Source organism: Canis lupus, chromosome 4 (genome assembly GCF_011100685.1).
Source record: "Canis lupus familiaris isolate Mischka breed German Shepherd chromosome 4, alternate assembly UU_Cfam_GSD_1.0, whole genome shotgun sequence".
NCBI lineage: Eukaryota > Metazoa > Chordata > Mammalia > Carnivora > Canidae > Canis > Canis lupus.
In genome coordinates this window covers 33,224,480-33,286,006 of record NC_049225.1, presented here as the reverse complement: position 1 = coordinate 33,286,006, position 61,527 = coordinate 33,224,480, and the positions used below count along the sequence as shown (strand labels likewise).

General features: G+C 41.9%; 1 protein-coding gene and 1 long non-coding RNA gene across 4 annotated transcripts in view; both read right to left on the bottom strand.

The window, feature by feature from the left end:
• Positions 1–884: 884 nt before the first annotated feature.
• Positions 885–16,839, bottom strand: GHITM (growth hormone inducible transmembrane protein). Of its 3 annotated transcripts, none has more exons than XM_038534499.1 (9): positions 16,691–16,839; positions 15,296–15,460; positions 14,221–14,320; positions 12,574–12,685; positions 12,036–12,177; positions 9,019–9,127; positions 4,510–4,698; positions 3,870–4,041; positions 885–2,324 (listed from the first exon to the last, which is right to left on the bottom strand). In XM_038534499.1, exons 2-9 carry the CDS (start codon positions 15,422–15,424, stop codon positions 2,240–2,242), a joined length of 1,038 nt encoding a protein of 345 aa, XP_038390427.1. In that variant the 5' UTR covers positions 15,425–15,460; positions 16,691–16,839; the 3' UTR covers positions 885–2,239. The 3 variants fall into 3 exon arrangements, with proteins under 3 accessions (XP_038390427.1, XP_038390426.1, XP_038390428.1); XM_038534498.1 differs by having other exon boundaries at positions 16,625–16,782; XM_038534500.1 differs by lacking the exon at positions 16,691–16,839 and adding an exon at positions 16,409–16,428.
• A 44,672-nt stretch (positions 16,840–61,511) lies between these two features.
• Positions 61,512–61,527, bottom strand: part of LOC119871631 — a 22,283-nt gene continuing 22,267 nt past the window's right edge. Inside the window, exon 3 of the long non-coding RNA XR_005357600.1 lies at positions 61,512–61,527. This exon is cut by the window's right edge and continues 210 nt beyond it. This is a non-coding gene — a long non-coding RNA (uncharacterized LOC119871631).

The window sequence follows — 61,527 nt, the reverse complement described above, 5'->3', positions numbered from 1 at the left end:
AACCAAAAGGGACTTCATTTTTCATGTGATTATTTTTTAAGTACATTTTCTGTTATTCTGTAAAACTTCAGGTGATGTTTCAGAAAACCACAAGTAGGTATTTCTCTTTTTTGCCTGAAGTCTTATCAATGTGCCGGTCCTCACTCTTCCCTGTGAGTGATGTGAAAAAAAAAAAAAAAAAAAACCTCGGTGAGCCTAGGGACCAGTGATTTTCTCGTTATCACTTTACATCTGGTTAAAATATTTTATTTTGTAAGCATTCACATTTTATATAACTTACTTTTTATACCAAAGTCTTCACTGTCTTTAGCAAAGTTAGAAAAACTGATGTAATAAAATACCCAGTCATTTAAAAAAAAAAAAAAATCTACCTGGTTTTTCTAAATAAGCTGTTGCCTGATACCCATTGTTGAAACCCTGTTTGGTGTGATACCATCCAAACACAGGGATACAAAATGTGACTGAAGACAAGAGGACCTTTACAATCACATTAACACTGCAGAAGAGACTAAAGTAGACAAGGGGATAAATGCAAGTTTGGCCCTTGGACTTTTCTTAGGACACCCCCCTCACCTCCAGCAACAGCCGCTTAAACTTAGTGCTAAATGTCCACACATTTCACCCCAATCCTATGAGGTAGGTTCTCTTACCATCTTCATTTTATAGATAAGAAAATGGGCACAGAGAGGTTAAGTAATTTGCCTGCCCAAGGACACACAGGCAATCAGTGGCAGAGGCAGGGCTCAAATAAAGGGCAGTCTGGCGACAAGCACCACGGCCATAATCACACGGTATTCTACACCCTAGGTGAGGAAGAAAATAAAGGAAACAAATCCTCTATTCATATAGTATACATGTGTTCAGCTGGAAAAATTACAGACCAATCACAGCAGGCTGGAACCTTTATTTCAGAAATGAGCATCCTATGTAACATGAGGTGGTTGGAATAGTGATTTCTGGATTACTGTAATAAATATTTGTCAAAAATACCAATCATTTCAATAATCATACACTTACTTCATTCATTAAGAACTTCCAAAAATAACTCCTCTGTATCAAAAAACTTAATGTCACAAGAGTCAAGTAATAGTCTGTGCAGGAGAGAAGGGTAAGTCTGCGGGGGGAACTCTCAATGAAGCACTTTGCCTATTACAGTTTTAACTGACATAATCATGAAGAAAGACTAGCTATGCCCCCCTTTTAAGTGCTTATTAGTCTGAGAGCAACACAAGAAACCAAGTCTTAGGGAGAAAAACTGTTTTCATAATCTTAAGTGTGAACCACTAACAGGCTTTACTGATAAAAGCTTCAAACCCTGTAGAGATGAGAAAGGTAAGCATGTATTAAACATTTCAATAAATATGCAAAACAAAATTCAATAATTAGGAACACTGTGTTTTTGTATTTGAGAATCCAACAGTTTTCATGCTTTGAATGTTTTATCCTGAGAAGAGTTTTAAGGATATTTTGTTCTATGTGGTTCAAAAGTAAAACTTAAACACATTTAACACTTATCAGGAATTCTCCATACGATTAACATTCTGGACTGTCCTAGCAATGTCTCACAATGAGAAGTCCAAAAAAAAAAAAAAAAAAAATCACACCTGCATTGTACAGATAGCACTGAAAAGGAAAGGAACATCGGGAGAATGAATCACTTATATCTGTTTAATGCTCAATGCTTTTGATAAGTTCAAAAGACGAACATAAAAACATCAATGATTTGTTTGTTTCCAAATAGCCAGAACTCTCACACTGGCTCACCACCAATTACACAAGTGCTAAGTACTCAACGAAAGACTGCAGGTGACCCTTTGCTTCTCTCTGGTCCCTTTACCAAACCTCTACATCACTTGTGACATTACTTGTTAATATTTCTGCATTTCAAAAGATATGCAGCAAAACAAAGTTTGCTAATTTTCACTTAATCAAATAAATTTTAAAATAGAATAAATTTCTCACAACAAAAACCATAGTTTTCACATTCATTGAAATATTTTAGAATTACTCAAACATGAGAACTAGAAATGTGTGTGCTTATTTGGAAGAGAACTAAATTTATTCTTCAGAAGAAAAAGCAGACCTGAAGCATCACATCTCCAGAACATCTGAAACATGTTGACGAGTCTTATCTTCTAAACTTCAATGAAAGCTGCTTGGACAACTATTTAATGAACACCTGTCCCTATTAAACAAGCAAGATATCTGATGTATTAATGAAGTCAGAAGCTGAGGCACTTCATTTCTTTCTGTTGCTTCCAGTCGCTAGAATACTGGCAACTCGCATAAATATATTTAATGTATCCATGTAGATTCTCAGCATCCTGGAAAAGAAAATTATGGCCTGTTATAGATAATGTGATTCTAATGAAAAAACTATTTCTTAATGTAGAAAAGAAAAAGCAACACTGATTATCTGTCAAAGGTATATGAAATGGAAATTAAAGAAACAAAAGATGCCAACTAAGGAAGGAAGCCCTAGACTAGAGAGTCAAGATTTCCTTCTGGCAGATTAATTTTTGAAATGTTAAAGGGCAATTTAAAAAATCATTATCCTATCCTTGCAAAAAAAACCCCTGGGTGGGGATCCCTGGGTGGCGCAGCGGTTTGGCGCCTGCCTTTGGCCCAGGGCGTGATCCTGGAGATCCAGGATCGAATCCCATGTCAGGCTCCCGGTGCATGGAGCCTGCTTCTCCCTCTGCCTGTGTCTCCGCCTCTCTCTCTCTCTCTCTCTGTGACTATCATAAATTAAAAAAAAAAAAAAAATTAAAAAAAAAAAAAAAAACCCTGGGTGATAGACAATGAAATAATAGAGAGAAACCAAAGAAACACCTTCATAAAAATGTGTCAGACATAAGTCTGGCATTTTAAAATATGATGTATCTCCTCAAAGCAACCCCCCCCCCAACTGCCAACCAAAGAAAACTGTTACAAATCTGTGTTAGAGCAGCTTTTTTAAAAAAAATTACACTGCATTTCAGTTTCAAGGGAAAAAAAAATTACTTAAAAAAAAATGTGATAGACACCACGAAACTCAACAAAGTTGCTTAAATAAAACAACCTACTTTGGTGTAGAGTCCAAGAAAAGGGAAAAGCATGGTTATAGAACAGCTGCACCATAAAGCTAATCAACAAAAACAGGTAAATACTGACTTAACTGAACACCTAAATATTACACTTAGTTGTTACAACCCAGTCAAATGTTCCGTGGATACGTAGCTTACTGAAGAGATGAAACAGCAAGCAACTGAAATAAAATAGAACTCCACCCACTCATTCTTGTGAGTGGACATCCTAACCCTTGTACCTATAAAAGTGACCTTATTTGGAAATAAGGCAAATGTAATCAAGATGGGAGTTAAGATGAGGTTAACACTGGAGCAGGGTGGGTCTTCATCCAACCTAACTGGAGACAGACATACAGGAAGACTGCCGTGAAGACGGACGTAGAGATTGGAGTAATGTGTCTACGAGCCAAGGAATGTCAAGGACTGCTGGCCAAAGGAGAAGCCAGGAGAGAGGCATGGAACACACTCTGTCTTAGAACCCTCAGAAAGTATCGACCCTGAGGACACCTTTTTTTTAATTTATTTATTTATTTATTTATTTATTTATTTATTTATTTATTTATTTATTTATTTATTTAATTTATTTATTTATTTATTTATTTATTTTTATTTTTTTTCTGAGGACACCTTGATGTCAGACTTCTGGCCTACAGAACTACAGAGAATATACATTCTCATTGTTTTAACCAGTTTGTAGTCTGTTACAGTAGCCCTCGGAAACTAACACAGCCATAAAATAAAATAGACCATAATAACACAAATGTTCTATGTAACAAAGGGAAGACATTAAAGACTACTTACGAATTGATGGGATCGTATTTTTGAACTCCATACGCTGGTATTACTTCTGCACGCTTGATTACTTTCTGCGTATCATAGAGAAGAAACATGCTGAAGAGAACTAATCCACCATAAACTGCCACTGAGTACAAAGTGGCACCAGCCACAGTGGTAGGTGGGAGAAACATCGACCCTGGAAGGGGAAGAAAAAAAAAAAAATCAAACAAATGGACTCTCTTATAATTGGATTTATGATTAACTTTACTTAAAAAAAAAAAAACAAAAAACCAAAACAAAAAAAAAAACCCAAAAACCTTTTGGTGTATTGCACAAATAACAAATAGGACTATATGCACTGTGTAATTTTGTTCCAGACCCATTATACTCATTCCTATAGTGGGTCACTTGCCCACATTACAGAAAGGCTCTTGCATCAAGAGCAATCTTGATGTTTCCCAAATCGGCTTTACCACTTTAGATGTATTTTGGTAAAACCAAAAATAATAGTTTACCATGATGCCAAGTAAGAAAATACACTCTAATTACTGTTTCCTTTTTAAACTTTTGTAAATGACTCTTAATAAATTCCCTCCATCAGGATACTGAGTACATCAATGATTGTAGGATACTAAGAACCAAGTATCCGAGCACAGCGGCTTACCTAGTGAGGATACAAAGACGAGGCCCAGACCCACTCCCAGGGGTGCTCCCATGTTCAGAAATTTCTCACTGGGTGCGCACATGGCCACAGTGGAGAGGCCTCCCACAATGCCTGCGGTGTACCACGCAGCTCTGATGAGAAGAGGCCCCCCTAATATTGTCAGTGGAGCCACCACTGCACCCATCACACCTGGAGAAAGAGCAAGTAATTAAGTATGTACTAAATAACAACCAAAAATGAAAATGCCACTTCTAGCAATATGCCATCGGAACATCATATACCTCGTTGTTAGACAAGAGGAAAGTCTCTCCCTTATTTCATACTCTACTCCCCAACCCTCCCAATTCCACAACCCAAACCTGTGGCTATCCAAATTCAAAATCACAAGAATAACAAACATATTCTTAAATTGTCTCGACTCAAAGAATAAACACTAATTTAGACATTAACAAATTCTACGTAGTTCTTTATCTGGATGTGAGCATCTGGTATTCTTTGCAATAATGATCACATATATAAGGATTGAGATATAAAAAGGGTTGAAATGGGTAACTGATAGGTTAAACCTGCCGATGCCCAAAGGGAATAAGGTAAGAGAGAGAATGTGTACATGGTGCTAATTCTAAAATGTAGGAACTTCAAGGACACTTTTGTCTATTTCTTTGTGTAATAGGGAATGCCATCTCAGCTTGCAAACGGTAATTTTAGTTGTCAGATATTTATAAACAAGTTCAGAAAAATTATACTGAAAGGCATCAATAATTTAATCAGCAAAGCACACAGAATTCCTTAATTAAACAAAAAATCTTCGACAAGGCAGTATTTCAGAGGTGAGTAGAACAAGTTATCTTCTTTAAGGGTCTATGTTGAACTCCTGCAACAGGCATAGCTGTTGCCATACTGTAATTTCAACAGTGTGTCCCTTTTGTGAGAGTAACATTTCTGGATCAAGTAGTAAGATATATCTCATGATAGTGAGCAATAAAAAATGTCCTTTGCTGTAAGAAAGATACTACATAAAAATTCCTCTAGAACATTTCTACCAAGATTCCCATCAGTTTTGCAACTAACAGCAACATTTTAGGAAAAAAAAAAAAAAAACCAAAAAAACCCAAAAAACCAAAAACCATTCTTTGGGGGCAGAATCCAAGAAAAACCTTTATTCTCCACCAGGCTTCCCACTTTACTTGCCCCAGGTAATTCCCTGTCCTGAAATTTGGATTAAGCCAAAGGCAGAGGATGAAAGTGTCCTTCCTCCTCCATTCCCTGTACTAATGTGCCGGCTCATTGCTTCAGTTTCTCTTGACCCTATTAGCCACCAATGGCCAGGGACAGGAGGGAGAGTTGGTCCCATGGAGCAAGGATGAGGCCTTGCCTCCTTCATGGCCCTTTCATAGCATCCAGGGCCTAGCCTGGTGGTCCTGTTTTCCATGGCCTGCCCCTCAAGTGATCCTCTTCTACCCTGTCGAAGACAGTTTCTCAGGTGGCCTTGACGGCCATGGTACAGTCCTCTGGTTTTTCCACTCTTCATGGCTAGGTTCACTGGAGGTCTTCTCTGGAGCTTTCATCACTGGGAGTCTGGTCCTTGGCTGGCTTAGTCACCCCGCTCTGCTAGGTGTCATTCCAGATGCCACTGTACTGAGAGGTTCACCTTCTGTGGCCGAGCTCTCTGGCAGTCAGGCTGTGTGTGTTCTGAGAGACTTGTCCTCCCTCCTCACAGAGTGTGGGCACCTGAGTCCTGGCCTTCTCATAACAGTTGCACCTAAGTTTGAGGCCTTTGAGGGTCTGGTCTGGTCCTCCAGGACTTTGTCATCAGCTATGGGCAGGTCCCCCCAAAAGTCTGTTCCCCACCATCTGGCTCTTTGGTGAGCCTGTTTTCTAAGGCCTAGTTTTCTGATGGTGTGTGCAGCTGTGGTCTAGCCTTCCCAAAGCTTTAAGACACAATTAGAATAGTTTTCCAATGATCATTTTAATAATTCCTGCACAGTATCACTTAGTCCTGATTAAGATCACAGCTAGGTCTACATAGTGCTTATACATTTGGATGAAAAAAGAAAATGGAATGCACTGGGATATTAATACTGGTCAAAAGCCATCTCTGATGTCCCTTTAATAATGTGAGGGATGACCTCTGGGTCATCCAAACCCCCTTCAGGTATCATCTCAATCATGCCAGTGAAAGCAAGAGTAAACAGAGGGCTGGACTTGAAGAAATAAAGGTGTCGGTTTTGACCTGGCACCTGCTGGTGTGACCTCACATAGCCTCCACTTCCCTATCCATGAAATGGAGATGCTAATGCCAGCCTACAAAGCTGCTTAAGAGATGTATGAAATATAGAGCAAAAACTGGCATTCATGCTGTGCAGGGAAGGGTTACTGTAGCAGGCCTAAGATCATCTTTACAAAGACTTGCTTGCAGGGCTGGTCCTTGGCTATTTAAGAACTTGGCACATGAAGCATTCTGTAAGTGGGAGGGTTAAACAACTTGTGCAAACAATGTTATGCTGAAAACGTGCTTTCCTTCTGGAAATTCGTATTTTGGTAGTTGCTAGGAGGATGCTTACAAGATCAGCCAGAAAATTCCTGGGCACCAAGTCTCTAATAGGCTTCCCATCTCACTTCACTTTTCACTTCCCCAAGTCCCCTCAAAGAAAGGAGGGAGCGCTGAAAGCCTCTGGATGAATTTCTCCAGACTCTGCCTCTATTTTTCCCCCTTGCAGATGCTATCATGTGTCCTTTTATCATAATAAATTCTTAGCTCTGAGTAACAAACATCTGCTGAGTCCTAGGATTCCTTCCTAAGAAACACTAAATGAATGAATGGGGGGTATGTGTCTTGCAAGCCCCCTTCAACACACAAAATACTTTGACTCAAGTAAGCAACCCAGAAAGAAAGCCCTATTCTAACTTCAAACTATATAGCTATTTTAATTTAATTCAGTAAGTCATTAAGTATCTACTACTTATCAGAGATAAAAAAGCACAATCCTGTTTTCTCACCAAACTCAGTGTCTAAAATGGGAAAGAGGAACAGAACTCCATCCACTGGGCAAGATACTGATGCTAAACAGATGGTGAGCTGAATAATTCTTATTTACACAAGTTCACATATCTCTAATAATTAAAAAAAATTTTTTTAAATAATTTTTTAAATTAAAAGTAGGTTATTGGTACTAGAAGATAAAGGACCACCTCCCTCCATCACAGGGTTTTATTCTGTAAAGCTCCATGGAAAATAGCTATGGTTAACCTCAAGTGTAAGGAAAGAGACTTGAAAGCCGAGGTTGTGAAGTCATGCCTTCTCTTACTGACCGAACAAAGCACATGAAGAAAATAAATGACACAGTTCACACCAGAAATTTGGATGCCAAATACCTAATTTCCATTTGTTAATGTTAATAACACTTCAGAGTCTGTACCCCTGAAATTTTCAGGGAAATGCTTATTTGTCTTGTTTAAGTGAATAGGCTATTAAAAAGCAGACACAGATAAAGACAAAGAACAAACAAATGGTTGCCAGGGGGAGGTGGCAGGGTGTGCAAAGTGGGTGAAGAGGGGTGGGACATACAGGCTTCCAGTCAGAATGAAGTCACAGGCGTAAAAGGCACAGCACGGGGGACCTGGCCAGTGATACTGCAGTAGCGCTGCATGGTGAGACGGCAGCCACTACAGCTGCGGGGAGTGGAGCACAACGTACAGAGAAGCTCAATCACACTGTTGTACACTGGCAAGCACTGCAACACTGCGTGTCAACTATACTCAAATTAAAAAAATCAGAAAAAATAAAATTTGTTTTGTGGTAGAGATCACGTATCTAAGAAGTACTTTTGTTTCTGGGTCTAGCTGGCTCTTAATTCAACCCACAGACAAGCTATCCTGGGATACCTGAGATGGAAAACACTTTGTCTAAAATATTTGTGTCTCCACAACTAAGGGAGGGATCACAACATACACCTATAAAAGGATATTAGTACTGTCCCAAAGGACAGCCTTTGCCCTGTCCACGGTGTATTTGTGCTAAACCTACCTAAATAATGACCCAGCTAACGGTATCAGACACAGATACACATTTCCAAAAACCTTTTTTACTGTGTTCTCTCTTCCAAAACCTCACTGCAAGATCCTCTACACTCCTATTCTTTCATGTGTTGTCTTACCTCTTCTTCTCCACCCTCATTTTTACATTTTTCTAAAGATACACAAGAACAAGTATGAAGTAATGTGTATCACGTTTGAAACCCTCCCAGGAGTAGACAAAATACGTAACGGAAATCTCTGCATATACTGGAGTGTCACAGGAGGCCAAATGTAATATTGGGGGTGTCCATGATCTTAGTATCAGAACCATTAACTTTTCAGAGTAGAGGTCTGGCAATAAGCAACCACTAATAGTATAAAAAACTGTTTTTTTCTAAACACGAAGCTTTATTACATTATGCACAATTGTGAAGTCACCAAAAAAAGATAGTAATGAAGGTTGTTAAATGAGAATTTAGAATGAGAACATACCAGAATGTAGTAACCAAGCAAGATGCTTTGGGCCTGGGCTCTGGTCATATGATATTGATTGTACCAGTATTCCAGCTCCAATCATGGCTGCAAAGGTTGCACCAATTGTCTGGAAGACACATATTACTGAGAAGAATCAATCCTATACAACAACAAAGTAGAAACCCAAACGTTCCCAGTTCAGCTGGTCTCTCCCAAAAACCTTGTTTAAAAAGATTAAGGATGAGCGCCCCCTACCGGCACACAGTTTTGCAGACCCCCTTCAAATGAGTTCCTTTGAGCTTTGACTGTTAACGACCATCTTTTAATTTTATTCTTGCTACAGAGATTGATTTATAAAGATTTTATTTATTTATTCATGAGACACACACACACACACACAGAGACACAGGCAGGAGAAACAGGCTCCCTGCAGGGAGCCTGATGTGGGGTTCAATCCCGGGTCTCCAGAATCATACTCTGGGCCGAAGGCAGGGGCTTAACCACTGAGCCACCCAGGCGTCCCTACACAGAGATTTAAAAAAAACCTCTTTAAGAATCCCACAATAGGGGCGCTTGTGTAGCTCAGTTGATTAAGTGTCCAATACTTGGTCTTGGCTCAGGTCACGATCTCAGGGTTGTGAAATTGAGCCTTGCATGGAGTCGCTTGGGATTCTCTCCCCCCCTCTGCCTCTGTTCCCTCACCCATGCTCATTCACACACTTTCCATTGCTCTTGCTCTCTCTCTCTCTCAAATAAATAAATCTTGGGAGTGCCTGGGTGGCTCAGTCAGTTAAGCGCCTGGCTTTGGCTCAGATCATGATATTAGGTCCGGGGATTAAGTCCCATGTCGGCTCCCCGGCTCACTGGGGAGGTTTTTGCTTGTCCCTCTGCACCTCCCTGCTCATTCTCTCAAGTAAATACAATTTTTAAATAAATAAATCTTAAAAAAAAAAAGCCTTCACTCGTATTAATATAAATAAGTACACTAGAGTCTATCATCTTCAAGTGGAGAAATAATTACTAAAAACCATTTCATACAATTCTTCATACAAATGCAAGGCATTTTCAGGGTATTTATTACAATTGTTACTTTTTTCTTTTAAGATCCTTCATGTTCATGACCCAGCTGTATTTTTTGCCTTTCCATACTCTACACAGTCCAGCTACACTGAAATGGTGGGGATGCAAACATGCCTCCATTTCATGTCTCTTTAATTCTGTTCATTTTGCCTAAGAATACTTTTTTTTTTTTTTTTAATTTTAGATTTTATTTATTTATTCATGAGAGACAGAGAGAAGCAGAGACATAGCAGACATAGCAGGCTCCATGCGAGGAGCCCGATGCGGGACTCGATCCCAGGAGCCTGGGATCACGCCTTGAGCCGAAGGCAGTCGCTCAACCGCTGAGCCACCCAGGTGCCCCAGAATACCTCTTTTCTATTGGGTTGACTTATTTAAAGATTACATCCTCACCCGAAAGTTATTCTGGGAGGGACACCAACTGCCACAGCAGGGTCAGAAGCCTCTCCTGTGTTCCAAAATCACTTGGTACCAACTCTGATATTATTTATGTGATGTCTGTCCTCCCCAAAAAGTTTCATCTTCATCTCTGGAGCACTTGCCTGACTTTCCAAACAATTTTATTTAAGTAGCCCTAACAGCAGGTAAGAGTGAACTTACACCCAGAGGAAGTCGAGAATATGATCTAAGCACAAAACTTGTTTGAAATCTTATTTCAGGAGCTAAACTCTTTTGTATATTTTAATTTTTCTCATAGCCATGGTGCTTTGTTAAAAAGTATTGTTTTATATTATCTAATTAGAGCTTCTGCTCCTGGTGAGAATGAACCATGCGTATTCTGTGTCCTCATGAACTTCTAGGCTAGGAGACTTATAACATCCATATAAGAGGCGATCTCCTAAGAATACTGAAGTGTCCAAATGGCCATGCTACCCTAAATGGTTCTCTTTTGGAAAGTACAGTGGAAATATGGCTTTGGATAGAAGTTAGATCTGGTTACTGATGGGAAATCTGTATGATAAACTTTCCCATCCTCCTTCCCTCCCAGTCTCACACTCATAGTTCACGTTCCTACAATCCCTCATTTCAGAGCTGGCAAAGCCACAGCTGCTATACTTGCTGCTCGTCTCTTCCACTAGAGCACTTAGAACTCAAATACAAATCATATTTTTGCAGTTTCAGTATCTGCAATGGCCTCGGACAGGTCAGCCACTCTCCTCTGTGTGGCAGTCAAACATTCCCTTTCTAACTGTGTCTTCTTCACTCTAGACTTCATACTCTAAACTCCACTCTTGACACTACTGTGAAGCCAGTTTTAATGACTACCTCTTCTCCTCTGCTCAAGCTGTTCTGCAAACCTAGACTACCTTTGTCCTCTCCTATAATAAAAAATGCTGGCCTTCAACAGTTCTGATGAAACAAATGCCTCTTTCGTGGAACTTGCCTATTTATTAGTTCAAGACAAAAAGTCTTTCAACTCATTTTACACTTTCTACTTCTTATTGCACAACCTTTACCACTTACTCAAGTTCATTTCTTCAACCAGATAGTAGAAAAATAGCTACCATTTTTGAAATATTTTTTTCTATCTAGCAAAATAACAAATGCTTAAAAAAAAACTCATGGAATGTAAAGCTTTACAAAGGATCAAGAAAGTTGTGTTAGCAACAAGTATTTTCCACTGAGTCCTAAGATGGCTTTGCATTTGCCATTGTACCCCATCCCTTTTAACTAAATTGCTACAAAATACGAGCTGTTTGATCTCTGTTGCTAGGTAAGTAGGATATTCCTCTAAGTTTGGTTTTCAACCCCTTTGCCACTATTTAAATACTCAATGAAGAATAATTCCTGATTTACTTCAGAATGTAATTCCTACTGTCTCAGTTGCACTGTTAATTCATAGATTTGAACTTGTTCAATTTAGTAAGGGATTCCTTTCATTTAATACTCCTCTCCCAATATTTTTGTTTAATCTTCTGATAGTGGAAAAGGAAAACAAAGACAAGCTGACTTACCACCCAAGAGCCTCTCATCATAAAGTTCAGGAGAACAGGAGTTCTGCTCACTGCCAGGGCGGACAAAGCTGTTAAACCAATACTTCCTGCTAAGTACATGTAGGTAGAATGAATTCTATCCTTCACATACTGAGGCCAAATTCTGTAAGAAACATGACAAGGTTTATTTATAGAAGTATGGATATAAATTTTGGTTAAATCATTCATAGCCGGGAAACTTTGGGAAATAGCAGTTTATTGCTCCCATCTTATTCCCCTCATTTATTATGGAAATGATGTACATACACATTGGAGTTATCATAAAATGACATAAACCTAAGCACTTGGCACATATACAAAGCAAAATGTTTTCTCCTTGCTTAAACACATATAACCTTAGAAGATTTAAGTTTGAACAGATGCTAAGAAGTTTTATTTTATTCAGGTATATTTCTGGTTAGATGATTAGATGTAAGTTATTCCAAAAGTGACAAAAGAGAAGGATGAAAACAAAATTGGAATCTTGAAGATTGGAAACGTCTGGGAATGATTTACTTACACAGCCTTTTCAATAGCTCCAATCTCGTTGGACATTCCCAAGCCATAGTAGCACAGTGCTCCAAGACCAACAGCTGCTCCTCCAGCAATAAACCATCTTCCCATCTGGTCAACTGCAGAACAAAGGGAGTGCACTTTAATACCGTCAAGTCTTGACTAAATTAAAATGCTAAAATAAATAAATAAATAAACAAACAAATAAATAAATAAATAAAATGCTGATGGCAAGTCCTTTCTAATACTTTTTAAGGGGAAAATCAAACGATATACCACATTCCTTTGTAACAACCATAATTAGAATATATGGGAATATAAATGGCTTCAAAATTAGGGGACCTGTAAAAAAGGACACGGCTAAAACATAGGTATAATAGTACAAAAAGGATCAGACTTGATTAGCCTCTAATTTCTCTCCAAAGAAATTTAAGGAGGCGATGTATCTGTTGATGGGGGGACACTTCTGTAATACATATTATTTTATTCATAAGAATCTGGGTATGGGGGCACCTGGCTGGCTCAGCTGGTTAAGCATCTGCCTTTGGCTCAGGTCATGATCTCAGGGTCCTGGGACTGAACCCTGCATTGGGCTCCCTGCTCTGTGGGGAGCCCACTTCTCCCTCTGCCTGCCACTTCCCCTGCTTGTGCTCGCTCTCTCTCTCAAGCTGCCAAATAAATAAATAAAACCATAAAAAAAGAAAAAGGAACCTGAGTTATGTTCTCATTATATTTTTAGAAAATAAAGATGAAAAAAAATGTTAATAGTCATACCGGTGTCTAAATTGCGATTAACAAAGATGATGTTTGTCACAAAAGAAAAAGGAACCAAAAATGTAATGTGCTTATACAGCAGAATCAAGGAGAGTGTGCTCTAATGTAAGAGAAAGAGAAAGAGAAAGAGAAAGAAAAAAAAAAAAAAAAAGAGAGAAAGAGAAAGAATTTAACAACTCTTAGTTGTATAGATCTTCTTTGAGTTTTAATTTGTGCAGTACGAATATTACTATGCCTTAGCTATATGATTCACATTATTTTTTAGGGTAAACTTACTAATCAGAAATGCCTGGAGGGATACAGATTACAGCTCTTTCTATTATAATACATTGGCGTTTTGTAAGGCCGTTGACCAGGAATAGCATTCGAGGACTAGATTTGGGTAGACTAGCAATCTAGTAAAATTTGCAAAACTGAAATTCAAACTGACTTCATTAAAGTATTGTTTCAAGGGAGGCCATATATAAACAACCAGTTAAGAGGACTCTTCTTGAATAGCTAGGCTTTCATTAATATCTGTTTTAGTGATTTTCTCTTGACCTAAAACACACATAATTATTATATGCTTAAATGAAGATTCTATGCAACTTCAAATGGACTTCCTTAAGGATTTTGTCTTTTATATCATGGCATATTAACTATTAGTCCTTTTTTTTTTTTTTTAAAGGTAAAAGTAAGATTTTCTCTGGAAGAAATATGATTGGGAACCAATGAACCCAGTATAAATCTTTTCTAGGTCATAAGATCCCAAAGAATGATCGTTTTTCTTCCCAGAAAATGCTCACATATGTAAGTTTGCACAAATTTTTAGAAGGCCGTTCATGGACTTCTTAAAACATATTCACATACTCCAGTTCAAAAACTAAAGACTGATGCCTACTTTTAAATATTTTTTCCATTGATGGTTCCATTGCTCTCTCCTTAAGTTCTTGGCCAATTTTCCCACGCCGGATCCCAACTCTTGTCTTGGTGGCATAGTCCTGAAATACACAAAAACAAAGACACGTAATACACACAGCACAACAGAATGTTATTAATAAAATAAAATCTCATTACACTAAAATCACATTACACATAAAATAAAATAAATAATAAATAAATAAACAAATAAAATCATATTACACATTCACTGTAGATTTGATAGTCGACCTAAGAAACTAAATGTAGACCCTACCTGGGGTCGATCTTTGAAGTGGATTCACTGAAGTTTGCAGTTTACAACTTAACATTTCAGAATAATTACTTCATAAACTACAGATTTCTATCTCTAGAATTATAGTTTAAACACTAACTTTTAAAAAATATGTATTCAATATTAGCTACTTTTCTTCCCCCATCTGGAAAGGGGCTCAAGAAAGTTACCTTTCCTTAACAGAAAAGTCAAAGGAGGGATGACTACTACCTCTATTTTAGCTCTTTTTCAACAGAACAGTTCATTTAAGAGGAAAACGGCTTGTCTACCTCACATATCAAAACTTATACTTCTAATCTGAATGTTGGAGGAGTAATCGATTATAAAAGAAAATGCGTGTTTCTCTAACCTGATGGATTTAACCACTCTCTAACCAAGAGCTGCAATGGCATTTTTGGTAACTTATTAATAAGCTACTGACTAAATGTTAACATTCCTGGCTTCTTAAGCTTTTGACTATAGGCTCACAGTCTCTGTCGCACCATCTAGCTCTCAGTCTCAGACAAATCACTGTAAACTCTGAATGAAAACTCCAAAAGCTGTAAGTAAAGAGAAAGTTACAGGAGCTCTTTCTTTCATATGCAACGAGGAAGAACAGACTGACACAGAACTAATGAGAAAGAGCTGATCTGGGACATCAGGGCTGTTTCAGTAAATCACTAATGGTAAACAGGGAGCTTTGTACGCTCAAAAACAGAAAAAAAAAATAAAAAAATAAAAAAATAAAAAGGTTCCCGTGAACAAGATACCAGATGATCCTTACCCGGCTGGGTGTGAAGAGCCACTGATTTTTCGTGATGGACTTCTTCACAACAGGGGAGGTCTTGGTGAAAGCTGGTTGGAAAACCCTGGAAGGTAGTGTCCGGAGACACACAAGTCTTGCGGCCAGCATGGTGGTGCAGCAGGTCTACCAAGCAGATCTGAAATGCTAGTTTGAGAGGCAGACAAGACATAACCCATTAACCGGTGGAGGAAGTAAACACAGAAAGATACAGAGACACGGAAGCGCAAAACGGAAATAGTGAGTTTTTTAAACGTTAATGATGAGTCGCCTGCTTATTCCTTATTAGCTTCCAGAAACCCACCTACAGAACCCGATGTGGGATGATCACCAGAACAGAGTCAAATCCCAGCGTCAAAAACAGTAGGGCGTAGGCCGCCCACGGAATCCTCTAATACAAAGTAGAGGTTGATGTCTTAAGACCATTACCGGGTGTGTGATGGCTTTGTGTGGTTTGAAGATTCATACCAGCATCCAAAGGGAAAATTTATGTATTTATTATCATTCTTAAAGATTTTACTTATTCATGAGACACACAGAGAGACAGAGAGAGGCAGAGACCCGGGCAGAGGGAGAAGCAGGCTCCATGCAGAGAGCCCGACGCGGGACTCGATCCCCCCAGGATGATGACCTGGGCTGGAGGCGGACGCTCCACCACTGAGCCCCCCGGATGCCCTCGTGCGGAAATTTAAAACAAGTTTAAATTTAAATTAAATCACATTTAAACAAGTTACGCTCCGCATTGCTTTTGAGCGTCATCCAAGGAGGAGATGAACGACTCTCCAAGGCCATGCTGAACAATACACATTACGAATTTCCGCTGAACGTGCCAGATAGTACTTTCCATTGAAGAAACGCCGAGAAGGGCAGCCGGGGGGTGGGGTGGGGTGGGGTGGGGGCGGCTCCGCGGTGGAGCTTCTGCCTGCAGCCCAGGCTGTGACCTCGGGGTCCCAGGTTCGAGTCCCGCGTCGGGCTCCCTGCGGGGAGGCTGCTGCTCCCTCCGCCGGGGTCTCTGCCTCTGTCTCGTGAATAAATAAAATCTTAAAAAAAAATACGACTAAAGTACGCAAGGTAGTGAAACCCCCCGGAAGGCACCTTAAACCGCAGATGCTGCGGCCTTAACGGAGGGGCCCGTGACCCCGCACCCCCGAGGCTGGATCACGCATGCGCACTGTCCCCGCTTCCGCAGGCACCGGCCGCCGCTCGGGGCCGGGGGTGGGGGTAACTCGCAGCAAGCCGCGGGGCCCCGGGGTCAACGCCCCCGCCCGCAGCTCTCCCCGGGGCGCCCAGCGGCTCCGCGAGCAGCCGCACCTCGGGTCCCGGTCACCTCGACCGCGCAGTCACCCTGCCGGGCCGCCGACACGCAGACGCTCCCACCTCCGCGGCGCTCGGCCGGCTCCCCGCTCTCTGCGCGCGCAGCCTCCCCGACGCACTGCGTGACGCAACATCCGGAGACGCTCCCAAACACTAGGCTCGCCCAATCACCAGCGCAGCTCAGGCGGAAGGGCGGGCACAGCAGAGAGGAGGGGTTCCGGGCTGGAGGGGCGGGGCCGGTAGCGGATTGTCGGGGGCGTCATAGAGAGCGTCCATTATGGGGGTGGGCGGTGAAGGCGTTGCAGCCATGTTGGTTATGGGTAGCGGAGCTAGTCTTCGTTTTTGTCTCCACAGTTTCATTAGCGGCGGTTAGGAAGAAAAAAATAACGTAAAAATTGAAAAAGAATGTTAACGCTGTGACAACCAAAAATTATTCTGTCGCCCCGTTCTTTGCCTCATGTCGCTTGTTTCTTCCTTCTCAGGAATGTATTGCGAGACGAATAGTGTGCCAAAGTGGTCTTTTTAGAGGGGAGCCAAAGGGGTCTTAGGCCTGACACCTAAGGTTGGCTGATGAAATATAGGACAATGCAAGGTCAGCGGCCAGATTTTAGCAGGTGCAACCTCCCTCTCCCCCAGGTTGCTCTGTGACCTCCCCAAGGCCCATTTTCAGGCTTCAGTGTAGACATGTGTAACAGGCATGATACGACAGCCTCTGCCTCTTGCCCTGGGATGGTTAAGGTCTGTCTTCAATACTCAGAATTTGTCAACTGAGAAGCCATTTCTTGGCTACACGATGGAGGTTTTGTTTCTTTCTTTCACCCTCTTTCATCCATTACACAAATATTTGCTGAGTCTCCCTTTGTACCAAGCACTGACCTAGGGATGTATGCAGATGGATAAAACACAACCAGTTCTGTTTGGGCAAAACAAAGTCCTTGCCCTGATGGTGTTTACTTTCTGGCAGAAACAACAAATACACAAAATGTTTGGTGGTGATAAGTACCATGGAGAGAACTAAAGCTGCATAAAGCCTTGGAGGGATGCTATTTTAGATAAGATGATTAACAACATGTAAAATTCATGAGCCTTATCTGCTCAGCTATTGTTAATTGTGATTTATGATAATCCTCTCACCGTGTAAATCTTGACAAACATAAAGGTTTACATTTTATGTGGGTAATAAAACAGTTTGGCAGCACACAATTTTTATTTCTTTACTCTGAAAGTTGCAGGAAAACACTGCAGAGAAATCTGTCACTTAAGATAGTGAACAGGTCAAGCAAGATCAATTCAATCTTTGGATCTTCACCCAATTTGATTAGCTGGCAAATGGATTCTTTGTTTAGCTCCCTTAGTTTCTTTTTTTTTTTTTTTCTCTCTCTTCTCCCTACAGCTTCTGTTATCACCAAAGAGAAGGGATTCACAACACAGTACCTGAATAAACAATATGCCCTTTTGAGTGATTTATAAGATTCTTATTAATTAAAGCTTATTGTTTTCCTAAAGGAAAATAAATTTCTGATTGCATATTTTCTTTTCTCAAGGATGGGGTTTGTATTGTTTCCACAGATGTCAAATACTTTGAAAAAGGAGTTACCTGGTCACATCATTGGGAAGATATGCTCAAGTGTGGGGTGGGAAGAGATTTCATTGACTGGAAACTAATTAGGAATTTATTGCAATTGTTCAAGCAAAAGCTGTGGAAGGCTGGAATTAAGATAGTAGAAGGACAGAGAGGGGTTTATGACAGAGATATATGACTAAGGAGGAATTTATAGGACTTAATGACTGATTGAATATAGCTGATAAGGATGAGGGAGGCACCCAGGATAATCCATGTTCTGAATTGAGTGAAATTGGGTGGATAATTACACCATTAATTTAGAGATAGGATACAGAAAGAGATACAGATGTGGGGGAAGCAGGTAAGTAGAAGTATTGAGATAGTGAAACTGAAGGACTCCATGAATATCTGTTCTTGCTTCTTTTCCTGCTATTTTTGCTAGGACCTGCATCCCCACCCCACTTTATACAAGCCTCATAATATCCTCCTTGCAAGGGACAAATTGTTAATAATTTCTTTAGAGTAGATAACATCTAAGGAAGGACAGGTGCTTACCAGAAATAACACCTGGGCCCTCATCTTTGTTCTAACCAGTTTCTGGATGCCTGAGGGGACACATATGCCAGACCACCCTCTTCAATAAAACCCCCAGACCCTGAATAAAGACAAGACTCATGGTCCTTTCCTTTCCTTTCCTTTCCTTTCCCAGACATTCCCTCTGTATCTTCCATAAACTCTACTTTCATTTCCTGCTGGCTTACATTTGATGTCCATCCTATGAGATGCCAAGGCCTCTCTTGGCTGGTCCTGCAGGAGGACCCCCGCTAGTCCCTGGACCCGGCCTGCCAGCATCAGTATAAAGTGTTAAATTGTAGGTTACCTGTTTCTAAGGCCTTGGAGCATAGGATAGAAAACAGAAAAAGACATGAATCATGAATTCTAATGCTGTATATCCACCACCATTTTTATTGAAGTCTGCTGACTGGTTCCTTATGCTCCACCTGCTGGCTAAGTGGAAAGTCCTGGATTATAGATGAGAAAAATCAGAATCAAGGACTGAAGAAAAAATATTTTATTTTCATTTTTAGTTAAAATAAATGCCCCTACTCTGCCCCCAGTAAACTTCTCCATCAGGAAACATAGGGTGAGTGAGAGAGTTGAAAGGGGCATTTGTGAGGGTTTTACCACTGCCCTACCCAAGGTGCTCACTATGTCTCCCAACAAGGGGAAGGTGCTTCTCCCTGAAAGGTTGGTAATGTTTGTGAACATGGGGGGCCAACTGGCAGCTGCTTCTCATATGGTGTTTGTTTGTTAAATGGCAGAAAACAAAGCAGGTGGGAAGGAGTCAAGATCTTCCCTTCTTGTTTTTCCTTGGATTTAAAATTTGCTGTGTCAGATTCCTAGAATCCCTGAGACCTGGATAAACCCAAGAGTGTAGCTGTGAGTGTGGGCTAGCTTGTTGGTACTCTTTAAGACATTGCTCAGTAATGAGGGGGTCACTTTCCAGAAGTTGGCATGGGCAAGATGCTCAAATGGGCGCCAACAGACCATGGTGTGTGCTACACAACAGAGCTGGCATCTGACTGTCTCCAAGTAAGAGATCAAACTGTGCCAACCTCAACTGAAGAAATATGAAGCCATAGTTAAGAAGGAACTGCTCCCTCTGGGTTCAGTTCAGTAATGAAAGCATTACCTGGGAGCTGGTACACTGACCAGAACGTAGAGTGGAGGAAGAGAAAGCAGGCCACACCTGTTTCCTCTTGTTTAACGTAATGTTTCTAAGCCATATGGAGACCAGGAAAGGAGAAAGGGTTTTGAACTAGAAGGTGACTGATGGTGAGATGTCCTAAATCTGACTGATGAGTTGTCAGACTGTCCTGAGCTTGCCAGAATGGAATAGACTAAGCTATGTGCTTTAGGCTGATTGGAGGCTAAAAATCAAATTAATGGCGTAGTTCATTTTTGTACTCATTTTACTGGCAATTTTTCAATGTATACCCCTTACAGAGATGCAACCAAATGCTGTACGTGAATCCAAAGAGCAAGTTCATGAATGGGGTAGTATCTGTTAAGGGATGAACATTGGAGAGATCTTGAGAATAATCTCACACTTCCTGGTCAGGTTGCAAAGAGGATGCCAAAACTCATAAATGATAATAGCTTAAGAAAACATAGCAAAGTAATGGTAGATCTGGTCTAGAACAAGCATTCTCAATGTGGGTTAAAAGTTGGTTCTTGAGGGGGGAAATATATATATATATATGTATATATATATATATATACATATATATAACAAACTTTATATATATATATGTGTATATATATATATACACATATATATAACAAACTTATATAGTTTATAAGGAAATACATATACATAGTATATATTACACATGGTACATAGGTCAGTATATCTCTGGCATTAAAACTTCATGGGGGAAGGAAACTAGGAGGAAAATGCCTAAAAATGCTCTTTAGAGAAGCAATAATGAAATAATGGTTGAGAAATACTGGTCTAGAACCTAGGATGTCTGAGACTATGGTGTTCTACTCTGATGGCAGGCCTGTGCAGCGGAAAAGTTTATGGTATTTCCTTCTATGATTTTATCAGAGAGATGTTATTTTATGTAATTTTATGATTTCTTGATCAAAATTCTATCATTTATCCTTTTTAAATTTTATTTATTCATGAGAGACACACACACAGAGAGGCAGAGACACAGGCAGAGAGAGAAGCAGGCTCCCTGTGGGGAGCCCAATGTGGGACTTGATCCCAGGACCCCAGGATCATGACCTGAGCTGAAGGCAGATGCTTAACCACTGAGCCATCCAGGTGTCCCTATCATTTGTCCTTTGTTTCTAACTGCTTTAGGACATCTCCATCTAACATGTCTCAAATTGGGGGCACCTGGGTGATTCATTCAGTTACGTGGCTGCCCTCGGCTAGTGTCATGATCCCAGAATCCTGGGGATGAGCCCTGAGTTGGGCTCCCTGCTCAGGGAAGGGGCCTGCTACTCCCTCTCCCTCTGCCACTCCTCTCCCTTGTGCACTCTCTCTCATTCTCTTTCTCTCTTTGAAATAAGTAAATAAAATCTTAAAAAAAAAAGTCTCAAAGCAACGGATAGCCAGAATTATGAAATGGATTAGAAATGTTTCATTCCTGGGGAATCCCACAAATCCAAGGCTAGAAAGTATAGCTTTATGTCACAATGACTCAAGTGAAACACTGAAGAGTCACAAAACATAAACTGGAGCATCCCCAAACCCCTTCTGCAGGTTCAATTATTTTGCTAGAGTGGCCTATAGAACTCAGGAAAACTGTGTCCTTACTATATTACTGACTTATAAAAGGATACAACTAGGAACAGCAAGACAGAAGAGATGCATAGGGCAAGGTATGTGGGTAGGGGCGTGGAACATCCATGTCTTCTCTGGGTGTTACTGCCTTTTTAGCCCTTCCACCTGTTCACCAACTGGGAAGCTCCCTAAACTCTGTCCTTTTGGCTTTTATGGAGGTTTCCTTATCTCCATAAAAGCACAGTTGGTTAAATCATTGGTCATTAATGATAGACTCAACCTCCAGTCCCTCTATCTCCCTGGAGGATAGGGGTGGGAGGGTTAGGCTGAAAATTTCAATCCTTTAATCACATGGTTGGTTCTCCTGGCAACTAGTCCTCATCATGTGGTTATCTAGATGCTTTCCAAAAACCACCTTATTAACATGAAAACAAGTGTGGTTGGAAGGGGCTTGTTATGAATAACAAAAAACATCCCTTTCACCTTTAGTATCTTTTTTTTTTTAAGACTTTATTTATTTATGAGAGACACACGTACACACACAAAGAGAGAGAGAGAGAGAGAGAGAGAGAGAGAGAGAGAAAAGCAGAGACACAGGCAGAGGGAGAAGCAGGCTCCATGCAGGGAACCCGACATGGGACTCGATCCTGGGACTCCAGGATCACACCCTGGGCCAAAGGCAAGCGCTAAACTGCTGAGCCACCCAGGCTGCCCTCACCTTTAGTATTCTTATCACTTAGGGTTTTAGGAACTGTGTGCCAGGAATCATGGCTACTAAAATATATATTTATTGTAAATCACAACTCAGAACAGTCCAAACATAAACACAGGGTATCAAGAAATCCATATAGCTGTACATCTTCTTAATTTTACTTTAAGTGGTAAATACTAAATTTGAGTCAATTGTGAAAGTTCGGTATGTATATATTGTAAACCCTAGAGCAACCACACCAAAACAAAAATGAAAACAAAACCAAAACAACAACAGCAAATCATAAGGATATATAGCTAGAGAGTCAAGAAATAAATTAAAATGGAATGCTAAAATATAGTCAAATATTCCAAAAGAAGGCAGGGAAGGGAGAAGAAAGGAACAACAACAACAAAAAAAACAGAGAGGGCAAACATATCAATATTAACATATCAGTACAACAAATACAACCATATCAATTTTAACCAGGATATAAATGATTTAAATACACTAATTAAAGATACAGATTTTTTTTAAAGAAAGAAAATCGAACTACTTGCCATCTGGAAGGAACCTACTTTAAATAAAATAATGTAGATTAAACATAAAATGATGGGGAAAGAAATACCTTGCAAACACTAAGCAAAGAAAGCTGAAGTGACTATTTTAATTTCAAAGTAGACTTCAGAGTAAAGAAAGTTACCAGGGATAAATAGACGTTACACAGTGAAGAAAGGCTAAATTCATCAAAAAGGCATAACAGTCCTGAATGTGTGTGCCCCTACTACAAAACAGAGATTCAAAAGACATAAAATGATGTGACTGAATGGTGAAACAGGCAATCCCTGATTATACTTGGAAACATTAAGTCTTCTGTTTCAGTAAATGATAGAACACACAGAAAATCAGGGAAGTTACGGGAGACCTGGACAACACTAAAAACAATGTAATATAACTGATATTTATAGAAGATTCCATCCAAGAATAGCAGAATGCACCTTCTCCTTAAGTGCACATGCAAATTCACCAAGATATAGACCATGTTCTGGACCATAAAACAAATTGTAATGAAATTAAATGAGTTAAAAATCATATGAAATATATCCTAGACCATAATGGAACTCAGTGAGGAACCAATAACAGAAAGATATACGGAAAATATTCAAATATTTGAAAATTAAACAATACATCTCCAAGTAACCCATGAATCAAAGAAGAATTCTCAAAAGAATGAATATAGAAAATATTTTTTAACTGAATGAAAATAAAAATACAACATAGAAAATTTGTGTGGATGCAGCTAAAGCAATGCTTCAGAGAGATTGATGGCATGGAGTACTTAGAAGAGAAGAAAGATCTCAAATCCATAATCAAAGCTCTACTTTAAGAGATTGGTAAAAGGCAAGCAATTAAATTGCACACCAAAAACAGAAAGAAGGAAAGTATAAAGAGAAGAAATTGGGGCACCTGGGTGACGCGCTCAGTTGAGTATATGACCCTTGGTTTCTGCTCAGGTTGTGATCTCACGGTCATGAGATTGAGGCCCATCTTGGGCTCCTCACTCAGCAAGGAGTCTGCTTGAGATTCTCTCTCCCCCTCTCTCTCTGCCCCTCCTGCTTTTGCTCTCTTTCTAGAGTAAATAAATAAGTCTTTAAAAAAGAGAAGAGCAGAAATTGGTGAAATTGATGCCAGAAAACAATAGAGAAAATCAATAAATTCAAAAGCTGATTTTCAGAAAAGATCAGTAAAATTAATAAAGCATTATTCCAGGTTGTCCAAGAAAATAGAGTAGACACAAATTATCAATATCAGAAGTAAAAAAGGGGATGTTGAAAATGTTAGAGGGATAATAAGGGAAAATTCCAAACAACATGAACCTAAAAATTTTCACGAGCAGCGTTCTCATGGGATATGTTGTCTCCAAATTTCAGAGGCCCACCAAGTGTTGTGCTTCTTTGTGATGGGCGGTAGGAGATGCAGTAACTTGTCTCTTATTCTAGAGTGGATATCCAACATGTCTTAGTCGACCTCTGAGACTCCTAGAAACTACCAAATATGGTAGCCTCTGTACTTTTGGAGGTTTTATTTCTAATTTTCTGGCATCCATATATCTTACTAAGGCATCTTGGGTACCTGTTCCTCTCTGTTCACCAGGTTTGATGAACTAGTGCTGCCCAATAGAAATTACTATGAACCACATATATTATTTTAATTTTTCCATGTAGCCACATTAAAAAAAATAAAAAGGAACAGGTAAAATTAATTTTTATAACCTTATTTAACCAAACATCTCCAAAATATTATCATCTCAGCATATAGCATACACAATTATTAATGAGGTATTTTACATTTGTTGGTACCAAGTCTTTGAAAAGTAGTGTGTATTTTACACCTACAGCACATCTTCATTCAGAATAGCCACATTTCAAGTTGCTCAGTCACATATGGCCACTGGTTACCATCCTGGACAGTACAGCTCTGGAGTATATTAGGACTGAGCAGTCAGGATGAAATGGTACTGTATTAAGGCAGAGATAGACCGGTCACCTTTACCTAAAGGTAAATTTGTCTGACAATCTTTATTGATGGGGATAAAAAGGAACTATTTCCTACATTAACTGCTACATACCAGCTGCCAGGGTGTTTTGTGGTTGCTCCAGTAAAGATACTATATTTGGTGGAGCCAGTGTAATGCTAAAAGAAATAAGTCAGGCAGAGAAAGACAAATACCATGTGATTTCACTCATATGTGGGATTTAAGAAACAAATGAGCAAGAGAGAGAGAGAGAGAGAGAAACCAAGAAACAGACTCCTAACTATAGAGAAAAACTAATGTTACCAGAGAGGAGGTCGGTGGGGGGGATGGATGAAACAGGAGATGGGGATCAAGAGGTGTACTTGTTTTTTTTTTTATATATAAATTTATTTTTTATTGGTGCTCAATTTGCCAACATATAGAATAACACCCAGTGCTCATCCCATCAAGTGCCCCCCTCAGTGCCCGTCACCCAGTCAGGAGGTGTACTTGTGATGAGCATTGTTGAATCACTATATCATACACTTGAAACTACTATAGACTAGATGTTAATTACAAATGGATTAAAAAAGATATTATTTTTGGAACTTCAGGTGTACTTGATATCACCATCTGATTACATTTATGATAAGTAAGAGTCATCTCCAAGACCTAGAAGACTTTGGCACCAGCCATCTTGGCAGGTTAAAAGGAGAGGTGAAGAAATGACTACACTTGCATCTTTCAAATCTTTGGGAGTGACGTTGATCTTTGCCTTCCTTTGGGAATGCATATGGCTTTTTGTTTACTATTTGGCAAGGAGTATTCCAGGGGCTTCCACTTGACCCTTCCTTCCATAATTTGCATAATTAGGAAAGTAATGCCGGGATATTTCCATTTATAAGTAATGTCTTCACTGTGTGTTTCACTTCCTGGGAAATAAGCACAGGATGTGTCTACAGAGCCATTGGATTCCCTGTAAGACAGACTCAGACAAAGATTCCACATATCACCTGACCTCCATAAGTCTTCACGCTTAACAGTGGATCACAAAAATGTTGTGATTCTTCAGGGATTAGTGACACTTCAGAGGCAGTATCCAATAACCTCCAGAAGGACTGGGTATTTTTGTTTCTCTAGTCAATGGTCATAGATCTTTCCAAGGAAGACTTGGAAGGAGAGTCATAGTCCATGCTTATGGCTGTATTTTAAGATGCTTCTTCAGAGAGACCCAGTCTCCCTCTCAAAGAAAGATTTCTGAGTTGGTTTACTGGGTTTAGTCTGAGAACTAGGTAAGGAGCAAATCTCCACCATGACAACTTAAGTCTGGTGTCTGCTTATCAGACTAAGACGTTTTCTGTTTATATATTATGAAATAGCACTTCATTAGGCTACTTATTTTATTTCCAGGGACTGAATGGTCCATTAAGTCAGTCACATTTGCCTTTGGGGTAAAATACTGTGAGTACTACTCTGTCTTTGGGTTTATGATGGTAATTATTCTCTTCTTTATCTAATAGCTAAGGACCAAAATCTGGCCTCTAGTGCACTGGGATCTCGTCATTCCCATTGAGACCAAGGAGCACAATCCCCTATTAACATCTCAAAATTGTCATCTCCAACCTACAGAGGCTAGCCACCATGGGAATTTTAAGGATGTTGGCTATCCTCTTACCAAAGTACTCTCATGAGTATGGCTAAGGGTTGGTCCAGCAGTTGCACATGATGGATATACTCCAATGTTCTTTTTCCCCTGAGTCTTCAGATTCCTTTACAGCAGGGCTTCTCCAAGTGGAGTCCCAGGTCCCAGTGCTGGCCGAAGTGGCATCATCCCTGAGCTTGTTAGAAATGCAAATTCAAGGACACCCTCAACCTACTGGATCAGAGTTTCTGGGTATGAGGTCTGGGAAACTAGTTAAGCACATCTCCATGGGATATTGATGAGTGTAGAAATGTATAAATCACTTTCCTACAGTATGTCAGAGAGACTTTGGCATCTCATACTCATAGACTATATAGGCTGTTGTTGAGTCAAAGCTATAGTCAGCCAACTAGAAAACTATACAGGCACTTTCAGAAGCTTACCCTGACACATTTAAATCCCAAATTCCAGGGGCAGCCGGCTGTCTCAGTTTGTGGAGTATACAACTCTTGATCTCAAGGTTGTGAGTTCAAGCCCCATGTTGGGTGTAGAGATAACTTAAAAATAAAATCTTAAAAAAAACCCAAATTCCATATTGGTAAGTGCATCCATATTGAAAATTAAACCAAACATTTAATTTTCTTTAGTGTAATACCCTTAGTCTTCACTTCTGTACATGCTAACTGGATTCCTGATGATACCAGTTGGTGAGATCCCAACACTCCCTTTGATATATAATATGTCTCTCCAGGAGCAGGATTTATATTGCTCTGTCTGGACTATGCTGAAATCTAACCCTTATTTTAGATCCAGAGTCAATGAAGGGTGAGCATGGGTGATGAGATTCTGCAGCTCTCGTGACTGAAGCGCTTCAGGAGTAGTTGTAGACTCTTCTTATTTTTTAAATGATGCAAAGGCTGGTTTCCTTAGATGAGAGCCAGGTGTGTGTGTGTGTGTGTGTGTGTGTGTGTGTGTGTGTGTGTGTGTGTCTACTGCTGACAGTAAAGAAGATTAAGGAGTAGGAGTAGTTGGGGGTTCAAGATTCTCAGGCTTAGGGTTATCTGCCCCTGTGTTCCCACACCATCCTCTCTGCACCAGTGTCCCACACCTCAGTGTGGGGGACGTGGCCAATTTTCCCTGTTAAACTCATGCCGCAGCTTCATGATCCAATCAGGCCCCAAGTTTGATCCTCAACTATATTTGTTCTGTGGTCACAGGAGATAAGGAATTCCTCTCATAGTGGTATTTTGCTTTTACAACCATTAGTTGGGTTTGGATTTCAAGGTTCAGCATCCTCTTCTCTGTGTAGGATAGTCAGAAATAGCCAGCTGGCCCCACCATCTTTATAATGACCTCACTTACCTTGACAAATATGTGCCACATTTTTGTCTTAGCAACTAAATGCCGCAGCTATCTTTCAATGCCTGTCCCTGGACTCAGACTTCCATCCCTAGCTACTACCAGTCATAGTTTGAGTAATTGTGATTCCACCTCGTGTCTGGAAAAGAGGTTATATGTGCTTTCATCAAATACGTGAGCCATTTCAGAATCACATTTTGAGAGTCTGTCTCCTGGGTACCACTTACTGTATTAGTATCCAGTAGAAAACAGATGGCACATTAAAGAGACAACTGAAGAGAGTCTAATGAAGTCACTATTTGCCAATGTGTATACTGGGGCAACACCTACATGGGGGTAGTAAAGCACCCTGGGATTAGCAGCAGTGGGAAGCTGGTATCACCCTGGGCCTGGAAGGATAGGGGGAGGAAATGGTTACAGTGGGTCATGGCAAGAATTGCAGGTATAGGAGGGGGATCACCACATATGAGCTGTGATTATCATTAAATCCATGGCATGGTAGGATGGGAGCCAGGAGGGTAAATACTCCAACTTTCCACCCTCCGATCACATTGCCTCCCAATGGCTGCACCCAACTGTAAGCCAGAGGAACCTAGGATGATACAGTTCTCAGAGGTTAGTTTTCTAGGACCATTGGCAGGGTGAAGTGTGCAGAATGGGTCTTGACTTTCTCATGTATTATAGGCTGACTTGTGTCCCCCCAGAATTATAGGTTGAAGCTCTAATCCCTGAATATGATTTTATTTGGAGATGGGGCCTTTAAGTAGGTAAGTTAAATGGGGTTATACATGTGTGCCATTAATCTGATGGGACTAATGTCCTTATAAGAGGAGTAGTAGACATTCTTACTCATTCTTATCTGAGGACGCAGTTGTAAGCCAGGAAGAAAGGTCTCACCTGATGCAAACCCTGCTGGCCCCTTGTTTAGGACTTCTCCCTCCAGAACTGTGGGAAAATAAATTTCTGTTGTTCATGCCACCCAATCTGTGGTAGTTTGTAATGGCAGCCTGAGAAGACTAACACATCACCTACAAGATGAAAATTGTGACATGTGTCTCGTGGGACTCCCATGAGAATTAAGTGATGTAACATGCGTGAAGTTTCTGAGCTGAGTAGATGCACAGTAACTATTTATTATTTTCATTTTGGGTATTAAGAGTTAAACACTGAGAGTCTCATTTTATGATTTTCAGATACCACTCTGTATGGCTTTTTTGAGCTTCAATTATCTTTCTTGAGGGGAACCAGTAGGTCTTTATACATTATGCATAATATGTGGTTTAGGATACCTTTTTACATTCTATTTATAATCTACTTTTTAAAACGTCTTATCACCCCCTCCCCATCTCTGTAGCACATTGGATTAGTGTCTCATTTTAGCAGTTTCTAATGTCTTCTATACTGGTTTATAACAGATGGTTCTGAGCTCATTACTCTATAAATATAGATTACATATATATTTTTTTTCTGAGTGAATTACTTTGTATTAGTCCCTGATGAAGCTCACCTGCCACGTTTCAAAATGTTCTTGTCAAATAGCAGACCCAACACTATTTTCATTTTTATCTTTTGTGTTTTACATTTTGCCTTGCTTGTCTTTTTAGTACATAAATGCTTATGGGCAGAAAGCATTCGTTTTATGTCATTTTATATGTCAGTTTCAGGCATCAAACACACTGATAGTTTTGAAAAATGTAATGAAAATCCTTTCAGGTAAAAAACCCCATATTTTAGGATTCATTTAGATTTACTGAAATGGTTGTGTGCTTATAGTAAAGCACTGTCATCCAGATAGTTCAGTACCGGTTACATAATCAGAGACCTACAAGTGTGGTGCCCATATGGATTTTTTAAAGAACTTTTTAAAAAAAATTATTTATTTATCTTAGAGAGAGAGAAAGAGAGAAAATGGGTGGGAGGAGCGGAGGGAGAAGGAGAGAGAATCCCAAGCAGACTCCATGCTGGGCAAGGACCCCCAACGAGGGCTCTATTCCTGGAAACTGAGATCATGACCTGAGCTGATACCAAGAGTCAGACGCTTCACTGACTATGCCATCCAGGCACCCCAACCTTTTAAAGAAGGACAACAGTTGTGAAATAGTTATTAAGATTATACTGTTTTATCAATTATATAGAGAGTAGATCAAAAGAATAGTTTTATAATAGCTACAGCTTATTGAATGCTACTATGGGCAGACATACTTTTATATTTATTATATTGTATACTCTTGTAAGATGGTCTCAGAGGCTTAACCCTGCCCTTTCTCCTGATATCCTACCACTAGAAGAATTAAATCACTTGACTGGATTTAACTAGGGGATGAGGCTTTTCCAGGTGAATGTGTAGCAGGGTGAAAAATGGCAAACAAATGAAAGGTTTTCGATGGAGGGATTATGATGATGGGTCATAGGATCTAGTCTGGGTCAGGGTAGATGTGAGCAAGACGAAAGAAACTAAGAAACTGGGAGAAAGAAGTTTTTGAATATGAACAATTGTTAGAATTGGTGATTTCAATTAAATAAAATATGGTAAAAAAAGATTGGATATTCTGAAATTCAGATTTTGGAGAGAGTGTGGTTATTGATAAGGTCAAGGTCATGAGTATGAGTGTGGGAGAGGTAGGTGACTGAGATATGGTGGAAGATGATTAACATGACAAAGAGCTGAGAGGTCTAAGTGTTGGATGGTTCTTCCAACAGATGCAGATGCCCCAAGAATGGTGCTAGGACTAGGGGTAGAAGGGGAGGTGGTGTGGTAGGCACAATAATGGCTCCCTAAAATGCCTGTGTTTTAATCTCTGGAACTGTGAACACATTGCTATATGAAGCAAAAGGGGTTTTGCATATATGAGTAAGTTAAAGATCTTCAGATATGGAGTTTATCCTGGATTACAGGAAGAGGGGCAATTTAATCACAAGTGTTCTTACAGATATGAGGCAAAAGGATCAGAGTCCTAGAAGGAGATGTGATGATGTAGGCAGGGGTTGCAATGATGTGGGGTCATTGGCAAGGTTGTGGGCAGCTTCTAGAAGCTAGAAAAAGGCATGGAAACAGATTTTCACCTCCAGAAGGTACTGACTTTAGAAGGAACATAGCCATGATGAAATTATTTTAGACTCCAGAGCTGTAAGATAAGGAATTTCTGATGTTTAAGCCAATGAGTTTGTGGTAATTTGTTGCAGATTGCTAAAACAGCAGCTATCAGAGTCATCAGTGAATTAGAGATGGTGATGGTAGTGGGTAGAAGTTAGGACAGCAAATGAGAACTAAGGAGGGTGATGCCTGGTGCAGATATTTAAATGTTGCTGGGGTTTCAGAAGGAGGAAGGAATTTTACAGGCTCTGCATCATGAATTCCAGTGGTCGTGATGGGAGGTTCGGGTATGGTAGTAAATAGGATCAGATTGGGATGAGCCCAGACCCACTACAAGGATATGTTAAAGGAGAACTTGGGAGAGTTTGGGTTTCTGGATAAATAAGGAAGAGAAGTGAGAATCTTACTTATCTTACTTATCTTACCTCCAAATAGTTTCATTTATGTATTCAACACCCGTGAGGGGGCTCTGACATGGTCATGTGTGGTTTGGTGGACTACGGGTAAGTGAGTGCATTCTCCTGGGGAATCCTGTGGATTGTTTTCTCAAACACCAGGAATTTGAATTGCTCCAAAAGCTTTCTTTCTTTGTTCTTCAGGTAAAGTAGTACAATAGGCTGGAGGATTGAGGGGAGATGAAAATGAAAAGATGTTGACGAGACTATCTTCGAATAGGGAACTTGGGACTTCCACTTTCTCTGGTGGCTTGATGGGCAGGAGAAGAGATAAGCCACTGTAGAATGAAAGAAGAATCAGATAGGCATCAGATTTCTTATCCATAACATTGGATCCTGGGTGTCAGTGGAGTAATGCCTTCAAAGCTCTGAAGGAATAGAACTGAGGAACCAGAATTTTATACAAAGGAAGAAAACAGATGAAGTGTGAGTGAGGGCGGGAGCTTGCTTTGGGATGGATTCCTTGCCTTTCCTCCGCTCCTGCTTTGAACTGCAGGGGGCTGGCTCTGTAGGCCGGATTTCTCAGGCTCCTATTTTATTGACTTCTGATTAGGTCCAAGCAGTGAACGTGCAGAAGGAATGAGGAAACCAGGGTATAATTCCTTCTGCGCCTATGCTTCTAGTGGAATCTGACCTTCGTGTGTCTTCTCTCTGGTTCTGGTTTCTCCTGGGAACTGCTAATACCACTTGCTTTGTCCCTCCAGTCTAAGGATGGTTGTGAATGTCTACTGTCTGTTCCCTTGTTTGGTTTCTCAGTTCTTCCATTATTTATGTGACCGATTTTCTCCACTAAATTCCTTCTGTTTAAATGCTTATAGTGGTTTCACTTTTCCTGTTGGGAACCTGAGTGATATATAATAAGATAAAGACATTTTTGGAGTTCATGGAATCAGAAAGCTTATCACCCTCAGAGTCCTGATGTAGGCAGGTTGGGTCTCAGGACCCGGGGGAGAGGGGGTGTCCTGCAGGGCCAGCTAAGAGGGTCCTTGGCTTTGCACAGGCTGGAAACCAAATGTGAGCCAGGAGGAAGGGAGACCAGGGTTTATAGAAGGTATAGAGAGAATGTAGATATAGACAGAACATCCAGGAGACCTGGAAAGGAAGGAAGAATCTTGTCTTTGCTTGAGGTCTTGGGTTTTTATTGAGGATTGTGGTCTAATGTATGTGTCTTCTCAGGCATCCAGGAACTGGTCAGAACAAGGACATGGGTCCAGGTGACTTTCATAGATCACTTATTCCTTAAAGACAGGGGGTCTTGGCATTGAGATGTCTAGCACTGGCAGTCTGGAATACACATAGGATGGCTTTGCCTGGTCATCTTTGCCTGGTCATTTCTTAGATATTATCTATCGTGCTGGAAGACTCCAAAGAAATCATGAACTCCTTGGCCCTTACAAGGAGGACATACATTATTGTACGTATAAAGTGGGGGTGCATGTCCTAGCAAGAATAGGAGAAGGAAAAGAACAAAAAAACAGAGTTTTATGGAGTTCTTCAGTTTCCCCATCTCACTCCTTAGGAAGTTTCATGATGATATATTTTAAAAAACAAGGAAGGAACTCAAGAGAGAGGCTGGATCCGCTCTGAGAGGGCAAGAGGGAGCAGTGGATCCAATCCAAGAAGGCAGGGAAGGCAAATCCAGGATAGGAGCTATGCCAGAGGGCTGGGGACACACATTCCAGCTTGAACCAGAAGTACGGAGGGCTCCAAAAAAGGCAATTTAAAACCCATCCCTCAAAACAAAATCACAGGAGGATCACAAGCTACTGTGATCCAAATTTGAAGAAAAATAAACTATGCAACAATTTTGAACACAATTGATAGAGCGTAAGAGAATCCATTTCACTTTGATGCAAGGATCATTCTCCTCTCCATGGCCCACGTATTGTGACATTGGACTTGTAGAAAAGAAAATATAATCCTAGCATTATACTTGGCCTTGCGCTGAAAAAATTATTTAGAGTCATATTAATGTAAATGCTGTTTATTGGCTTTTTAGCGCTTAAAGCCAACCTAAATGCAAAGAGTAAAAGACTTGATTGTGGTTGCAGCAGAGAATATAAACGTTAACAGCCTTGTACTATAAAAGTAAAAGTGCAGTTACAGAAGGTCAAGGGAGGCCAGTTGAAGGGATGAATGAGGCATTAATATTTTCATTTTGCAAAGGAAAGAATGAACCATCTCAAGCTGATAGAATAAGAAGAGGACTGCTATGTTATTTAAAATGATTAAGATAACTAATAGTAATAGATGTAAAAGCAATACTGTAATTTTCAAACATTAGGAGAAAAGGAATAGCACACCTGAATTCCATAAATTTTGCCTCCAACTGTTAAATCTAGAAAAAGGCTGTCTGAGGGGGTGGGGTGGGGGAGCAGGGATGGTGGGGTAGGCTGCTTCATTCCAGCCTAACCTCTCTTGTATTTTTACAAAATATCTATCATGAAGTTTTAAAAACACATTGGAATAAAACGGAATAAAATGTTAACAGTTTGTCTCTGGGAAGGAAAACTGTATCCCCCCCCCCCTTATTTTTGCTTCATCTTTTGAGTTCTGTATAATGAGCATTTATTTTTTTTCATGAATGTATTTATTTACTCAAAAACAAAAACAAAAAAAAGAGTACTATTCCACTTTTCTTCATCTTGTTCGGAATTGAGTCCATACTCTTTATTCGCAAGAGTAATAGTAATCAGCACTCCTTGTTGGTAGTGGTGGGGGTGGTTGTGAACATGGTTCAAACCTCCCTAGCTATGTGATCTCTGTCAAGTTAGGGGGCTTCACTGTATTTCAGTTTCTTGTCTGTACAACCGAGGTACTCAGTGTGGTGCTGACCTGTTCAAGACCGTTGTGAGCATGACGTGAGTCAATCTATAGAAAGCTTGTGGCCTGCCACATGGCACGTTGCAGACACTTTGCAGGTCTTTGCTATTCAGGATTCTTTTAGGGTCTGGCTCCAGGCTGCCCTTCTGAATGTCTCTGTCTGCTGTCTTTCATACACAAATTGTATGAAATTTCCCATTTTCCCTTCTGTCCCAATCAAACCCTTTCTTCAAAGCCCAGCTCGCCTACCACTTCCCATGTAGCTGGAAGCATAGGACAGCTTTGACCTGGGCCCTGAGAGTCCTAGGACGCCTGCTACTTCCTATGCTCTAGTCCATTATCTATGTACCTATGCGTATATTATTCCAATTAGGTTGCATGCACCTTGAGCGTAGAGTATTTTATTTTCAAGTACCTGGCAGAAAGTAGCTGTCCCCAAAGTATTTTCAAATGAGTCCAAAAAGAAAAGGACAAGCAATGTGCTATCTTAATTACAATAAAAGGCTCAATACTCTTCCCTCTCCAGTAGAATTGTACCACTGGTCTCACTCGTGTTTTTCTCTTACAATAGGGCCAGGGTGCGACTTAGCAGCAGCTTTGATAGTCCACCACGTTTTCCATTTCCAACAAATTTTTAGTAGCTCAGTGCTGAGGCTCATTAGAGAAATGCTCTTTGTTTACTGAACAAAGACCATAGTTTTTCACTAAAACGCTGACTCATTCCTTTGTGATGTTGGATCCAGTTCAATTGTTGCAGAAACAGCCTAGTGGCTGTCAGGACGGTTTTTTCATTGTTGTTTCTGTAGGTGGCACTAGCTGCGCGTGTTAAAGCCGCAAATTGGGCTACAAATTAACCTTGCTTAGACATCATTGAATGTCCATTTGTTTTTCATTCTTTCTCCCAGGCATTTTCCTTCTTTGTATTTACTCTTAGAGAATTTCCCTGAGCAAAGTTCTGGAGATACGCCTCATTAAAACCAGGTCCAGCAACGTGGGATCATGGGCAACCTCTTTGGATAATTTAGGCTTTAAAGAAAATATCAATAATTAAAAAAAAACTTACATTATTTATAGATGCTGAATCTATTATGCTGCAGCATTAATTTAAACAATTCAGTTACTAATCATACCTGGTTAAACGCAGAATCGTAATTATTAATATTAATGAAAGTACTAGTAGCATTTCATATTTCATAATATTTCATGCCTAACCTCCCTGTATTTTTATTATACCTCTAAGTAAAAATGCTGACATTTCTCCTTTCAATATTCTTTTTTGTATTATGAATGTGAGCATTTGATATTATTATGCTTAAGGCAGTATTTTATGTTTGAAAAATAATCTACAGCAAGGAATTGAAGGTGAGTATCATGTGCTTTGGCTCAGGAGTCCAAGGCCTAAAGAAATCTGACAGTGAGCTCAATAAGACTGAGTAAATGAGAGTCAGTGTTCTCTCCTGGTTTTTGCAAAATGCATTTCCTGGGTTCTTGATACACATACACACACATGTGTGAACATACATGGTCTATATGTAAGAAGTTGAGAGGGGAGTAAAATCAGAGAAATCACAATAGATCCTTTTTTTTTTTTTTTTTTTTAAGATTGTATTTATTTACTCCTGAGAGACACAGAGAGGCAGAGACACAGGCAGAGGGAGAAGTAGGCTCCTTGGAGGGAGTCCGATGTGGTACTCGATCCCAGGACCCCAAGATCACACCTTGGGCCCAAGGCAGACACTCAATCACTAGCCATCCAGGCGTCCCTCTCATGATAGATTCTTGGAGAGAAGTGTAGCCAGTACATGGCCGTGACTGTAGGAGAAGGCGGAGATGTCTTCACGAGTGTGTGACCTACGCAGACACATAGGGCCCTCTACTGAGAAGAAGCCAGCTCTGCTTTTGCTGTTCTAAAAATGTTGAAGTTATTAAGAATTTCATTTCGCTTTGGACCTGGCAAATCATGTATGCCGTCCCGTCTGCAGGCTTAATCTCTTTAAAAACCGTTGCAGGGCTAGAAGGCAGAAATTTGTAATAAATGCCATACCCCATGTGACTATATTTCAAGATAGTTCTGAGATTGAATGAAATGGATACTCGGTAAGAAATTCTCTGAAAATGGTCCCTGCACATGGTCATTGTCAAGGGGCCATGGAGGGGACTTCTCTGTAGAGCCTCAGTAGGTACCAGCATTCACTCACCCAGATTCCAAAACATACACTCAGCATCCCCTTGCTGAGAATTTTCTTGGTTAAGGATTTTTGACACTTCTCCAGAAATTCTCATATCACTTTGCATTGCATCCATCTCCCGAATGGATGTATGAAACAGTTTTTTTTTTTTTTTCCTGGTAGGCGGAGCACGTTTCCTTGCCATTCCTGTGAAGTAAGACAAAAACAGAACTAAGTCACTTATATATTTAGCCTGGTGGATGGCAACAGACCTACAATTGCATTGGCAAATAGGGTTGTTCTGAAATTTGGAGCTGAAACTCATATAACTACATTGCTGGCACCCTTTTGCGGGGAGAGATGATTTGATCAGCTGTTAACAGGGCTGTGCTCATCAGCAGAAAATAAACGAGTCTGTGCTTAATACAATTGTTTCTTAGAGTGGGATTGCACTGAAGTTTTAAAAGTTAGATCTGTGATAAAAACCAGAGTATGCCATGGCTTTGCTTCCTGCTCTGTGTTCTAGACCCCTCTCCTGGTGTGGTTTATGGGTTTGGGGGCTTACCTATTACAGCTAATTATATTTACATTATTGTATTTATTTTATAAGAGCAACTTCTCTATTGCAGCATTTATAATAAATATCTTAACAGGAACATGTGGAGACAGCACCCATATCACCAAGAGCTTGTTTTTTTTTTTTTTTTTTTTTTAATGATTTTATTTATTCATGAGAGACACAGAGAGAGAGAGGCAGAGACATAGGCAAAGGGAGAAGCAGGCTCCAGGCAGGGAGCCCAGTGCAGGACTCAATCCCAGGACCCCAGGGTCATGCATTGAGCCAAAGGCAGATACTCAACCACTGAGCCACCCAGGTGCCCCTCTCGAATATTCAGCATGTTGGGGTTCTGAGCCTTGTTTTTAAGAGAAACCAGAATAATATTTAGATCCAAATCCTTTTTATGCAGAGGCATTTTCGTTCATTATTCATTCATACATTTACCTCTATTTACTATTTTATTTTTGGTTCTTGCTTTAGAAATGAATAGAAATTTGCAGCTTGCAGGTTTACATTGGGCAAACGCTCTAATATTGAGGCCTTGACAGTTGGAGCTAAAGAGATCTTAACATTCTGTAATGTGACCTTTCCAGAAAAAGAAAGGAATTTGTTCAAAGCTACTGGTTTGTTAGTATCCAGTTGAAATACGGAACCTCCTTTGAGGCTCATTTCAGGGAACGAAGTCATTATATATTTCAGAACTGTCAAGTTCCCTAGAGCAGATGGGAGCCAAACAGTTTGCACATTTGCCACAAGATTTGAATTATGAAGATTGTGGGAATGTAGCATTTGCTTCCTATTGCCAGGCTGGGGGTACTCCTGACCTGTGCCTCTGAGTGGTAGAGGTGGGCTTTCAGTTCAGAAGTCTGAATGACACACACCGTTTATGAGGAATCAGATCTCTGAATAAATTGACCAGAAAGCAATACTTTATCCTACCGTTTCGGCCAGAGATCATGGTACTCAATTATACATTTTTTAGAGCTTGAGGTTAGTAAAGGAAACTTGGAACAACAGTTGGTTTCATTTAATTTCAGTTGTAAGTTAACAAATATCTCTAAAATAAAACTAGGGTTAATACAGTCTTCCTTATTTAGAGTTCCATTAATGTAAAGTGTAATCCTGTTCTTACAGTAAAGCAATTCATTTGTAATTTTTATAGTCTCACTTAAAAGACTGATTAAAATAATAAAGGAAGTTCGTATGTAAATATTTGGAAGGTAATTGTCAAATAAATTCAGTATTTCCATAGAAATATATACTAAAAGCTCACTCTTCTTTTCAATAAAAGCAAGGTACCCAGATCCCTGTTTGATTTTCTTTGTTTCCTCTTTAATGCCTTGTAACTAAATCCTAGATCCAGGAGAGGAACATCTCATCATTTGGTTTGATCTTTTTCATAGAGAAGGTGCTGCCTAGAGCTGGAGCTTCCAATGACTGACCAATATTATCTGAGAGACATATAAAAAGTAAATGCTCAACAGAATAAAAAATCATTAAAACTAAGCAACCCATAATCCCAGTGGTCGGAGATGGGCACCGTTAATACAGTGGTTATAGAAATCTGGGACCTTTTCTATAAATGTAGATCCATCTATCTCTTTCTTTGACTCCTCTTCATGTTTCCCCAATATACATGTGTCCACAATATCATTTTACTATCTTTAGGACAGTTGCTGTTTTCATACACTCTGCTGACCTCTCCATCAGAGAAGGGATTTGTTGGGGGGTGGGGGGGCAGTTCCTGGATCTTCCCCTCACTCCTTTTCCATTATCTCTGATATTTTTGCCCATGAAAGAAAGCCTTCCCCGAGAACTGCCAGCTACTTACTTCCAGATCTACAAATCCACTTCAAGACTTTGGGAGACAGAAAAGTAGCTCCTACTTTGAAAGGTTGGAATCCTTAGACCCGCACCCTCAAGGAAAACATTGGTTACCTGATTGTGAGCAAATTCTAGAAAAGAGTCTATCACAAGTCCCGTGTATAGTTGCTGTGATTCTTTCTGGCCAGGCAATGTTGCATCTAAGACTAGCTTTTGACAGGATTGCAGTTCTTTCTGTCCAGCTATGATTGCCTGCTTGCTCCTGTGGCTTCTAGTAGCTCTTTTGCTCACTTGAGTAAGAAATTTCCCCTTCTGCAACATCAGGTTGCTATTCTTAAAAAAAAATTTAAAAACTAAATAAATAGAGATTGGTTGCTCACTCTTTATTTCATCAACCAAGAAAGAAAGGAAAAGGAAAAAGAGAGATTGGAAACCCAGAATTTCTTTCTTTCTTTCTTTCTTTCTTTCTTTCTTTCTTTCTTTCTTTCTTTCTTTCTTTCTTTCTTTCTTTCTTTTTCTTTCTTTCTTCTTTCTTTCTTTCTTTCTTTCTTCTTTCTTTCTTTCTTTCTTTCTTTCTTTTTTTCTTCTTTCTTTTCTTTCTTTCTTTCTTTCTTTCTTTCTTTCTTTCTTTCTTTCTTCTTTCTTTCTTTCTTTCTTTCTTTCTTTCTTTCTTTCTTTCTTCTTTCTTTCTTTCTCTCTTGTTTTTTTTTTTTAGATTTATTTATTTAGGGGCACCTCAGTGGCTCAGTCAGTTAAACAACCAACACTTAGTTTTAGCTCCAATCATGATCTCAGGGTCCTAGGATATAGCCCAGGGCAGGCTCCATGTTCAGTGGGGAGTCTACTTGGATACTCTCCTTCTCCCTCTGCCCCTCCCCTCTCTCTCAAATGATTTGAGAGAGAGAGAGAGAGAAAGAGAGAGAGAGAGAGTGAGAGCGAGCGAGCGAGAGCATATGCATGAGTGGAGGGAAGGGCAGAGGGAGAGGATCTCAAGCAGACTCTCCACTGAGTATGGAGCCTGCCCAGGATTGATCACATGATCCTGAGACATGACCTGAGATGAAACCAAGAGTCAGATGCTTAATCAACTGAGCCACTTGGGTGTCCTAAAGGTGTATTTATTTATTTATTTATTTATTTATTTATTTATTTATATTATTATTTTTAAGTAGGCTCCATGCCCAGCATGGAGCCCAACATAGGTCTTGAACTCATGACCCTGAGATCGTGACCTGAGCTAAAATCAAGAGCCAGATGCATAACCAACTGAGCCACCCAGGTGCCCTTGGAAACACAGAATTTCATTTAACATTTTCATTTCTTTCATTTCAGAGCTCTTCAGTTTCCTCAAGCCCGCCTGCCTGTACTCTCTGCTCTTTCTACTAAAGCATCACCTTTGAAAGATTTTAAGAAAGGATTTTGGAACCTTAAAAATGAATAGGACTCCAAAAGTGAATATACATTTGTGTAAAGAAGCTAGCCAATCTCAATCAACCTCAAATTAGCAGGGCTAACACTTGTCTATAAAGGAAGAGCTGTTTCAACTGTTTGCCAAAGCCTAGATCTATGAGCCATTTTATTTGCCATCTTTACAGACACTGTGTTATTAAAGTCATTCACCTACTGGGAATATTTTCCAAAAAATTTATTCCCCCATGGGAAATTATGAAAAATTTAGAACGGCACATTTTAACTACTGAATATTAATGCAACCTTTCCTAACTACTAATAAAAGAATGAAATCCCTGTTTGTGAATATATTAAAAAGTTAGGCCAGGCTGTTTTATATGCACCAGTAATTTTTTCCCTGTGACATTCATTTTCACTTTAGGATTTAGACAGGATTGTAATGGGACTGATAAGAGCAGAACTATGCACTTTGTAAATGTGCATAAATGTGCCCATTTTTGACTTCATGAGAATTGATTGCAGTGTTTGCTTTTGAGATGAATGAGTTCAAAGTTCTTAATTCCATATGTGACATACACCATTATAGGGTATTACTCCCCATCAAAGAGTTCAATTAAGCTGATGGAAAAATTAAATTGACTATCTTGACTTAGCTATGACATGTCATATGTCATCACTTGGGTTTCCCAGTGAGCAGACTGGAATTATATTGATTCAGTAAAGACAGGGGTTTAGGAATCAGGGAACCCAAATTTTAGCCCTATGTCCATTAATGACCAAATCAGATAATTGTCTTTGGGCCTCATGTGTGTTGAGTGAGTATATGATGACTATGTGTGTGTGTGTGCATGTGTATGCTTATAAAAAGTGGTACAAGGTAAGACATGCAGTATAGCTGAAACCTTAGGTGTGTTATGAACAGTGGTGGGAGACAGAGGTGACAAGTAGGTTCAACCATGAGGGACATTAAATGTCATGCTAAAGATACTAGAGTTTATTTTATTAGTGCTTGGGAAACACTCCTTTTTTTCCCTAAACTTTCTAATTAGAAAGAATGTTAAGCTTATGTAAGAGTTGTGAAAATAGTATAAAATTCAACATGCTATTCACCAAACTTCCTCTAATGTCAACAATTTATGTATTTATTAAAACCAAGAAATTTACATTGGTATAATATGAATAATTAGAGACTTGATTCAGATTTTTACCAGTTTTTCCACTACATTTAAAAAGAACAACAAACTCTTCCAAGATCCCATCCAAGACACCACATTGCATGCATTTTCTGGTGATGTCTCTAGTGTTCTCTAATTTGTGATTTAATTTTTTCAGCCATTCTTTGTCTCTCCTGACCTTCACATGTTTCAAGTACAGGTCAGTTATTTTGTAGAATATCGCTTGATTTGGGTTTGTCTGAAATTTCCTCAAGATCGGATTGACGTTAACAGTTTTTTGTCAAGAATACTACAGAAGTGATTTGCCCTTCTTGGTGTGTGATATGAGACAGAACTTGATGTTGATATGCTTATTATTGGTGATGCTAACCTCTTTCACATGGCTAAGGTGGTATATGTCAGATTTATCCACTGGGAAGTTATTATTTTCCATTTGTGATAATTAAATATTTTGGAGGGACATTCTTTGTCACCTTACAAATGTCTAGCTTCTCCTTCATTTTTTGCACACTAATTTCAGTGTTTACTCACAGGTCTTGCCTGGATCTATTACTACTGTGGTGTTCAAATGGTGATTTTCTATTTCTACCACTTCTTCTACATATATTAGTTGGAGTTCCCCTGTAAGGGAGAGTCACTTAATTGTTTTGAGTAATGATAGGATTACCAAGCTTTTAATATATGGATGAGAGATGGAAAAAATCAAGGTTGGAGGCACAAAGACTCTAATTAGGGGACTGTTGAAATAATTTAGGAGAGATGACAAGGGCCTCAACTTAGGCCACGACAATGCAGGTAAGCAATTAGCATGAGGCTTATTTAAGAGGTAGAATCAAGAAGTCAACATGGCGACTTCTTAGCAAGGAAGGTATCAAGCATTGTATCAGGATTCTGTCTTGGAGATAAGGAATATTGGAGGAATAAATGGTTTTGGGAGAAGAGAGCCAAGACAAATTGAGTGATGGACACACAGAGTTGAGATACCCCCAGAGAACATCCATGGAGGATCGTCTAAGAAGTTCGTCATACAAAAGGCTGGAGCTTAGAAGAGAGGTCTGCCAGAGACGCATAGGCCTCTAAGTCATCAGTAGGTGGGTGAGTGTTGCAATCCTGGAAATGCTTGAAGCTGTCCAGGAAAAGGATGTTCAGACAGAGAAGTCATAGCAAGTCAAGGAACGCCAACGTAAAGGCAGAAAGAGGAAAAGGAACTCACACAGAGAGAATGAAAATGTGCACCTGGAAAGCCAACAGAATAGGAAAATGCAGGTAGGGGAAAAATCCTATGCAGGAGGGAATGTTCACTGGCATGCGGGTTACCCAAAAGGCTCAAACAGTATGGCGACTATGAGTTAATGTGTAATCTTAACCAGGGTAACTTCAGCATAGTGGTGAGGGCAGACCCTGCCCATTCCTACAGGAAGTGAAGAAAGCAAGACTGTGTAGATCCCTCTTTTAGGGTTTGAAGGAGCTAGGAAACAGATAGGATGGTGGGAGGGGAGGGGAGCCAATTTAGATTATTACTGGACACACTTCCCTTTTCACACTCATAGACTTTGGCTTTAAGTATAATATTTATTCTTTGTACATTAGCACGAGAAGACCCTTATTTCTCCAGGTGCTTTATATTAAAATACACACATGTAGACACACACACACAATATCATCTGGTGGTATCCAAGATAATCCATCATTCCACTGTCAAAGAATGTGCTTCACCTGGCTGGCAAAGAATCACCTAAAAACGTTTGATTTTTGTATCTCGGTTCAGCTCGTTTGAATTGAGTATTTGGCCAAGGCCTCAATGTGCTCAGTGGACAGGTCAATTTGCTTTGCTTGGCCAGGTTCCTGAGTGGCCCCCCGTCACCAGCCTTACAAATGCTTCATTATCAGCTGAATGGAGAGCAAGGTGAAAGGAGATAGAAGAGTTCAGCTTGAATCTATCCCCACGAGGGGAAAAACAATTCAAAACACATGCCCTGCTCACAGAGGAGCAAGAGCATTATCTTTGTATAACATTAATTCAACATAGAGGTCAAATTTTCCTCAGTAAACTAAATTACTTCCTTTATTCTATCTGGAAAGAAAGATATTTGCCTCCAGAACATCCTTTGAACATAAGAAATTAAGCCTGGAATATGAGTCATTTGAGCTAAAAGTACAAGATATTCTGGAAGCTGGGTGTGGGCTTGTAACTATTTATTTACATTTTATAAGGAACTTATTTTGATTTTAAAAACAACGTAATAATATTCCAGAAAGGTAAAAAACAGAAAAGAGAACCATTACTAATCTCATTAACATAGTTACTATCCTCTTTGAGTATTTCCTTATTTCCTTCTATATGCACCCATATTTTTATATAATTGCAATCACACGGAATATATGGTTTTGTCCCTGGCTTTTTCACTTGACTCATAAGCATTACTCTGAGTTGCTATGTACTCTTTCTAATTATTCTTTTTAATGACCACATAATATTCCATGGAGTGTTTGTGCCATGTTAATTAAGCATTCCTCTACCGTAGGACTTTTAGTTTGTTTCTAATTTATCACTTTAATAAATAAGGCTATATTGAAAAACGTGGTGTGCCATGGTTTTATCCCTATATTTTGTTATTTTCTTAGGATATATTTTCAAAAGTGAGACTGCTAAGCCAGAGGGATGAATATTTAAGCTCTCCAGATGTACTTTTGTACTGGTTTTTTGAAAGAGCTTACTTATTATGATGTCACCTACTGAGGTTTGCCATGTGGGTGGGAGATCCAAAGGCCAGAGCAGGGTCAGGCGGGATGGGTCTCCCTCTGGGAAAAGAGGTGGAAGAGCTACACAAATTCTATCTAGGGTTTTGCTGATAATAAATGTTAGTGAAGCTGAAACTCTACTGTGAGGTTCAAACTGGAGGTGGACTTCTAAATAGGAGAAACAAAAGGAAATAGGAAGTCAAGAAAGGGGTCAAAAAGTCTGATGGATACTTAAAGGACTGAAGAAACAGTGGGGTGGGAAAAGCCACAGGGGCATGAGGCAATCTGAGATGCTACGTTTGAAGCCTGTACTGGTTACAGGCTGTATTTGTGCAGAACGGATACATTTCGGGGGTTTCAGACATTCACAAAATGACACTGGACTGGGCAGTAATGAAAACTTCTTTAGTTTTCACTGTCTGTTGGACACTGTCTTAAGTTTTTCATGGATTCCCATTCAGTCTTCATTACAACAGGTGAATCTTCATCAACAGGTGCTATTATCGTTTCCATTTTCAGGCAAGGATGCCAAAACTTCGAGAGGAGCCAATGAGGGCCTTTTCTAAGATGACACAGTGACAGGCGTGTCAGGTGATCAGTCGCCTGTGCTTTGCTCCTCGGTGCTCTCCATTCCACTGGTTTCTAATTTTGTGAACATAGTGTGAGTACCAATATACCTCATTCCTTCATTTAATTTATATTCCTAATTTCTAATCATGTTTAATATTTGAATAAGACACTAATGTAAGAACTGGGGATTGGGTAAAACAGGATCATTTACACATCTGAAAAATGTGCACATAGACAAGGAGGTGAGCATGTTCCAGATTAGTAGTGAGTCAGCACGAAACTAATGTGTTCAATTTTTAAATTCAAGAATGTTTGCCTAATACTAAAGTTCTTTAAATGTGGCCATTATTTATTGGAAACATTCCATCTTTAGAAATAAGAGGGAACACAGTGATGGCTTATCATTCCAGGGTCCCGGCCACATTGAGCATGGAATCAAATCTCTTCAAACATAACTGTTACAGGTAAGAGAAAAAGTTATCTCTGGAGTGGATGCACTGGGGATCAAATTGGGCCCCTCTACAAGAGGGCTGTGGGTGTCTCGGGCAGAAACAGCACCCCTGAGCACCTGAATTTTTATGCTCTTAGTCCTGTTTTCCAGCAAAAGCTCTGAGGAAGGTGCTTCAGTGGTATGGATAGTCTTTGGTTTTGAAATGCCATATGGATGTATTTTCTTTCTATCGAGAACTTTCCTTTAGGGAACTAATGTGTTTAACATTGAAAGGACTTCCAGTTCACCATCTACACGTGAAGAGCTTGGAAGCTGTCACTCCTATCTTTACCAACAAAAGCCCTGCAAACTGATAGGTCAATGACTTTTCTTGGATTTATTATGGAAATAAGAACACAGGGAAAACCACCCTGAAATCCGCAGAGATAGGCTCATCCAGAGAGACAACTCTAAGACCCATTTACCTGGCCTGGGAGTTTCTGGAGCTACAAACTGGTAAGCATACTTCGGTGGTAATTTTGGCAAATTGCTAGAGGTAGAGTGTGGACTAGCATGGGAGTGAGAAGCTTTTGGGGATTTCAGTCTTAGGGGGTAGGGCCCCCTCACAATTTCATGGGTTTAAGCTCCAAGAACCTTATAAGTTTTTTTTTTTAAGTTTATTTATTTATTTAGTAATCTCTATACCTAATGTGGGGCTTGAACTCACAATCCTGAGATCAAGAATCACATGCTTTTCTGACAGAGCCAGCCAGGCTTCCCCCTTTCCAGGTTCTGGTGATGTGTCCATCACAGAAGAAGATCCGCTGCAGCTCTGGCAGGGAGAGAGGACCATTGTGAAACGTGCCCACAGTCTTCTTCATAACAAATACCTACTCTCTAGAGGTGTAGACTTTGCCAGGGCCTTCTCACACCTGGGACAAACATATTCCTTCCACTCCACTCTCCTCTAGCCTTCCTGTCTCACCTAAGATGGCAAAACACAGTGCATAGAGGTCAGGGCATCAGGGAAATAGACTAGAAATGTCACAGCCAGGGAAGGCAGAGGGGGAAAGCTACACTTTGGAGAAACACTTGTGACATTCACAGCACTGGGTCCTAGGCCCACTAACGTGCCGAGATTTGATCATAAGATGATAGAACATTCCCCCTCCTCCACAATTTGCCACCACACCGAGGCCCCTGTGTAATAACTGCAGATTTCAGCAGAGAGACTGGAAAGTACAGACTTTCTCTGGGGAGGAGGAGTACTTAGGGAAGCCTAACATCAAAAGAGAGACAGCAATAAGGATGTGAAGGGAACTTGAAGCCTCTGGCACCTACAGCTAAGCAAACATCAAACAAACCAATTCCAGTCCAGAGACCATAAATCTTCACACTAAGGATCGATTTACCTCAGTTCCTATGACCTGCTACCGCGTATCTAGCTCTCAACATAAAATTACAAGGCATACTGAAAGGCAAGACAAAACAAAACACACACTTTGAAGAGAAAATGCCGTCCTCAGAACCAGGCTCAAATATGATACACATTTTGGAATTATCAGACATAGAATTTAAAATAGCTGTGATTACCATGCTAAGGGCTCTAACATAAAGAGTGGACAACATGCAGGAACAGAGGACTAACATAAGCAGAGAGTTGGAAATTCTAAGAATGAATCAAAAGGAAATGCTAGAAAACAAAGAGCACTGTAAGAGAGGAGGAATGCCTCTGGTAGGCTCATCAGCAGACTCAAAACAGCCAGAGGAAGAATCACTGGGCTTCAACATGAGACTTTCCAAACTGAAATGCACAGAGAAAAAAAAAAAAAAAAACATGAAAAAAACCAACCAAATAAAAACCCAAGACAGAACTGAATATTGAAGAGCTAAGGGACAATTTCAAAAGGTCTAACAAAGGCAGTACTGGACCATCAGAAGGAGAAGAAAGAGAGAATGGAACAGAAGAAATATTTGCGATAATAACGGCTGATGGCATTCCATTTAATGTTCCAAAATAAACAACAGACTCCAAACTACAGATCCAGGAACATAGAACATCATGCAGTTTAAACGAGCACCTCCCTCTCGACTTCAAACAAAACAAAACTCCCCCAGACAAAAAAAACAAAAAACAAAAAACTTCTCACCTAGACATATCATATTTAAATTCTAGACAATAAAAAGCAAAGAGAAAATCTTGAAAGCAGCTAGTGAGTGGGCAGTGGGTATGGGAAATCACATATCTACAGAGAACCAAGGATAAGAATTATGCTAGGGGCAACCCCGCCCGGGTGGCTAAGCGGTTTAGCGCCACCTTCGGCCCAGGGCCTGATACTGGAGACCTGGTATTGAGTCCCACGTCGGGCTCCCTGCATGGAGCCTGCTTCTCCCTCTGCCTTGGGGTGTGTGTGTGTGTGTGTGTGTGTGTATCTCATAAATAAATAAATAAGTAAAATCTTAAAAAAAATTATGCTAGATTCCTAATCAGAAACCATGCAAATAAGAAGAGAATGGAATGAAATATATATATATTTTAAAAGATTTATTTCTTATTTTAGAGATACAGAGAGAGAGAGAGAGAGAGAGAGTGAATGCACATGCACAAGAGGGAGGGGCAGAGGGAGAGAGAATCCCAAGCAGACTCTGCACTGAGTGAGGAACCTCATGTGGGCTCAATCTCATGACCCTGAGATCATGACCTGAATTGAAACCAAGAGTCGAATGCTCAACCGACTGTGCCACCCAGGTGCCCCTGAAATATTTAAAGTGTTAAATCAAAACAACCCCCAACCTAGAATTCTATTGCCAGTAAAATGTTACTTCATAGTGGAGAAGTAAAGACTTTTTTCAGAATAGCAGAAATTGAGGAAATTCATCACCACCAGGCCTGTCCTGTGAAAAATGTTAAAAGACGTTCTTTAGGCAGAAGAAAAATGATATAAGTCAGAAACTTGGATCTCCATAAAGAAAGGAAGACCGTTGGCAAAAGAATAAATAAAGTAAAATCATTTATTTTCTTATTCTTTTTTTTTAAAGATGTATTTATTTATTTGAGAGAGAGAGAGAGAGAGAGAGAGAACGCAAGCACATAAGTAGGGTGTGGGGTAGAGGGAAAGAGTTTCAAGCTGACGCCCCTCTAAGTGCAGAGATCCATGTGGGGCTGGATCCCATAACCTGAGCCCAAATCAAGAGTTGCACACGTAACCGACTCAGCCACTCAGGCGCCCCTCATTTCTTATTCTTAATTGATCTGAAAGGTAACTGTTGGAGGCAATAATAGTAACAATTGGGTGATCATTAGCATATGGATAATCGAAACGAATGACAGCGATGTCATAAGGGACAGAAGAGAGGAATTGGGAAAACTCCGTTATCAGGAGCCAAGCCACATACACATGAAGAGGTATGGTGTTATTTCAGAGTAGATTTGGATTAAATATGTATATTCTATGCTCTAGGGTAGCCACTAAAAATTGTTTTTTTTTAAAGAAGCATAAAAAAAAAAGCATAGTTGATACACTGAGGAGATAAAATGGAATCACGTGAAATAACAATGAGAACCAGAGAAGGAAGGAAAAGAGGAACAAAGAAGAAACGAAGAGCAAGTGCAACAATAGATTAGCAGTTACAACCATGGTGGAGATTAATCCAAATATACTGTCAGTTACTTCAAATTGAGATGGTCTCAGTATGTGCCAATCAAAAGACAGAGATTGTCAGAGTGGAGAGTGTAGTAAAACCCAAAACATCTAGAAGTAATCCACACACACACACACAAAATCCTTAAACACAAAGACTCAGCTCAAAGATAAAAGGACAGAGATTAATATTGAAAGGCTCTTGTGACCGTGGTTGCCAGGGGAGCCTGTATGAGGAGGTCTGGACTAGATTTAAAAGTCTGGTTGGGGCTGGGGGTGGGCAGGCATCCAGGGGTCATTTATCCTCACACCGATGACTAGAAGGCATCTGTCCCTTCAGCGGGAGGTGCTCCGGCCCTGGGGTTACTGGGGGTCGAGGCTCTCACGGTGTGGGCCCTGAGCCAGCAGCATCAGCATCACCTGCAACTGTGTTAGAGATGCAGATTCTTGGGCTCTGATCCAGACCCACCGAACCAGAGCTCCTGGGGTGGGCCTGTGACCCGTGTTCGTCAAGCCCTCCAGGAGTCCCTGCTGCTCACTCAAGTTGGAGGACATCTGCTGTTGGGCATGTTTCTGTGAGTTTGGTCACGGACCACAATCTAGGGGTTAGGGAGGAAAGGTACTTGTTCTCAGACCTACACTTTCTTGTACTACTGACTGCGTAGGGATGAATTTATTTTTCTAGTCATACTGTAACCTCCTGGAAGGCCAGCGTGTGTCACCTTTATCTGTAAATACTTTGTGTCTCACTTCGCACGGGTTGGTCCAAGGTCGGAAGCATGAGTATCACTTGGGGGCTTGTTAAGAATGTAGACTCCTTTTTTAAAAAAATTAAATTAAATTAAATTAAATTAAATTTAGCTTTTTTTTTTTTTTTACATATTTTTTTAATTGGAGTTCAATTTGCCAACATATAGCATAACACCCAGTGCTCATCCCATCAAGTGCCCCCCTCAGTGGCTGTCACCCAGTCATCCCCACCCCCTGCCCACCTCCCTTTCCACCACCCCTTGTTTGTTTCCCAGAGTGAGGAGTCTCTCATGTTCTGTCTCCCTTTCTGATATTTCCCACTCATTTTTTTCTCCTTTCCCCTTTATTCCTTTCACTATTTTTTATATTCCCCAAATGAATGAGACCATATAATGTTTGTCCTTCTCTGATTGACTTATTTCACTCAGCATAATACCCTCCAGGTCCATCCACGTCGAAGCAAATGGTGGGTATTTGTCGTTTCTAATGGCTGAGGAATAAGAATGTAGTAGACTCTTGAGCCCCATCCTAGATCCCCTGAATCTGCATTTTAACACGATCCCCTGAATAGGTTACACGACAATTCATTGAGCAATTGGGTATAGAGAGTGCTTATTAGGGAAAAGATTCATTAAAAATTGAGAATAGAAAATAAAGGGGCACCTGGGAGGCTCAGTTGGTTAAGTGTCTGCCTTTGGCTCAGGGCGTGATCCTGGGGTCCTGGGATCAGACCCCACATCGGGCTCCCTGCTCAGCGAGGACTCTGCTTCTGTCTCTCCCTCTGCCACTACCCTTGCTTGTGTGCTGTCTCTCTCTCAAATAAATATTTTTAAAAAAGAACATATGAAACAATGTTTTTTTTTTTTTTTTTCCTTTATCAAAGGGGTCCTAGACAGAGGTTCAGGATGACCTGGTTATATCTAGAGGGACTATGGTGCCTCCTGGAAAGAAAGCTCCCTGAAGGGAGAAGGAACTGCTAAGTCTTGAACCATCCAGAGCCCCAGAGGTGTGGCTGGGGGGGTTTGGAAGTGTTGGTCATTTCAGTTCTTGTCCAGGTCCTTGCTCCTTAAGTTTCACAGAACATGGGGGTCTCTGGAGAACACGTGGGCCATACATCAAATCTGACAAGGCTGTTTCTCTAAGACATTGGGGCATGAGCCCCCCATCTTTGACACTCCCACAACAGAGGGAAAGACAAAGGGTGAGGCTATCTAGGGGGTCCAGGAGTTCAGCTGTAAGGGGAGAGGAGACATCTGGCGGGAGGCAGAGGGACAACCACAGCACTCACACGGAGTGGACACGTCCATAATACGCCCGACATACACCCGGGAACTCTAAGAAACATTTAAAGTGCCCTATAGGGGCATGCCCCACAGCAAAACGGGTCATTCCTGCTGATGCCACCTCATGAGTTCATGAGTTCCCACAGGCTACGAAGGGCTGGCTAAAGTCCCACTAGCTTTCTAGAATTTTTATCTAGATATTTAGGTAAATATCTAGAATGTTTTCTTTTTTCTTTTTCTTTGTTTTTTTTTTTTTTTTCTAGAATGTTTTCTGTTCATTCTCATTTTGCTTTTGCTTGTTCCCTCAACCAGCCTTTTGGTTAGCCTGCAGAAACATCCAGAACTCACAGAATAAAAAAGCCTAGGGAGCAATATGATGAGTGATGGTTTTCTTTGTCCTGCAATTTGATCCATTTCTCAGCCTGATTTTCTTTATTTTTGAGAAATAAGAAATTTACGAAATACCTCCTTGAAATGGATAACGCGGGCATCTTAGTGAAGTCCTTTGTACTATCTAGGCTTTATCCTCTTCGAATAATAGACTTTGAAACAGGCCGAACTGCAAACTACCCACGTTTCTCAGCTTTTATCTCGTACTTTACGGGTTTCCCCCTAAGAACGCTGTATTTGCTTTCTAGGACTTAGGTTGTGTGTTTTATTTCCTCTATGGAAGACCCAGGTAAAGTTTAAATTACAGTTAATTGATAGAGGCCAAGAAGGAAGATAGAAAAATTTAATTAGTTTCCCTGTAAAGTAATGTGTATTAATCTGACTTTCCACACTAGAGACTAACATATCTTAACTTGCGGGGCACATGAAGTGCTCTGTTTAAATATACAGGGTCTGAGTCATTCTCCCAGCTTATTTTCTGTCTAGACAGGGAAGAGAATCAAATCCCTTTTAAATTATAAAATTGTTCTGTGATTAGATAGCGTGGCTGTCTCCTGAGGCACTCGGGGAACATCATAAATAGTTAACACCTGTTAAAACTTGATTATTTAGGAGGCACGGAGCAGATGCTGAGGGTGTCCCGAGCTGCGTGCCCTCGGCCTGCCTCTGCCTTCAGCTGCAGCGGGTTGGGAGCTCCCAGGCAAACAGCCCCCCCTTGGGCCCTCCCGGTGTCAGCCTCCTGCAAGGGGCCCACTCCTCTGCTCAGGCCTGGGGATGGAGGGGGTTGGTGTGCCCCCCGCCCCTAACCAACAACCACAGGGGGACAGGAGTTGGTGTAGAGATGCCCCAACCCAACAAGGGGAACAAGGGGTGTGGAGCTCCCAGGGGCAAGTGCTGGGGCAGGGAGCTGGGCTTCCTACTTGAACTTTAGAGGAAAAGGTGATTGTTGTTATATTTAAACAAATAAGACCAACTGGAAAAAAGAAATGAGACGTTTTCTGTTCACAGAGGCTTCTTTTTGAATTTCGCGGCCTGGGTGGATTAGCCTTGATCCCACTTACTCCTTTCTGCCTCTTATAGTAGGAATGTTCCAGAAGCCAGAATTTTGTAGTAGGCAATTATTTAGTACCTCCTCAGGTGCTGGGAGGTGCCCCATCACCCAGGTGGCCCTGGGTTCCGCAGAGGGCTTAAAAATCCCCACCCTGAAGGCTGCACGAGGTGCGTTGACCTCGGGTTGTGGTTGCAGCAGAGAACTCAGACGACCTGCTGGGGCCAGGTGAGTCCTGGGTTGGTCCCACAGCCCTGTGTGGGGTGAGGGGGGGGCCTGTGCCCTGGGTGCCTGAGGGCCCCAGTGAGCAGTAGGGTGCCCTGGGGCCCCTGGCCGGCTTGAGCGCCTGGGTCAAGCGGCGGCAGCAGAGGGAAGCAAGTGGGGTCTCGTGGACTCCTGTGTCCTGGGGGGTGGTCTGGCTGCCTGATGCTCATCTTGGAGCTGGAGCCGGGGTTAGGGTAGGAGGCCTGGGTGTGCTCGGAGTTGCAGGCTTGGGGTTGAGGGGCAGCAGGGGCAGCGGGCTCTAACCCGCCAAACCTGGTGCATGGTTGGCGGACCTCGGAGGCTGTGCGGGCTGAGGTCTGGGGCGCTTGCGACCGAGCTGGTGTCTTTGCTCCCATTGGAAGCCGGTTTCCGATCTCCCCAAGGAGCTCCTGGAGTTAGGAACCGACAGGTGCAGAGATGAGGCGGGACAAGAGGGATGCTAACGGAGGCCCTTCAGGCCTACAGAGTTCACCTTACAGTTTGCTTCTGAACTTCATGCTTCTCCCGGAGGTTTGCCCTTTGCACCTCTGCACCTGGGAAGGGGGGTGGGGAAGAGAGGGCAGACGCGAAGAATAAAAACTCTCCTGTATTCAGTCTACTTATTTTTATAAACTTATTTTTTATTGGTGTTCAATTTGCCAACATATAGAATAACACCCCGTGTTTATCCCGGCCAGTGCCCCGCTCAGTGCCCGTCACCCAGTCACCCCCACCCCCTTCCACCTCCCCTTCCACCACCCCTAGTTTGTTTCCCAGAGTTAGGAGTCTCTCATGTTTAAACTTGTGATCTTTGTTTAGAGGGAAAGTGGCAGAGTTTCCTCTTCTCTTTGCTTGGGTTCCGCTTCGCCCCATTCCTGGTTTGGGTCAGGTGGTGAGGGGCCCAGGCCGCAGGCAGGCTGTTAGCAGGCCGCTACGGATCACGGCCAGCTGCGGGAGTCAGCAGAGGGGGCAGCTGCTGCCTGTAGATCCTCTCTGCCGTGTTGGTCCAACTTCATGGTTTTTGTTCAAGATTTATTTATTCATGAGAGACCCAGAGAAAGAGAGAGGCAGAGACACAAGAGAGGGAGAAACAGGCTCCCTGCAGGGACGTGGGACTCGATCCCGGGACCCCGGGGTCACCACCTGAGCCCTGAGCTGAAGGCGGACGCGCTTAACCGCTGAGCCTCCGGGTCCAACTTCATGTTAAGTAGCTGCTCCTCGGATGAGAGGACCTGAAAGTCTCCCGGAGTTTCAAATCCCTTGGCTCCTACCATTCAATTGAGCCCTTGGATGCAGCCTGTAGGAAGTGAAGCAGAAAACCAACGCGTTGCAGGGCCTTGGGGAGCTCACGGAGTATCTGGGAAGACTGGAGAATCTAGCTCTGAAGGCAGACAGCCACTGGGATTAGCTGGGCGTGTGGCCGTAGGCGGGTGACCCTGGGGTCACTAGGTGCTTGCTGCGGCCTCTGACACCTATCGCTGCTCCTGGACGCTGCCTGCGACCCTCTTGGACTTCTACTAAAAGATCTCTTTATGAAAAGCTTCAAGCATACATCATAAGAGAATAATGACTCTCCATGAATCCGTTCCTAGATTCCCTATTACAATTTTACAATTCTGCCAACTTTATTTAATCCTCCATTTAAAATTTTTTTTTTTTCTGGCTGGAATATTTTGAAGCATTCCTAGACCTCCCAAGAAGTCCCTTGTAAATATTTTGTAGACTCTTTATCAGAGGACTCTTTAAAAAGAATTGACCCATGACACTATTATCCTAACTTGAGCTGCTGTCTTTCCTATAAACTTCTGTAGGACCCTCCTTCCTTAGTAGATCCTTCCTGTCCATCTCTTCAGGAGTCCTCCTTGCATGCCTGCACTCTTAGGGTCTTCGCTCCCCCCAGGTACCCGGCTCCGTCTTCCATTATGGATGCCACAGGGATGGACGTCCCCCCGACCCCCCATCTGTCTTGGGTATTCCTTCCCAATAAGGGTGTATGTATTCCAGGCAGACCATGGTAGATAAAGCCCAATAGATGTTGGGACGTGCTCGCACGACCATCACATGAGTAGCCACTTGTCTAAATTGCGATTTATATTTTCCAGTTGCCTTTGACTTCTAGCATTCTTCTGTTAACTCTATAAAAAAAATACTTTGTCATTAAGCTTTGATTTAAAGCGATATGGTTTTCACCTGGATGGGAGGCTATTTTCTTCTTGGGAGGTTTATTAGCAATAACATATGTAAATCTATGCACGCTTTCTTTTGATACGTCCTCTTGGGAAAAATTACACCAAGAAATTAATGTACATGAAAACAACAGTTAAAATTCCCAGAGGATAATCGAAGCATTGAATATTTTTACATATTTTAAGGCCTTTACCAATATCACTGGAGGGTGGCAGGGGTGAGGAAAGAATGTTAAAATAATTTTTCCTGTTGGCATCCCTAAAAAAACTTGGTCGATGAACGGGTTTATGCCAGAAGAATTAAGGTTGTTTCCAGCAGTTAAGATGGAGATGCCAGTAGGCTCTTGGCTTGATCTGATAGTGTCCGTCCTTTATGCAAATTTATAATCTTGTATGAGAAGTGAGATGCTAATTTTTCTTGTTTTGCATCAAATCTTCACTTTTATTTGCAACTTCCTGGGTCTTTCATGGTTTTCAATCACCAGAGATCATGACTGATAATCACAATCTAATTTCTAGCAACAGCCATCACTGGGGACCAGAGTTATCAAAATAAATTCAACAAACCTCTATTGATGGGTATTGATATATTCATTATGGAGATGGAGGGCAGAGCCAGGTACTCCATCCTCCGGGAGATCAGGGGGAGGTGAGAAGCACACCTGCAGGATGAAGGTGTCAGGCGCTAAAGCGGGGATCCCTGGATGGCTCAGCGGTTTGGCCCCTGCCTTTGGCCCAGGGTGGGACCCTGGAGTCCCGGGATTGAGTCCTGCGTCGGGCTCCCAGCATGGAGCCTGCTTCTCCCTCCTCCTGTGTCTCTGCCTCTCTAGGTCTATCATGAATAAATAAATAAATCTTAAAAAAAAAAAAAAAAAAGGCGCTAAAGCCAAGAGCTCTTAAAGTTTAGAGAGGGGGAAGGAATTTTGCCTGGAGAGATCTAGGAAGGCTTTCTGGCATCAGTGGCATTTGAGCTGGAGCCTTAATAGTAGTTTAAGGGCATTTTATGTGAAGGAAGCACATTCGGGAAAGTACAGGCAAGCACTAGGAGTCGCCCAGCTTACCTGGGGTGGGTGGGTGGTGTGTGTGTGTGTGTGTGTGTGTGTGTGTGTGTGTGTAAGGATGTTGTCCCTGGGTTAGATTATTTTTTAAGATTTTATTTATTCATGAGAATATACAGAGAGGAGAGAGGCAGAGAGAGAAGCAGGCTCCTCGCAGGGAGCCTGACGTGGGGCTCAATCCCAGGTCTCCAGGATTACACCCTGGGCCAAAGGCAGGTCCTAAACTGCTGAGCCACCCGGGCTGCCCCCTGGGTTAGATTCTGACAGAAAACCAGACCTTTCAGAGTTCATTTGCAAATGCTGGGAGCAAAACAGGTCTCCAAGTTAGCAATAAAACCCACGCAGAGAAGTAGGTGGTCCCGGTCAGGAAAGCTCTTGCTGGTAGAAGAGGCGCGCAGCCCGGGCTGGGCCCAGCTCCACGGCACGGGCGGCCCCTGTGGGCCCACAGCCCCGTGTCTCTGGGTCTTCCAACTCCTCCTGTCTGGTGGTGACTTCGCGGCCTGCAGGTCAGCAGCGGGAGAAGGCGTTAACCAAAGCCGAGTTCCAGGGCTTTGCAGCTGGGTCTTGCTTGTGATTTTGCACTAACATCAGCGGAAGCGAGCGCCAGCGCCCCGCGGGGCCGCCTTTCCGTGCTGTGAGGGAGCTGGCCGGATCCCTGGGTTTGAATCTTGGGTCCACTGCTTAGACCTTGGACTGCAGGCGAGTTAGCGCTGTGTTGGCCTCTGTAGGACGGTGGTAGCATCCTGCTTCCTTACAGGTTATTATGTGTATGAAACCAGTCACGAGGGGTAAAGTCCCTGGGCTGGTGGTGTGGACCGTTAGCTCTTCCCGAGCACTAGGGTGTGGGCAAGGCGTGCTGGGCTGCTGGTGAGGCCGGGAGTCTGCAGCGAGCGCTCTGGACCTGGCCTGGATAAGCGTCCTCCTCTCGCTTGAGATTATTTCAAGGGGCCACTGCCCTTCTAGCTGCTGCGGGGGACCTGCCCCCTTCCAGAGTCCCTAAAGGCGAGCCTAGAGGAGGCCTTGGGTGTGGCCCCGAGGACACTGCCTGCATAAGCCGGCCTGCACTGAAGTGCTGTGGGCAGCCCCTGCAGATGGCAAGCGGGACCTAGAGGTGACCCGTGCCGGGGACTCCGTTCTCAGGTGGCCCTCCCCGCCGCAGCGAGGGACCACAGGACACGCATGCACGCGAGGGGAGAGCCGCTTGTCAAGCTTAGATGACCAAGACCACAGTTCAAGGAGTAAGAAGTGAAAAATCCGGCAGCTGTAAGTCTTTGAGCCACTTTGCGCACCCCCGAGGGCCTTTCCTTCGACAGGGCCAAGCCTTCCACTGCTCCCTGAACAGGTGCTGCGGAGCACAAACCTGCCCGCCAGGTGATCAGGAAATCCGGGGGGTGGGGGTGGGGGCAGGCCCGCTCGAGCAGGTGCAGTAAAGTCCACGGCCCTTCTGGGCTGACCTGTGCGTGCACCTGGGCCCAGGGAAGCACGAATAAGGAAACGGGTGCGGGACAATGTTTGGGGTGAGCTTTTAGTGCTCATACACTCAGGGGCAGGTTTCTCCTCCCAGGGCCAGAGAAAGGCCCCCCATCCCTTCTGTCCTGGAGGCGCACAGGGCTTTCCTCCATGTCCCCCTCTTCCCCAGGAGCTCCCCACTGAGCAGATGCCCCTCTGCAGTGTCCTTATGGAGAGTGGACCCCAAACCATGGAAGGCACATCGGTTTCTGAACAGGCCTTAGGGATCATGTTGTCCACTGGTTGCTACTTTTTTTTTTTTTTTTTTTTTTTTCCCTAGAGGATAACCAAATTAAAAAAAAAAAAAACCGAGGGCTACTGCTTGTTTTGTATTCTTGTTAGGATCTTACTCGGTAATGATGTCTGTCCCATGTTAGCCTAGGGGGCTCCGGATCGATATAGTCTGCTCCTAAGAGAACCTTGAATTCCAGGGATGGGGAGCAGTTTACCTGCAGGCTCCCAGCTTAGCCCGTAAGAGGCATAGGTGAGACGGCGGTGCCCAGGCTCTGGCTCTCCAGTTTAGCATTGTTTCCACTAAATAGGGCAACGTGCTCTGATTCCCTAAGTGGCTTCCGTATCGTAATTGCCTTCATCTCTTCCCTGTCTCTGTTTAGAGGGCGTCAGAAATCCTGGGTCTCCTGTGCGAGCTACTCTCACGTGGGGCCTGGAGATCCTACAAGGAGAAGGGAGCAGCTAGCAGCTCCGTTCTTGATATTTTCAAATGTCTCCAGTGATGAGCATTTGTTTGAAGAGAGAAGCTTAAAATAGAGTATCTTTCTTTCCATCAGGAAAATGCCAACTGCTCACAGAATCCTTAGCCTTTCTGACATTTCCCAGAGAACCTGCAGGTCCTTCGCCGTGGTTTGGAAATTATGAAGGACGTTACATGTCTTGTAGTGACACGTTTTCCCAAATGTGTCACGTTTATCGGTGGTATTGGAGATGATTTTAAGGAACCTAAAGATCAGACCTTTTATTTTAATAGGTAGAAATAGGTATTTAACATCCGCAGTAAAACGAGCACGACAAACCTGTAACGTTTTATCACTTAGAATGGGACTAAATATAAAAGTAAGGTGACTGGAGGAGAAATGTTAAATAATAGTATAAATAGTAACCAAATCTGGCAAAAATGGGGACCGTGATGGCCACTGTTAGAGCTGCCGCCGCAGTTTGGGAAGCGCTCCTCAAGGCCACCTGTAACAGGTCTAAACTGAACCGCTACAACCACCGTCCAAACCTGTGAGCGCAGCCCCACACCCACAGTTTGTAACCGCAAAGGCATTTTCTTTCCCGTAAGTGGGGGAGGCCTTGGTCCTGGGCCTTTCACAGATAGCCAACCTGATCCAGGGGCGTATCCCAGGTGGGCCGGAGGTTCTCTCCTCCATCCCAATCCATCCCGGGGTGGTACCCGGCTGTGGCCTCCTGCTGGCACCTCCCCCTGACTGCCTCCAGGGTGATGACAGGTTAGAGGAGAGGTGGTTTCTCCTGGGCCACCTCTGCTCATTCAGGCCGTGTGCCGCAGGTGACCTCAATGTGGCCTGTGACCCACCTGGTCTGTGCAGCCCAGCGGCACCTGCTGGGTATATACTCTCCCTCCTCCAGCTGTTCTCCTGCAGCATCAATACAGGTTCTTGGCTTTTCCTTCAGGATCCTTAGACCTTCTGGATCTCTTCTAAGCCAGTTCCATCTGCTGGGCGCTGGGTGGGTCTGGCCCTGTCTGCCTCTCCTCAGCTGTGCTTTCTGCCATCTTTTCTACCTTCTTGATACCAGATGTCCCTGGGGGGGTGGGGGTTGCTTCTCCGTCAAACCTTCTAGTTCCACAATGCCAACGCCATTCCACTATGGGAAGGTGGATGCATAGAAGCTCATCCTCTCATTCTCTTGAGTTCCCCCCCCCCCATCTTTTGTTTTTAGATCTTTCTTCTACCCTTGTTCTCTAGTGACCTCATCCAGTCTCTTGGGGTGGGGTGTCTGCAATGAACAGGATTGAAATGGTACCTGTTCTCATTTAGGATTAGAAATTCAAAAGGCAAGGGGTGCCTGGGTGGCTCAGTCCGTTAAGCATCAGGCTCTTGATTTCGGCTCAGGTCACGATCTCAGGGTTGTGAGATCGAGCCCCGTGTTGGACTCCGTGCTGGGTGAGGAGTCTGCCTGGGGATCCCCCCGTCCCTCTGCACCGCCAAGGGAGTGGAAGAAGAGGCAGTGATAAAGGATTATAAATTATAAGTTTTATAAAAGGGAGATGGAAATCTGTAATATTCAAAATTTTGCTTATTCAGAGGAGTGTCGATATTTAAACGTGGAATCGTTAGGGAAAAGGTATCTGTTTTCGAGCATCTGGAAGCCTCTTCAGGTGTGTTGGGTAAAGCTGGTAATTCAGAGGTTTAAGAGGCTTGGGGACAAGTCTAATAAATTGAGCTAGGAATGAAAGGAAACGGCCATTAAAATAGCCTGGGTCCAATTAGGACACAAACCATAGTGTAACTTGAATGGACAGAATTTAATAGGGCAACTGTGCCTGGACATCACCCAGTCGGGTGTGAGAACTATGAAGAACACAGGAAGCTGGAGGGAGTGGTCCATGTGTCTCGGGCTATGGCGCAGGCCCAGGGAAGGAACGACTCTTAAAGGGGTTCCCCCCCATTAGGGCAAAAATCTCGATCTAACCGGAGGGGGCATGGCTGATGCCCACAGGGAGGCAAAGTATGCCGAGGTGTTCCCCTGGGCACCTGCCCTCCGGGGTGCCCCGGGACGTGGCCCAGGAACGGGCCTCGCTCTAAAACTCACTGGGGAGCAACTTAGTGAGACTGGAGCTGAAACCCTGGGATGGTAGATGAGGGGGGAGCAGGAGGACAGATGGCGACCCTTCAACGCCGACTGCTGCCCTGGAGGAGTGAGGAGAGTGAGCCAAGAGGAGACCTTCTACCAGTCATGCTTAAGGTCCTGCCAGTCAGCAGGGGGAAGATTTGAAACACAAACCTACCCCCTCCTGCTCTTTCCTGGTTGAGGGTTCCTTCTGGGGCATTAATTCACCGGCACTTTCGCTTGGTCCTGTAAATACAGATCCTACACCCGTGGCTAGAGGAAGCCCTTGGTTCATCAGCTTGTGATGAGAAGCCCTCTGTACCGAATAGTGGGTGCCGTGTGGATGTGGGTGCAGAATCCAAGGTATCCGCAGTGGGGTCTTATTACTCCTATACTTCCTCCTGTCTCCACACTAGAAGGTAGACTGCGTGGGGGCAGGAGCTCTGTCTGGTTTAGACGGCAGCCGGAGCAACGCCCAGCACATGGTATAGGCGTGGTCCATTTTTTTTTTTTTTTTTTTTTTTTTTGGCAAATTTAACAGATTTCCCACGGGTCACAAGGAAAGTATGTGAGCGTCAGCGGCATTGGTACACCTGCGTATGGGGCTCCAGAGATCTCCCTCCCTGATCTTGAGCTGGAGAGCATGGAGACCTTCAGAGCAGCCCACACAGTCTCTTTCAAAATAACCGTGCATGACCGCTTTGAAAGGGTAAGACCAAACCGTTCCTAATACTTCTAGATAAACACAAGGCTTGAGGTAGCTCATTTTTCAATTGTAAGCCATAGCAGCCACCCCGGCCCAGGCTCTCTGGGCCTATTTCACTACAAATGGAAGATGTGACTGTGTAGATCAGGGAAGGCGAACTCAAGGCAGATAGTCTTCCTTGAGGGAATGCAGCGTTCTACTGATCGCCCTGATCCTCAGCTGTTGATGCCCAGGAATCTTTACCCATTAACCACTTACAGCACCATCAATGTGTCAAGCTGTACTTTGGTTTCAGCTAAGAACATTTCTGGCGCAGGTGTTTCATTAGTACTGCTTTAAGAGAGGTAATGTATTTTAGGATAATTTTACTTGATGAAAGTCTGCATATTTGTCTAACATCAAATCCTCTTTGGGCCAAATATTTACCTTACTTGATATTTTTATGCATCTAATTTATTTATTTATTTATTTTTTTTTTTTATTTTTTATTTTTTTATTTTTTATTTATTTATTTTTTTAATTTTTTTTTTTTTTAAATGGGATTCAGGCAACAGAACCTGAACCGGGGTCTGGACTTTGGCATCTGGCCTAGAGGTCCAGGTACCTCAAGTGGAGACAAGTACAAATTCCAAATTAAATGAGTGAAAAATTTTCGGCTGTTCTCTAAATTTATCTTAGAGCCTGCAGCCTGGTCTTTTAAAATGATTGAGGGCACGAATGCGTGATTCAAAATTAATCTTGGGAGCCAACCCAAAGTTGAGAAGCTTTATCAATGCTGGATAGATCAATAAGGTTTGAAATGAAATATCATAAATCGAGGGTCAGTGGATGTTAATCCAAATCCTGCTTCTGTATTGGGAGCTTCTATGTGAGCTGGTATGAGACGTCAGCAGAAGAAAATATTTTTTTTTTTTTTTTAAGTGATGCCTTTTATATTCGGGAATCATGTCTGCAAGGGA

What these genes read in the sequence shown, in the direction of transcription:
- GHITM (XM_038534499.1), bottom strand. Translation starts at nt 15,424, where the DNA reads ATGCTGGCCGCAAGACTTGTGTGTCTCCGGACACTACCTTCCAGGGTT. An exon ending in GGCTCTTCACACCCAGCCGG is followed by an intron (nt 14,321 to 15,295) that starts GTAAGGATCATC and finishes TGTGTATTTCAG; the next exon opens with GACTATGCCACCAAGACAAG. An exon ending in AAATACGATCCCATCAATTC is followed by an intron (nt 2,325 to 3,869) that starts GTAAGTAGTCTT and finishes TTTCTTTTCCAG; the next exon opens with GATGCTGAGAATCTACATGG.